The sequence below is a fragment of the Trichomycterus rosablanca genome, chromosome 11, assembly GCF_030014385.1.
Source record: "Trichomycterus rosablanca isolate fTriRos1 chromosome 11, fTriRos1.hap1, whole genome shotgun sequence".
Classification (NCBI taxonomy): Eukaryota; Metazoa; Chordata; class Actinopteri; order Siluriformes; family Trichomycteridae; genus Trichomycterus; species Trichomycterus rosablanca.
In genome coordinates this window covers 13,942,449-14,001,898 of record NC_085998.1, presented here as the reverse complement: position 1 = coordinate 14,001,898, position 59,450 = coordinate 13,942,449, and the positions used below count along the sequence as shown (strand labels likewise).

The 59,450-nt window shown below is 39.3% G+C and overlaps 1 long non-coding RNA gene across 1 annotated transcript; it reads left to right on the top strand.

Moving 5' to 3' along the window:
• The first annotated feature begins 16,826 nt into the window (after positions 1-16,826).
• LOC134323556 (uncharacterized) lies at positions 16,827-22,554 on the top strand. Its single transcript, XR_010014062.1, has 3 exons — positions 16,827-16,864; positions 22,347-22,392; positions 22,509-22,554. It is a non-coding gene; the product is annotated as an uncharacterized LOC134323556 (long non-coding RNA).
• The last annotated feature ends 36,896 nt before the right edge of the window (positions 22,555-59,450 follow it).

Sequence of the window (59,450 nt, the reverse complement as noted above, 5' to 3'; positions counted from 1 at the left end):
ACAGTGGGAACCGACCAGGCCGGAGACCGGACCTGATCCCGTGATCCCCTCGACCCAGATAGCGGCCCCAATCACATGGGGCATATCGAAGGTCATTCGGGATGCCCAACGGGCTGAACCCGACCCCGGTGGGGGACCTCCTGACAGACTGTACGTACCTTCATCCGTACGGCGTCAGGTCTTCGAGTGGGCTCATGCTTCCCCATTTGCGGCGCACCCAGGCGTGACTAAGTCCCTGGTCTTGCTGCGCCGAAGATTTTGGTGGCCGGGGATGGAGAATGAGGTACGTGACTTTGTCCGTGCCTGCTCTGTGTGTGCTCTTAACAAGAGTCCCAGAGAGCGCCCCAGGGGCCTTCTTCATCCGTTGCCAATACCGGCTAGACCGTGGTCCCACATTGCCCTGGACTTTGTGACAGGCTTGCCTAAGTCCAGAGGGTTCACGGCGGTATTGGTAATTGTCGACCGGTTTACCAAATCTTGCCTCTTTATCCCACTGCCCAAGCTACCATCCGCCATGGGCACTGCGCAGATCATTCTGAATCATGTGGTGAGAGCACATGGGGTCCCCTCAGACATTGTGTCAGATCGGGGCCCACAGTTTGTGAGCCAGTGCTGGCGGGCCTTTTGCCAAATTATTGGCGCGAAGGCCAGCTTATCCTCCGGTTACCACCCGGAGTCGAATGGGCAGTCGGAGAGGCTTATCCAGGATCTGAGCAAGATGCTCAGGTGCCTGACGGCAGGGAATCCGACCACGTGGTCGGATAAGCTGATGTGGGCAGAGTTTGCTCACAACACCCTGCATCATTCGGCGATCGGCATGTCACCGTTTGAAGCTCAGTTCGGGTACCCTCCTCCGCTCTTTCCTGAGCAAGAGCAGCAGGTAGCGGTCCCGTCTGTACAGCTTCAGGTCCGCCGCTGCCGCGCCGCCTGGCGCAAAGCTAGGCAGGCACTTGTGGCCACCCAGCGCTCTGTGAAGCGCAAAGCTGACCGCAGGCGGCAGCCGGCTCTTACCTTCCGGCCAGGCCAACGAGTACTTGTTTCAACGAGGGATCTCCCCGTTCGAGGTGTTCCACATAAGTTGGCACCCAAGTACATTGGCCCGTTCAAGGTGGTAAAGCGGATTAACCCGGTGACGTATAGGTTGGAGCTTCCTCCCCGCATGAAAGTGCATCCAACCTTCCATGTCTCCCATCTCCGACCATTTATGTGCGGGGGAGTTTTACCCCCTCCCCAACCTCCCGCCCCTCGTATCATCCAGGGTGCCCCTGCCTTCACGGTTCGCCGGTTACTTGACAGCAGGAAGGTTCAGGGTAGTACCCAATACTTGGTGGATTGGGAAGGTTACGGCCCTGAGGAACGTTCATGGGTACCGGCTCGTCAGATCCTGGACCCTGAACTGATCCGCGAGTTCCGACGGAACCGTGCTGCGGGTCTTGGGACCTCAGGAGCTGTCCCTAGAGGAGGGGGTTCTATAACGAGGTCTGTGGTAGCTGGTGAACGTGCCCCGGGTTCCCAGCGAAACAGACGTTACAGAGCTCAGCAAACAAAGGGCTCTTATACCAGACCTCCCAATTAGTGCTGATCACCCACAGCTGTGGGGCTGGCTATTTAAGCCAGCTCTACACAGCAGTGGGTGTCGCACCTTTGTTTGTTTTGTGGTCTCTTGTGGCAGCTCGTCCACACTGTTGTTTAGCCATAGGTGGTAGCCCTGGTGGCGCTAGGCCATTAGGGTAAGTAAAACCGCAAGGTTTGAGGTAGTGAGGGTTTTCTTTCTGCCTCTTAGAAATAGTGTGGTGCGACGCCGCGCAGTCCTCGAACTGCTGTTTGTTTCAGCGCTAGCATTAGCTTAGCGGTCTCACTCAGTGCTCTATTAGCGCTGGTTATATCCTAGGCATCAGTGCCTTTAGTTAAACAGAACATTGGATTCTCCAACCGCTGGGTGGCGACTCCGGAAAGTACTCGGTAGTCACGCCAACATCCCCGGTTCGAATCCACACTCTCTACAGCTGCCCAGCTCTCGTGTAGTTGCTGGGTAGACTCTTTATCGCTGTCTCTTTAAAACGCTAACTTTAGCTTTAGCGGCTTTCACTCCGCGCTGTTTTAGCGTGGTAGTAATTCCGGCATCAGTGCCGTTAGTTAAACGGAACATTGGATTCTGCAACCGCTGGGTGGCAACTCCGGAAAGTAATCGGTAGTCACGCCAGCATCCCCGGTTCGAATCCACACTCTACCGTTGCTTAACCTTTCTCATTTGTTTTTCTCTTGTTTCAGATCGGTGTTTGTCAGCTTCCGTCGGAGTTTCCGATTGGGTTTTGTTTTGTTTTATGTTAGCTGTTTACCTTTTCTGTTGTCCTTATTAATTAAATAAAATATCTTTTTATATAATTTTACTTCTGCATTTGTGTCCCTTTCTTCCCACGTGACAAATACCATATCTGACGCCATATCTTCCATTTATAAACAACGTACATGTATCTGGCCGTCCACGTGATTCGTCTGATCAGTCAACTTTCTTGCCTGCATGCCCATTGTAGGTGCTTTCGATGGTAGACAAAAGGTAGCATTAGCACTTTGATTGATTTGTGGCTATGAGAGCCCATACAAAGAAGGGTTCGATGCAAGTCACCTTATCACCACTATTAAAATTATCTGCAATTTGAGCCACAGTAGCTTAAATTGCGGATCCATAGTCTTTATGTCCTCAGGGATCAATAAATCTTGGCCACCCAGTAACCTGTCAGTTGTTTATTTGTCTTGTTTCTTTTTAGACCACTGTCAGTGGGTACTTATCATGACTCTCTTGACACCTCTTGCTGTCCACAAATGTGCCTTCATCAAAGTCAAATTGAAAAATGTAATATATTCCTGAATGTAACACACATGTGACCATGCATGGACTGGACAAACTGGATTAATAAGGTCTGTACATGGGACATTTCATTTCATTTTCACATTTTACAACTGCTTTATCATGGTCAGGGTCTGGCTTTCCTGGAATCCCACAATGCAGTAACACACCCCGAACAGACAGAGTTCAAATTTACGTTTACATTTTCTGCATTTAGCAGATGCTTTTTATCCAAAGCGACTTACAGTACTGTGACAGTATACTAAGCAGTCTAAGCAATTGAGGGTTAAGGGCCTTGCTCAGGGGGCCAACAGTGACAACCTGGAACCAGCGACCTTTTGATTACTAGTCCAGTACCTTACCCATTAGGTTACAACTGCCCTCATTTACAAATGTACTCAATTTATTATTGTGCTTTTGTGCATGTATAAAAAGCGTGGGCTTAGAATTAAAGAGATATGAAGGTTCACACCTGTGAAATGTAAAAATACATCTCTTTGTTGTACCATATGCTTTACCACTTTTATCCTGCTGCCAGCTTTCTGCAGTGGTATGGCAGAAGAGCCAGAAATAACCTTGATCTTGCTCCTATGCTCTTATCATAGCGTGGATTTGACTTGCCAACTTGATTAAGGCACCGAGTCATTGGTGCAAAAACTGTGAATATCACATTAATAAATGATAAAGATTAATTATGGATTTAACATAAGCTAAATAAAACTTTTACAACATGGGGTGGAATAAGGCTTGATATATTTTAGATTAGTCTCTGGTCAAGGTCAGAAAGAAAACCCAACTTGTCATGCTAAAATCAAGCAAATAAAACTCAGATGTGATTAGAAGTTGTAACACGGCCCCAGTCAAGTGAGCCTTACATCTCTATGGAATTAAAGGCTGCCATTTAAGAAAAAAAAAGCTTCTGCGCTGACATTGGCACCTTAATGTGCAACAGAAGCAGGGGTGTAACTACCGGAGGGGCAGGGGAGGCAGGTGCACTGGGGCCCATGGCGGAGGGGGGCCCTCCACGACATGAACTCAACCCCCCACCGCACTGCTTCCCACATTGGCTGCACTCGCCAGGTCGTTATTATTATATTACAATATTGTAGTGGTGATATGTGAGTGACATTCAGCTCAGCCAATCAGAATGCAGCACCAGGTTTATACATGTGCATTCGGACGTTCTTCAGTTAGGGACAGTGGTAGCCTAGTGGGTAGAGCTTTGGGCTATCAACCGGAAGAGCGGCGGTTCAAATCCAGGCTCTGCTATGCAGCCACTGTTGGGTCCTTAACCCTGTCTGCTCCAGGGGTGCCGTTCGATGGCTGACCCTGCGCTCTGACCCCAGCTTCCAAAAACAAGCTGGGATATACGAAGAAAGAATTTCATTGTACTGTATATGTGACAAATAAAGGATATCTTATCTGAAGTGTTGTAACGCTCATTGAAGTCCTGACTAAACAGTTAAAGTGACTTTACCTTGTCGTGTGCCTTTATTCCCACACCTCCACCACCACACGTAGTAAAAGACCCGTAGCATCCCCGCTGGATAAGCAGCACTCGCAGCAGCTAGGTAAGCTGACCCTCTAGCAAGTGGCTAATGCTAGGGGTAAAGTGTGGCGATAACAAAAGTAAAAACACGACAATATTTTTGTTAAGTAAAATATTAAAATAACCAAAAGACAATGAAATATCAGAATAGCAAGGCACATCTATGTAACTTGCTTAACGTTACTAGGTCACTATATATATGGCCAAAAAAAAGGTCACCACCTGGATTTAACTAAGCAAATAGATAAGAGCCTCCCATTGGATAATTACTGCATGGGTGATTATGTTTCAGCTAGCAACAAGTTATTTAACCCTAACTGATGCAGTGAGTAGCTTCTCATTTGTTAAACAACCATGTGGAAAGACACATCCTGTGGTCGTGGAAAAGATGTTAATCTGTTTCAGATGGGTCAAATTACTGGCATGCATCAAGCAGAGAAAACATCTAAGGAGATTGCTGAAACTACTAAAATCGGGTTAAGAACTGTCCAAAGCATTATTAAAAAGTGGAGGACAGTGGGGAAACATCATCTTCGAGGAAGGAATGTGGTCGGAAAAAAATCTTGAATGATCGTGATCAGCGATCACTTAAACTTTTGGTGAAATCAAATGGTAGAAAAACTACAGTACAACCCAGGGATAAGTTTAATAGTGACAGTAAGAGCATTTCCACACGCACAATGCGAAGGGAACTCAATGGATTGGGACTAAACAGCTGTGTAGCCTTAAGAAAACCACTTGTCAGTGAGGCTAACCGGCAAAAACGGCTTCAATTTGCTAGGGAGCATAAAGATTGGACTCTGGAGCAATGGAAGAAGGTCATGTGGTCTGATGAGTCCAGATTTACCCTGTTCCAGAGTGATGGGCGCATCAGGGTAAGAAGAGAGGCGGCTGAAGTGATGCACCCATCATGCCTAGTGCCTACTGTACAAGCCTGTGGGGGCAGTGTTATGATCTGGGGTTGCTGCAGTTGGTCAGGTCTAGGTTCAGCAACGTTATGTGCCCAAAGAATGAGGTCAGCTGACTACCTGAATATACTGAACAACCAGGTTATTCCATCAATGGATTTTTTCTTCCCTGATGGCACGGGCATATTCCAAGATGACAATGCCAGGATTCATCGGGCTCAGATTGTGAAAGAGTGGTTCAGGGAGCATGAGACATCATTTTCACACATGGATTGGCCACCACAGAGTCCAGACCTGAACCCCATTGAGAATCTTTGGGATGTGCTGGAGAAGACTTTGCACAGTGGTCCAAATCTCCCATCATCAATACAAGATCTTGGGGAAAAATTAATGCAACTCTGGACAGAAATAAATGTTTTGACATTGCAGAAGCTTGTGGAAACTATGCCACAGCGAATACGTGCCGTAATCAAAGCTAAAGGCGGTCCAACCAAATATTAGAGTGTGTGACCTTTTTTTTGGCCAGGCAGTGTACAGTGTATCACAAAAGTGAGTACACCCCTCACATTTCTGCAAATATTTCATTATATCTTTTCATGGGACAACACTATAGACATGAAACTTGGATTTAACTTAGAGTAGTCAGTGTTCAGCTTGTATAGCAGTGTAGATTTACTGTCTTCTGAAAATAACTCAACACACAGCCATTAATGTCTAAATAGCTGGCAACATAAGTGAGTACACCCCACAGTGAACATGTCCAAATTGTGCCCAAATGTGTCGTTGTCCCTCCCTGGTGTCATGTGTCAAGGTCCCAGGTGTGAATGGGGAGCAGGGCTGTTAAATTTGGTGTTTTGGGTACAATTCTCTCATACTGGCCACTGGATATTCAACATGGCACCTCATGGCAAAGAACTCTCTGAGGATGTGAGAAATAGAATTGTTGCTCTCCACAAAGATGGCCTGGGCTATAAGAAGATTGCTAACACCCTGAAACTGAGCTACAGCATGGTGGCCAAGGTCATACAGCGGTTTTCCAGGACAGGTTCCACTCGGAACAGGCTTCGCCAGGGTCGACCAAAGAAGTTGAGTCCACGTGTTCGGCGTCATATCCAGAGGTTGGCTTTAAAAAATAGACACATGAGTGCTGCCAGCATTGCTGCAGAGGTTGAAGACGTGGGAGGTCAGCCTGTCAGTGCTCAGACCATACGCCGCACACTGCATCAACTCGGTCTGCATGGTCGTCATCCCAGAAGGAAGCTGACGCACAAGAAAGCCAGCAAACAGTTTGCTGAAAACAAGCAGTCCAAGAACATGGATTACTGGAATGCCCTGTGGTCTGACGAGACCAAGATAAACTTGTTTGGCTCAGATGGTGTCCAGCATGTGTGGCGGCGCCCTGGTGAGAAGTACCAAGACAACTGTATCTTGCCTACAGTCAAGCATGGTGGTGGTAGCATCATGGTCTTGGGCTGCATGAGTGTTGCTGGCACTGGGGAGCTGCAGTTCATTGAGGGAAACATGAATTTCAACATGTACTGTGACATTCTGAAATAGAGCATGATCCCCTCCCTTCGAAAACTGGGCCTCATGGCAGTTTTCCAACAGGATAACGACCCCAAACACAACCTCCAAGATGACAACTGCCTTGCTGAGGAAGCTGAAGGTAAAGGTGATGGACTAAACCCAATTGAGCACCTGTGGCGCATCCTCAAGTGGAAGGTGGAGGAGTTCAAGGTGTCTAACATCCACCAGCTCCGTGATGTCATCATGGAGGAGTGGAAGAGGATTCCAGTAGCAACCTGTGCAGCTCTGGTGAATTCCATGCCCAGGAGGGTTAAGGCAGTGCTGGATAATAATGGTGGTCACACAAAATATTGACACTTTGGGCACAATTTGGACATGTTCACTGTGGGGTGTACTCACTTATGTTGCCAGCTATTTAGACATTAATGGCTGTGTGTTGAGTTATTTTCAGAAGACAGTAAATCTACACTGCTATACAAGTTGTACACTGACTACTCTAAGTTATGTTCAAGTTTCATGTCTATAGTGTTGTCCCATGAAAAGATATAATGAAATATTTGCAGAAATGTGAGGGGTGTACTCACTTTTGTGATACACTGTATATACATATATGAAATTTGTTGAGGGGGCCCAAAATTCTTTTTTGCACTGGGGCCCATGAGCACCTAGTTACACCACTGAACAGAAGCTTGGTGCTTATCAAAAAACAAACAATAAACAAAGAAAGAAAGAAACAATTAGAGTCAGGGGCTTTAGTAAAGTACTAGTAGATTTTAAATGAAAATCTGGCATGCGCTACACAGAAATGTTTCCCTGCTCTGGATTTGACGTATTTGCCAGTATAAGAGAAGTTGTTGTTGTTGTTACTTTGGCAAACATTATTAAACATTATTAATTATTAAAATCAGCTGTGTCAATAATTGTGATATATGGGTTTATTAAAAACCCAGGAGGGCAGGAAATACGTAAACTTTCTAATTATTAAGTTTAGACTTGTCAGCAACACAAGTTGCTAGCAAGTATAAGTGTGAATTCTATATAATAAAATACAATGGTACCTCGAAACTCAATGTCAATTGGTTCTGGGACTGGCGTCAAGTTTTAAAGGTGTTGAGTTTCAAGTTATTTTTTCCCATAAGGATATATTGGAAACTTGTTAATGCGTTTCATGGTCCCATAGAACTGCATATATTTTAGAAAAACACTGAAATACAATTAAAAACAGTTAAAACTACAATAAAACCTGCACTTTACCTTTACTTCTTTATTGTTTCCTTATGCTTTTAAATCCTGGAGATGTTTAATTTTGGAATACCATATTCCGTTCAGTAAAGGCGCACTCACATGAGACGTGACAAAATAACTTTTGCTACTTTGTGCACCGCCACTGACTTATTGTACTAAAACAATGAGCGAGGAATTTCATTAGTGGAGAGAACTTTTAAGCAGTAATTTGTTAATTTAGAATTAAAATACGCAGCACACCAGAGCTGGGATTTCGAATACATCATATCGAATCTCAGCTGTGCCATCCGGCTGGGCTGGGCGGCTATATGAACAACGATTGGCTGTTGTTCATACAGGGGAGGGAGCCGGATAGGGACCTCATAACTGATGCAATTAAGCGTCTTGCACAGAGTAGAGGAATAATGCTGATCAGGGTGTGGCTCTCCGTGCACAGGGCTGATCCGCATATAAACTCGCCTCGTGCAAGTGAAAAGATGCAAGTGAAAAAAATGCAGTCGGATACTGCTCACGTGTCGGAGGGGATGTGTGTCGGTTCGCTCTCCTCAATCAGGGCGAGGGTCAGCACCAGTAAAGAGGAAGCATAATGCAATTGGGTAAAAATTGGTTGCGCTAAAAACCGGGAGAAAAAGGGAGAAAATGCATTTTTTTAAAAAGCTGAACATGTCGAATTTAAGAGAAATGTCGAGTTTAAGGGTACAAATTTCTCCACGAAGTGTGTCAAGTTTCAAAGATTTCAAGTTTTTGGGATGTCGAGTTGCAATTTACCATTGTATAAGCTTTTAACTTCGTGGCAACAGTTTAGAGTAGAACTTTTTCTGTTCTAGCATGACTGTGCCCTGTAGTTTAAAGAGTTTGGTTGGTTTGGTTTGGAACTCGAAATCTGTGACCTCCACCCTATCTGATACCTTTCAAATGAATTGAAACATCTATTAAGAAGTGGCCTTCTTGTCAAACATTAATGTCTGTCCTTAGAAATTCTCTTTTGAGCAGTCCAGAGCTGACTGTACCTTGATAAAACAGGACTTTCTCAAACAAGGTCACTGAGCAAAAGTGTCTTTCTCACGGTCTCTCAGCAACCCAGAAACTGGACAAGAATCATCACTTTCACTCCCAAGTCCACTGCTTTGTAAGTGTCCACTGCTAAGAAGTGTTTTCTGTTTCCCTCTGTTGAATGCACATTAGCTTTATACGTGCTTGAACCATTTCATGTCAATGGCTTTATTAAAAGAATGAATGCACCTGGTTCAAGGTGCTAAAGCCCTGCCATGCTGTTTATTACCTGTATGTGCCGCCGAGCACTCCTGATTGATACCAGGGTGTGCAAAAGGTTCAATTTCCGCACACATCTGCACAACCACCCAGGCAGTGTTCTTATTGAAAACAATTAATTCCAGGAAAAGGCCCTGAATATAGAGGGGAAAAAAAGAGACTGGCCTTTTCTGAACAGGATTTAAAATACTGCCCTCATCAGCAGCCATGCCTCATTCATCCTACTGGAATGAAACACTTAGCACATAAAAAATACAAATTGCTACAAATTGTTCACTGTGTGAAAATAAGTATTTTAAAAGCAGCTGTGACTCTGCAGTGTAGGGATCTGAGTTTCCTGTAGAAATGGTAGCATGTTTGAAAAAAATTTTGTCCAGAATTACAGTATGTAAACACCATTTTAATGTTTGGATGTTTTAGTAACACACATGCTAACATTTGTCTAAAATAAATGATATACAGTCACACAGAGGTGGACTGAGTAGCTGGAACATTTGTGACAACTGATTTTTATACTCTTTCCCTTTTTATCCTTTTTCTCTTTTCTTTCTGCTCTCATGGATTTGGGCAGCAGATATTTGCTTTTGAATTTTCTTTAATACTTTAATTAGTTTCTGTTATTTTGTCCACTTTATTGGTTACTTTTGTCAATTCCCTTTTTGGTTTGGGTGTCTTTAGCCACAGTATTGTTCTGCTTTAGTTAAGCATCCTGCATATTGGGTGTTTTTCTTTTGTTAAAAAAAATATTTGCACTTTGATGACGTTTCACTGCTCAAGCTCAGTTTGCCACTGGTCAGCTTGGTGCCATCTAGTGGGCATAATTGGCAGTGCCTGCAGCAGACAAGTTTCTGCTAGGGTGGGATGACCGTACTATGTGGGTGAGGTCTTCAAACGCTGTGTAAAGACCCTGACTGGCAGATAGAAAGGCGTCTGTGCAGAATGCATGGGTTAAAAGGGTTCCGCTAAAAATCCAACCTTTAATAAAAGTACATTTATTCCAATAATATTAATTAAAAAAAAAATATATATATATATATATTATAAGAGGGTTTATTAATATTATTGGAATAAATGTACTTTAATTAAAGGTTGGATTTTTCCTCATTTATTCAGCGTCAGGTTCATCAAATTAACCAAAAGTTGAATTTCTTATTGGCCAATAGGGCGGCACAGTGGCTAAATGGGTAGCACAGTAAGAAGGTCCTGGGTTTGATCCCCAGGTGGGGTGGTCCGGGTCCTTTCTGTGTGGAGTTTGAATGTTCTCCCCGTGTCTGCGTGGGTTTACTCCAGGTTTTCCGGTTTCCTCCCACAGTCCAAAGACATGCAGGTGAGGTGAATTGGAGACACTAAATTGTCCATGACTGTGCTCGATATAACCTTGTGAATTGATTAATCTTGTGTAATGAGTAACTACCGTTCCTGTCATTAATGTAAAAAAGTGTAAAGTGTAAAACATGACGTTAAAATCCTAATAAACAAACAAGCTTATTAGCCAATAATCATTTATTTATACAGCTGTGGTATAAAATCAATTACATTTAGTCACAAGAGTGGACTGAGTAGCTCCCACATAATTTCATTCTAACTCTTTTCCTTTTCTGTCTGCTTTCTTGGATTTGGGCTGCAGATGTATGATTTTGGATGTCCTTTAATACTTTAATTAGTTATTTTGGCCACCTGTTACTTTTGTCATTTCTCTTGTAGGTTTGTGTCTTTTTAGCCACAGTATTGTTCTGCTTTAGTTAAGCATCATGTATATTAGGTTTATTCTTACAACCCTCATTAAATGTGGTTAATGTGGATTTGTTACAATTAAATATTTCATGATGAGGGTTTTTTATTATTGGAGTAAATGTACTTCAATTAAAGGTTGGATTTTCCTCATTTATTTAGTGAGGGGTTCATAAATTAACCAAGAGCTGAATTTCTTATAAGCCATTTTACTTATCCTTACCATTTCTCCAACGATTGTGGAGTGGACTGAATATATCTTGTAGACTGAGTTACACCCAAGCTTTCGAGTCTATACCTGTTTCCAGTGTTTTCTGATAATGACATTGTTTAAGTTACATTGGCACTACTACGTTTTGGCATTACAGTAGACCCTTGACTTACGAATTTAATTGGTTCCGAAGGGCTGTTCTTAAGTCAAAATGTTCGTTATTTAAACCTATTTTTCCCTTAAGAAATAATGTAACCAGAATTAATCCGTGCCAGACCCCCCCCCCTTACCTAACTTTTCTAATGTCTTAAATGGTCTTTTTTGTTATAAATACAAGTATATTTTCCCTTAAATCTTAAATTATAGAATAGACATTCCTGTAATAAACAATAATAAACAATAATACACAGTAGTACTGTACATAAAACACACATCATATTTCAGTACAGTACGTGTGCTTTACTATACACCAAAATACATTTCCTTCTTTTTTTTATAAAATGTATCTACCAGAAACAACAATAACTCTCATATTTCTCTATTATTTACTTCTTTATTTCAATAGTGTTGTATTTTGTAGGTGTAATTGCACGAAAGAAAGAATACTTTACTCATTGATTTCCTTCTTCTCTCTCACTCACTGTCCCCTCTGTCTGATACACAGTGACAGCTACTGGCAGGAGTAATTATACAACAACGAATAGTAATAGATTTCTTCATTTTCTCAGCACTGTGCTTCCTCTGCAACTTCTTTGAGGCCATTTTAATATAGAATTTTACAAAATATAACGAAAACACAGAAAAAACACCATCCGCTGTCTGAATGTTCGCTCACTGTATATATCTAGAGAGAGAGAGAGACGATTGGAGTCAACTTGTTCGTGACGTCACGTGTTTTGCGAATTTCGGTTCGTAATCCGAAATTTGTTCATACGTTAAGTTGAAAAAGATCGTTCGTAACCCAAAATGTTCGTATGGTAAACCGTTTGTAACCCAAGGGTCCACTGTACTACGTTATGTGGTCACCTATCTTTCTATTCTCAGGTGCCGCTTCAGGCTGCAGCTTTGGTTCAGTTTTGTCTGAATAATTTCTCACATTTTGTTCTTTAGTTATTATTGTTTTCCTTATTTGTTTTCTGGTTAGGTCTCCTGCAATTGAATTCATTTTCTATTTATCTCAGGCATTGGGTTACATGTGGCACCTTTTGTAATGTGGTGCTCACTGCCCCGTGACATTAACAGCAACAGCCACTATTAATTTCTGACCCGCACCGTCCACCATGGATCATTTTCAATTTTAGATCACACGGTAGTTATTAAAATGTGTTAAATGGCAGGTCCAGTTTATGCAAATGTATCTGATTAGAGAAGAAATTCATTTGTCGCATAGAAGCTGTTTTATCTTCTTTTTTATGTGGCTGTAATTCAAATGTAATCAAACATTTGTAATGATGATACTTACACAACTTACACATTAATGTAAATATAGAAAATGATTCAATATTAGTGTCAAAAATGAGACCTGGTTTATAGAGCCAAACATAAAAAGATAATAAAATAGTTGTACAGTTGGCATTTACAAACCAAACTTTAAAAAGTTGGGACAGGGGGACAAATGTAAAAAAAAAGACGTGCACTTAATAAGAATATGTAATGTTAATGTTAGTCATTTATACAGTATATACTCATTCTAAATGTGATGTCTGCTGGGTCATGACCTTTTAACCACTGTGTAAAAAAACCTTGTGTTTTAACTGTGTTTAACATGAACATATTCAGATTTCGTGAGTTTCCCAAAGTATGGTTCAAATTCACCCAGTTTAAGGGTAAATGGCAAATTAGGTGTCTAAGATTTTTAAGATTTACGACATGTAATTTAATCACTGTTAACATGAATATTTAATACATTTTAATTGTTTTCTAAACAATTTAGCCAGCATGTTTCCTTCATAAAGTTTCCTTTTAAGAAAATTTTACCTTGACCTTGTAGGACCCACATGGTTGTAAAATAGTCATGGACCATCTTGCATGGACAGCATATTTAAGATCTACTCATAGATATTTAATAATGTTTAAATCAGAGGACTAGAAAAACTAATTTAACAGCTTGAACTTACATTTCTCAAAGTAGCTCATGGTAGATCTTGAGGTATGTAGAAACTAACTTGTTTAGCTTTCTTGACTGACTGTGTCACATTTGCTTACAGAAGTGATATTCATTAGAATCCATCCAGCACTGAGAATGTTTTATAATGTTCATTGGATGGGATGCGGAACTTCAGGAGCTGTTCCTTTATGAGGGTCTGTTGCACATGTGTCAAACTCAAGGCCTGCAGGCCAAATCCGGCCCGCCATGTCATTTTATGTGGCCCGCAAGAGCTTAAAAGACATATGATTGTCTTAAAATACACTGTAAAATCATACATAAACTGCATCTCCCACAATGCCGATTTTGTAACCCTCAAAGTGGGTGCCACTAGATGGCAGTGTTTCCACATTAGTGTTTAACTGAGGCAGTTTTCCAACAAGTGATGTTGAGAAATATTTACAAATAATCCCAAAATGTACAAGAAGAGAAAACTGAAGCAGATGAAAGGGAAAAATGCTTCAAGAGGAAAAATCGTTACGTCTCTTGTGTTATGAGGCCGTGTCTGTGGTAAAGGAGAACAATATAAATGTGGATATACATTATAAATATACAGAATTGAGCCTCCAAGAAAAACAACGAATTGTCCAAGACTTAAAAGGCAGACTGCAATCACAGCAGGATACGTTACAATCGGCCCTTTGAGGGCCACCGTAATGCAGATTTGACCCCTGGTCTACTGTAACGTGCTCACCTGTTGGGCCCATTTTGGCCATTATAGAGACACAGATAAACTGAAAGAGCACTTTTATTTAAGTGGCACTTCAAAAGCATTTTGCACTTAATTAACCACCACACAACTAGGAGTGACCTTTTATAAGCTTTTATAACCTTTTAATACCTTTTTTCTAGGTGTTGGTTTGTTAGGCTGCTATTCCGGCTTGAAGGTCAAACTTGTTCACCTGCCCAGCTTCTCCCGCTGATTCTTTTGCTCGCATCCATTTGATCTGGTTTCCGGGAACTCGGCCGGTGGCATGGTACTCCTCTGGTGTATTGTTTTCTGTATTTCTGAGTGTACCAGCTGGTAGCATGGTACTTCTCTGGTGTATTGTTTTCTGTATTTCTGAGTGTACCAGCTGGTAGCATGGTACTTCTCTGGTGTATTGTTTTCTGTATTTCTGAGTGTACCAGCTGGTAGCATGGTACTTCTCTGGTGTATTGTTTTCTGTATTCCTGAGTGTACCAGCTGGTAGCATGGTACTCCTCTGGAGTATTGTTTTCTGTATTTCTGAGTGTACCAGCTGGTAGCATGGTACTTCTCTGGTGTATTGTTTTCTGTATTCCTGAGTGTACCAGCTGGTAGCATGGTACTTCTCTGGTGTATTGTTTTCTGTATTTCTGAGTGTACCAGCTGGTAGCATGGTACTTCTCTGGTGTATTGTTTTCTGTATTTCTGAGTGTACCAGCTGGTAGCATGGTACTTCTCTGGTGTATTGTTTTCTGTATTTCTGAGTGTACCAGCTGGTAGCATGGTACTTCTCTGGTGTATTGTTTTCTGTATTCCTGAGTGTACCAGCTGGTAGCATGGTACTTCTCTGGTGTATTGTTTTCTGTATTTCTGAGTGTACCAGCTGGTAGCATGGTACTTCTCTGGTGTATTGTTTTCTGTATTTCTGAGTGTACCAGCTGGTAGCATGGTACTTCTCTGGTGTATTGTTTTCTGTATTCCTGAGTGTACCAGCTGGTACAGTTTCAGTGAGTTCCTTTTCTAGGTTTCTTTTTAAAGGCTTGGGTTGTCACTTGCTGGTGGATCGAGTAGCTGGCACAAGTTGCAATCCAGCTCTTCTTTATTTCTTCTCCAGTCTATCTCTCTTTTCTTGATTTCTGAGTGATCCAACTCCTGGGGGGTAATTGTCTACCTTTTCTGGTTTGTTTTATATTTTTTCCTGGCAGTCAGTGGGTGTTTAGTCATACTGCTCCTGTGATGTGCATTCGTCTGCCTGTGCTATTACCTACTATCGCTTCAGGCTGTGGCTTGGTTAGTCATGTTTTTTGTTTACCTCAAGTTATAGAATGTTGTTTATTTGTTAAGTTATTAAGTCGCCAGTCCAGGGCAAATACACACACACATACAACTAGGGGCATCTTAGAATTCCCAATTAAGCAGAGCACCTGGAGGAAACCCACACAGACATGGGGAGAGCATGCAAACTCCACACAGAAAGGACCTGGACCACTTTACCTAGGAATCAAACCCAGGACCTTCTTGCTGTGAGGCGACAGTGCTACCCACCATGCCACTGTGCAACACATTGTTATTATTATTATATTTCAATGGGCGCAAGGCACACAGTAACACCCTAGACACACACACATATACACACACCCACCCATTCACCTATAGGGCAATTCAGTGTCTCCAATTAACCTGACTGCAGGACCCTGACCACCCCGCCTGGAGATCGAACACAGGACCTTTTTTGCTGTGAGGCAATAGTGCTACCCACTGAGCCACCGTGCAACCCATTATTATTAATACTATTATTGTTATTGTTTTTATTATTGTTGTTATTGTTATTCTTATTATTGTAGTTATTATTATTGTTATTCTTATTGTTGTTGTTATTAATATTGTTATTCTTATTATTGTTGTTATTATTGTTGTTATTATTGTTATTACTATTGTTGTTGTTATTATTATTGTTGTTATTATTAATATTGTTGTTATTATTATTAATATTGTTGTTATTATTGATATTCTTATTATTGTTGTTATTATTATTGTTGTAATTATTATTATTGTTGTTGTTGTTATTATTATTATTGTTATTAGTATTGTTATTATTATTATTGTTGTTATTGTTATAATAATAATAATTATTATTATTGTTATTATTGTTGTTGTTATTATTGTTATTATTAATGTTGTTGTTATTATTACTGTTGTTGTTGTTGTTATTGTTATTATTGTTGTTGTTATTATTATTACTATTATTATTGTTATTATTATTATAAATCTGCCCTATATTTAAGTGAATAAATGAATGTGTGTTACCCTGTTAAAGTAAAAATCTTTTCCAGATTTTATTTTTGTCTTGTGCTTGGTGACCCATGGCCCTGCTCTGTCCAGGTTAGTGATGCGGTTAGTACAATTGAAAAAAATAAAAGTCAAAACACTCTTGTTTTTTACTTTGTTCCCCTGTGGGGTTCATCTTTCAAAATCCCCTCCTTGTTTCCAGCATGTTGTACAGTGCTGCTCGGCAGGCACCTTCTGTCTTCAACCTTTACTTTACACAATGAAGACTAATGAATCATTAAGTAAACGTGTCACTATGCAGTATAAGCAGTTTTTTTCTGCTCCTTTTCCATCCTCAACAGGAAAAGTGGTGTCATTGACGCAGCGTGCAGGGAGTGCATGGGGAGCAGCATGTTAAATATTCAGAGAGGACAGCTGGAGGAGGAATAGGAGGATGTCCCTGAGAGAGAGGTAAATACCAAAGCCCTCCAGACAGCCTGGGGTGCACAATAAATCACACAGAGTAGAGTAATGGTTTGCCAAGAAGAACATGCAAAGGTTGGAATGTGTAAAAAAACTAGAGGTGTCACAATTCTGCATGCAAAATTTTTGGTTAAAACTGAACATTCTGAAGAAATATTCATGCATTTATTCATTCATTTTTTATTCATCAATTCATTCTGATCGCAGTGAGCCTGAAAATGCCTAAAAACATTCAGCACAAAGCATGAATACTCCCTGAGCAGGTCACAGTTTGTACTGGCATATTTGGGAAATGAGAGGAAAACAGCCATGTAGAGAACATGCACAAACTCATGACATGACCAACTCAGCAGCAATAGATGAGCGATCGTCTCTGACTTTACATCTACAAGGTTGACCAAATAGGTAGGAATGTCTAATAGAGTGGACAGTGAGTGGACACAATATTTAAAAACTCCAGCAGCGCTGCTGTGTCTGAGAATAGTCCACCAACCTAAAATGTCCAGCCAACAGCGCCCCGTAGGCAGCGTCCTGTGACCACTGGTGAAGGTCTAGAAGATGACCAACTCAAACAGCAGCAATAGATGAGCGATCGTCTCTGACTTTAATTCTACAAGGTGGACCAACTAGGTAGGAGTGTCTAATAGAGTGGACAGTGAGTGGACACGGTATTTAAAAATTCCAGCAGGGCTGCTGTGTCTGATCCACTCACACCAGCACAACACACACTAACACACCACCACCATGTCAGTGTCACTGCAGTGCTGAGAATGATCCACCACCCAAATAATACCTACTTTGTGCTGGTCATGTGGGGGTCCTGACCATTAAAGAACAGGGTGAAAGCAGGCTAAAAATCATGCAGAGAAACAGTCTACAGTCAGTAATTGTAGAACTATAAAGTGCTTCTGTATGGTAAGTGTATAGCTGATAAAATACAAGGAGGTGGTTTTAATGTTATGGCTCATTGGTATATACACTCTAAGTCCAAAGGTACATAGAAACCTGACCACCCAAACATCCTGTTGCCAACATATAGTACCAGAGGTAGCTCAATGGATTAGAAATGGAAAGGTTGATGGTTCAAGCCCCCACCACTGCCAGGTTGTCACTGTTGGGCCCTTGAGCAAGACCCACAACACGCACCTGCTTGGATTGTGGTCACAAATGTAAGTTGCTTTTGATAAAATGTCTTAAATGGTATCAATATGGAGTTTCAGCCCTTATCAAAACTTTTAAGCAAACATTTTTGTACAAGTGTTTGGGTTGTATGTATGGAAATTTGTTTCTGATTACTAAAAAGAACATCTGTATAGACAGGTATTGACTATACTCATTAAAGTTTTTCCAATTCAACTTATGGTGCACAGGGTGTTCACAAATTGTTGCCATCAAGTGTATATTATTTGGTCTCTACTTGAATTATTATTATTGTTCCCATACAGCTCTAGTCTGTATAACCACTGTGTTCTTCTGTTGTAACTGCATTAATGCAGAATTTTTTAAGATAAGTTCTTTGTTTCTGTAGCTCTGCAAAATCAAAAGAGCCCGCAGTATGATGTATTTTTTTTTTGTTCTGACACCCTTTTAACCGGTTTCAGAGGGTATAAGCCCTCTTTGCTGCATATTGTCTATTTCTTTGCAGTTTTCCTTTTTTCTCTTTCTTTTTCTTTCTTTATTTTACCATATCTGCCTCTAACTGGATGTCTCACGGCAATTCCTAAATAACTCATGCTTGCATCCAACTGTTCCTGGCTCCCCATTGTTTTATTAAACATGCTGTGTTATACTGAATGGTAATGATACTATAGGGTGGAGATGTGCATTAATAGAGTTTTGGTAAAAGTATTCACCACTTTTACCATTTTGGACACATTATAAATTCAAAAGTACTTTGATGTGCCAGTTTAAATAGGTTTGCCCTCATCTTTGCACCTATATCAGCGTTATTGGTGTACTGACAGGTTTTAGAGTGTTTCTCAGTAAAATTGAGCCCATATAGTCAAAGATTATTTAACGATCCCTCAATTCCAAAGATGGATTGGGGTTCATTTAAGTTCAAGCCACATCTTTTCACTTCACATTGTGCAGTCACGTTTAAAGAGGAAAGAGCTTTCCTCAAACTGTTGCCTTAAAGTTTAAAGCATAATTTTTTTATACAAATAAAATAATTTGATTGCAGACAGTTTGAAGATATTTCATGTTTTATCTGCTCAACTTCATTTCATGTGTTAATATACCTCCATTCCTGCATTTCAGGCCTGCAACATGTTCAAATAAAAAAGTTAGGACAGGGGAATTTAGGGCTAGTAATGTGGTGAAAAAAACTAAATAATGATGTGATTCCAAACAGGTGATGTCAACAAGCAATTGTAATAATGGTTTGGTACAAAAGCAACATCTAGGAAAGGCTGAGTCTTTGATGAACAAAGATGATCAGATGATCTTCAGTTTGTCAACAAATGTGTGAGAAAATTATTGAAATGTTTAAAAACAATGTACCTCAAGACAACAATTCACTGTACAAGATGTAACAGTTAATAACGGTGCATTGGAGCTTTTCCGTGTGGAAGGATACAAATTAGTATGATCTTTCATTGTTGGGGTAGGTTTTTAAAAATCTGTGGGCATGACCGTACTCAGTTCAGTCCAATGACTTTTCTGAGACACCAGATATCATTAAAGGTATGTGGGCTGGACACTGAAGATAAGTAGTCTTACAACTTTCAATTGAAACAGACTTAATTGAGACACAAAGTTTAATTTAACAAAGCAGACATTTGTTGGTTTTATAGGTACAGTGGGTCAATACTTGTTTAAAACACCTTTGGTTGCAGGTCTTCTGGGATTTGTACATCTTAATCCTAATTTCTTTTCCCATTGTTCCTAGATGGTTGTACATGCTCTGTAAGATTGCATTGTGGACACTCATAAACAGCAATTGATCATTTCTAGCTGTACAAGGTGTTTTTTTTTCATTTAATGTATACTAATCTGTTCTCGTCTTGCTTTAGTCTGTATAGCCACTGTGATGTTCTTTCTTTACTGCTTCAATGCAGAATTTTCAAAGGTAAGTTCTTTGTTTCTGTAGCTCTGCAAAATCAAAAGAGCCCGCAGTATGCTGGGGTTTTTTTTCTGACACTCTATTAACTTGTTTCAGATGGTACAACTATTTTTGCTGCGTATTTTGTATTTCTTTGTTGTTTTTCTTTTATCTCTTTCTTTCTTTTTTATTCTCAGACATTTTAGTGTATATGCATTGACTTGGAGTTTCTTAGCTTTAAACCTCTCCAGTGTAGCTTGGCAGTTTGATATATTGAAAGATAAACCTACATTTTAGTCTCAAATCTCTTCTCTTTAAAGGATTTGCCTTGTATTTTGTATTTTGCTTTACTTACACGGATCAGCCATAGCATTAAAACCACCTCCTTGCTTCTACACACATTGTACATTTTATCAGCTCCACTTACCATGTAGAAGCACTTTGTAGTTCTACAATTACTGACTGTAGTCCATCTGTTTCTCTTTGTTAGCCCCCTTTCATGCTGTTCTTCAATGGTCAGGACTCCCACAGAACCACCACAGAGTAGGTATTATTTGGGTGGTGGATGATTCTCAGCACTGCAGTGACACTGACATGGTGGTGGTGTGTTAGTGTGTGTTGTGCTGGTATGAGTGGATGAGACACAGCAGCGCTGATGGAGTTTTTAAACACCCCACTGTCACTGCTGTACTGAAGATAGTCCACCAACCAAAAACATCCAGCCAACAGCGCCCTGTGACCACTGATGAAGGTCTTGAAAATGACCAACTCAAACAGCAGCAATAGATAAGTGATCGTCTCTGACTTTAAATCTACAAGGTGGACCAACTAGGTAGGAGTGTCTAATAGAGTGGCCAGTGAGTGGACACGGTATTTAAAAACTCCAGCAGCGCTGCTGTGTCTGATCCACTCATACCAGCACAACACACACTAACACACCACCACCATGTCAGTGTCACTGAAGTGCTGAGAATCATCCACCACCCAAATAATACCTGATCTGTGAAGAACAGGGTGAAAGCAGGCTAAAAAGGTATACAGAGAAACAGATGGACTACAGTCAGTAATTGTAGAACTACAAAGTGCTTCTATATAGTAAGTGGAGCTGATAAAATGGACAGTGAGTGTAGAAACAAGGAGGTGGTTTTAATGTTATGGCTGATCGGTGTATATTGCCTTTGACCCTGACCAATTTCCCAATTCCCGCCATGAGCAACATCAACAAGTATGCTACATGATACAAATTTAAAACATGTTGCTTGGAACACTTAGACACTGTAACTACTATCTTAATTGTGTGCCTTTTTACCCTGCATTCTCTCTACATTTATGTTTTCCCAATTCCTGCTCCCGTGGCAAGTCATTATTTCCACCAGTTGCTTGTCACCCCCTATTAGTCTGTGTTTTCTAGTAAATTTTCATTTGTTGTTACTGGCACCTCAATCTTGTTGTGTATTATAGATTCAGCCTCAGTAACCCCCAGGACCTGTGTATTAACCTCAGCCTGGTGTACAATATTGCATGTCTCTTAATTAACATGCACTGAATATGCATCTGCACCTCACTCCTGTGCATGTATACAGTATTACACATCTTGTGTTTGCTCGCATTCAAAAGATTTATTATTCACTTGAGAACATATATGGAACGGCATGTCAGCTGAAAGACATTATGCAGTTTAAAGGTTTATTTCCATTTCTCTGTTGTCCTGTAATGTCGCTTTATTTACTCACAGAAAGTGCATGCTTAGATTTTACTATAGCAACTCTAACCCAAAGTGCATTTAAAATGTGAAAGTACAGAAAATTATGGTCAAATAAAATAAATAAAGGGATCACAAAGGCCATTATTATTATTTCATTATTTTTTTAGAATTTTGCGAGTACATAGTGAGTGCGGTGATCAGAGTGAATAAGAAGCTTTCCGCCCACACACAGAATAATCATCACTGCATTTATGATTTTCTGCTAAAAAGCCTGAGTACGTGTCTTCTTAAGCCCTTCTAACCCTCATGTTTAACCTAAAAGATCTATTTTGAATGTTTGACTCAAAAATAATAATAATTACTATTTTCTTCAACAGATTCATTTGTATTGTATTCATTTTAAGTGCTTCACCCTGGCCTGGCCTTAAAGAGAAAGAATGAGTAAAAAATATAATAATAATTATAATAATAATAATTATTATTATTATTATTATATTTTTTCAACATACTCATTTGTATTGTATTTATTTCCAGTGTTTAATACTGGCCTGGCCTTAAAGAGAAAGAATGAGAAAAAATTGTAATCATAAAAAATATTATTAAATATTTTATTAAAATAAATAATAATAATAATCATAATAATTATAATAATTATAATAATTATAATAATTATTATTATTATATTTTTTCAACATATTCATTTGTATTGTATTTATTTCCAGTGCTTTATCCTGGCCTGGCCTTAAAGAGAAAGAATGAGAAAAAATTGTAATTATAAAAAATATTATTAAATATTATAATTAAAATAAATTATTATTATTATTATTATTATTATTGGTATTATATTTTTTCAATATATTCATTTGTATTGTATTTATTTCTAGTGCTTTATCCTGGCCTGGCCTTAAAGAGAAAGAATGAGAAATGAGAAATAAATATTATTATTGAAATAAATATTATTATTACTATCATTATTATTATTGTTATTGGTATTATTTTTTTTTTTTTACATATTTATTTCAGTGCTCCAAAAATTAATTGGGCACACCTGTCTGGTAGGTACAGACCCTATTTTTAAAATGCAAATGCAACAAAGAAAGACTCTGTGATCTTTATTTAACTGATAAAAGAAAAGATATTTTCACTGATCAATTTAATTATAGTTTGTAAATAAAAACAAATTTCATACCTGCAGCACTAAAAAAATACAAAATAGTAAATACATACATAATACATTAATAAAATAAAAGGTTGCATGTGTCCAACTTGTAACCAATGTGGACACATTGACAATGTGGAAACAAAGACAGTTACTGTTGGCAAATAGCTAACCCAGGTCTCCGTGACCCAATATTCTGTGTGGCACCTTCTGCATTACAGTGCTGCCATGAACCATCCCATGATGGGTTTAATTTATTTAATAAATATCATTTTACGAATTTGTATATTATATAATATTGATTTATTTTTCTAAAAATTTGTAATTGGGTGAAATTAATGCTGTGATAAATATGAATAAATATGCATAGAACTATCAGACTTAATGATCAGAATTATAATACATTTTTACTAAAATAATCATACGTGGGATGTTGCCGTGCTAATGCTGCAAAGTTCAAAGCATTTATTTTATTTATTTAATTATTTGTTTATCTGGTCTTGAAATTATTTTTTTAATGATTCTATCAGCTTCCTGTGGTAACCTTGAGAGCGCGCGCACACACACACACACACACACATATACACACACAAATACAAACTATATGATTTATTAATACTTAAATATGGCATTTTGAAAATAGTGGTATTTGATGTGAGTCATCCAGCAGAATTCTTCTATGATGGTGTATGTATAATTTATTTGGTATATTTTATATTATCTTTTTATAAATTATTCAATACAAGGTACTGAGCAGCATGATGGCACAGCATGTGAAGTTTCTGTGTATTTGTTGTTCCTGTTGCTTTCAGACTATCCTGCAAAGTGACCACTGGCTCTTCTGTTACCTTGCCTCACCCAGCTGGAAATGATTTCTTGTTCCAAAACTTTACTTGTGCAATATGGAACAGTTGTCCTAACAGGGATGATTAGGAAATTTTCTGTGGTATGTCATTTAATGATTTTATTCCCTAAAACTGAGACATTCCTCTGTCTTCAGCAGATCCCTTGACTTTTCTCATTCTTTGTGTAGTGGATTTGACTTTTTAATGGATACAAACACTTTTCCTATCAATATACAGTCTATTACGCATAATGACAAAGTAAAAACATGTTTTATTCATTCATTCATTGTCAGTTTTACCACTGCTTTATCCTGTTTCCTGTTTAGGGTAATGGTGGGTCCAATTCACTTGGCAAACCCACTAACACAAACACACACACACACACACACACACAAACACACACACACCTAGAGCAATTTTGTACCTCCAATTAACCTGAAAGCATGTTTGAAAGCATGTAATTCATTATCAGTGATTATGTGTAGCTTGGTAGAAAAAATTGCAGTTATATTTATTCAAATCAACAACAGTGTGCAAAAAGTCAAAGAGGTCTGAATACTTTCTGATTCCACTGTATATCAGTAAAATAATAAGAGAATGTAGGTGGAGATAGTTTGAGCATTGTAAATGCTGTAAGTATCTCAGAAGCCCTAAAAACTTTGGCTTAAACACTTCAGAGGCTACAGATCTGCTGTCTGGAAATTTGCTTTAGGCCACTAATACAAAACGCATATTTGTTCTAAACTGCAGTGTTCATCTCAAGTCCATCCTAGATAAATTCTAAAAATATTTATGTTATTCTGTATGAAAAAAGGTAATAAATCTTTGGAATTGACCAATGAGCATAGTATTAATCATATTAGAAACACATAATGAAAATTTTCCTGATTGGACCTCTGCTATTATTATTATTATTATTTTATTATTATTATTATTATTATTATTATTATTATTATTATTATTATTATTATTATTATTATTATTATTATTATTATTATTATTATTATTATTATTATTATTATTAGTGTAACATAGACTTTAATTTTACTGTAATTATTCACCTGTTATTATTATTGTTGTAACTGTAGTCTTAAATTTTACAGTATTTACCTGTTATTATAATTATTAATAATAATAATAATAATAATAATATAATTATTGTAACTGTAGTCTTTAGGTTTACTGTAATTATTTACCTGTAATTATTATTATTATTATTATTATTATTATAAGTTTAACTGTAGTCTTTAATTTTACTATAATTATTCACCTGTTGTTATTAATATTATTAATTATTATTATTATTGTTGTTGTTGTTGTTGTTGTTTTGTGTAACTAGTCGTCTTTAATTTTACTGTAATTAATAAAGTCTGTAATAAAGTCTTGAATTTTACTGTAATTACTCACCTGTTATTATTATTATTTTTAGTGTAACTGTAGACTTGAATTTTACTGTAATTACTCACCTGTTATTATTATTATTAGTGTAACTGTAGTCTTGAATTTTACTGTAATTACTCACCTGTTATTATTATTATTAGTGTAACTGTAGTCTTGAATTTTATTGTAATTATTCACCTGTTATTATTTTTATTATTAGTGTAACTGTAGTCTTGAATTTTATTGTAATTATTCACCTGTTATTATTATTATTATTAGTGTAACTGTAGTCTTTAATTTTACTGTAATTATTCACCTGTTATTATTATTATTATTAGTGTAACTGTAGTCTTTAATTTTACTGTAATTATTCACCTGTTATTATTGTTATTAGTGTAACTGTAGACTTGAATTTTACTGTAATTACTCACCTGTTATTATTGTTATTAGTGTAACTGTAGTCTTGAATTTTATTGTAATTACTCACCTGTTATTATTGTTATTAGTGTAACTGTAGTCTTTAATTTTACTGTAATTATTCACCTGCTAACACCTTCTAAGAAAGAGCCGAATATCTACAGTATTTCTGATCACATTTAACTAACCAAGGCTGTATACCTAAACAATTATACCTAAATGCAACATGGACATGATGGAGCAGCTACACACAAGTCTAAGATTATAATGCAGATTGGAAATTATAGCTGATGTAGTGTGAAGCATGCTGCCTCTGGAGTCTGAAGCACTGGAAATTAGTTTTACGAAGCAAATCCCTCCAGTGATTTTTTAAAAATTCAATGAAAAGGCTTTTCAGAGGAGTGAGAAGGGTGGAGGAGTAGTGTAGTGTGGTCCATTGTCTTATCCATGCACCCTGACCACATGAATCCTATCTTGTCATGGTGTACTGTAATTACTCACCTGTTATTATTATTATTAGTGTAACTGTAGTCTTGAATTTTATTGTAATTATTCACCTGTTATTATTATTATTAGTGTAACTGTAGTCTTTAATTTTACTGTAATTATTCACCTGCTATTATTATTATTATTAATATTGTAACTGTAGTCTTTAATTTTACTGTAATTATTCACCTGTTATTATTATTATTATTGGTATTATTATTGTTCTTGTTGTTAGTGTAACTGTAGTCTTAAATTTTACTGTAATTATTCACCTGTTATTATTATTATTATTTTTATTAATAGTGTAACTGTAGTCTTGAATTTTACTGTAATTATTCACGTTATTATTATTATTATTTTTTATTAATAGTGTAACTGTAGTCTTAAATTTTACTGTAATTATTCACATGTTATTATTATTATTATTGTTGTTAGTGTAACTGTAGTCTTTAATTTTACTGTAATTATTCACCTGTTATTATTATTAGTGTAACTGTAGTCTTGAATTTTACTGTAATTATTCACCTGCTATTATTATTATTATTAATAGTGTAACTGTAGTCTTTAATTTTACAGTAATTATTCACATGTTATTATTATTATTATTATTATTGTTGTTAGTGTAACTGTAGTCTCGAATTTTACTGTAATTATTCACCTGTTATTATTATTATTAGTGTAACTGTAGTCTTGAATTTTACTGTAATTATTTACCTGCTATTATTATTATTATTATTATTATTAATAGTGTAACTGTAGTCTTTAATTTTACAGTAATTATTCACCTGTTATTATTATTATTATTATTATTATTATTATTATTATTGTTGTTGTTAGAGTAACTGAGGTCTTGAATTTTACTGTAATTATTCACCTGTTATTATTATTATTAGTGTAACTGTAGTCTCGAATTTTACTGTAATTATTCACCTGCTATTATTATTATTATTATTATTAATAATAGTGTAACTGTAGTCTTTAATTTTACAGTAATTATTCACCTGTTATAATTATTATTATTATTATTATTATTATTATTATTATTATTATTATTATTATTATTATTATTGTTAGAGTAACTGAGGTCTTGAATTTTACTGTAATTATTCACCTGTTATTATTATTATTAGTGTAACTGTAGTCTCGAATTTTACTGTAATTATTCACCTGCTATTATTTTTATTATTAATAGTGTAAATGTAGTCTTTAATTTTACTGTAATTATTCACCTGTTATTAGTATTATTATTATTATTATTATTATTATTATTGTTGTTGTTGTTAGAGTAACTGAGGTCTTGAATTTTACTGTAATTATTCACCTGTTATTATTATTATTAGTGTAACTGTAGTCTTGAATTTTACTGTAATTATTCACCTGAAGTGGCTAATAAGCAATAATGTCCTGCCATATGGAGGTGAAGTGAGTTCTCAGATGGAAACAGATGGTCAGGGTTTTGGAGACCTGAGAAAAAGTGGCTGCCAGTCCTGACTCTAAAACCACACCACGCAGACACTTCAATGATTTAATGAAGTCCTCCTTACCTTCTCCAAAGAGGTGCTTTAATCTAGAGCCATTGCCCCACCACTTCTCCCTGACATGAGCAGAAAATGCAATCAGCATGGTACACCACCCCTGAGAGAGTTTCACTAAAGTGAACGCATGAATTAAATGCTTCTCTCAGCTCGGCAAGCTGAGACCTCTTTCTGTCCAAACCCACTGTCATGTTCTCACAGGGAGACAGTGTGATGTCCTTCTGGTCTAATAGATGAAATCACAGCTTTATTTTTAGGTTTGTGACAGCACAGGAGGGAAGTGAGGCGAGTTATAAGATGGATTAAAATGCTGATGTGCCCAGCAGGATAGCTGAGATGCAGACCAAACAAAGGAAGCATTACCCGTTGGTGCTGATTTTGTTTTTTATGCTAGATAGAGCAAACACATATTTTCCTCAGGGATGTGATGTGTGGAGAGCTATTAAGCTTATCTAAAAAAAACAAGTGAAAAAATCTTGGCACACTCCATGAAAATGCATTACAAGAAGGTGATAAAAGCACAGCAATGTAATTCATTTCACGCATGCATTTCTTGGATTGTAAATTACCCACAGGTTAAAGAGCTACTGATTTTTAATAGATCACAGTTATCATGTCATCTCTCTGTGCTATATATAGAGATGGCTGTTTAATTCAGCTACTAAAAACTGAAGTCAAAGATTTACATGAACTTGGAAGACACATTTTATAGCATTCTGGAGATTTTAACCTTTTCAACATTGAAACTCAAAAATATACATGCAGACATTTATGTTATTTAACTCTAAATGGGGTGCAGCACAGTGGCTTCATCGGCAGCACTGTCATCTTACAGTAAGAAGGTCCTGGGTTTGATTCCCAAGTGAAACGGTTAGGGCATTCTTGCTCCGAGAGCTCCAGTTTCCTCCAATAGTCCAAAAACATTCAGTCCCCCTAGGTGTGTGTGTGAATGTGTGTATGCGTGTTCGCCCTGTGATGGACTGGTGACCTCTCCAGGGTGTGGCTCTCCATACCCAAAGCTGATCCGCACATGAACTCGCCTCGTGCAAGGTGAAAAGATGCAGTCGGCTACTGCACGTGTCGGAGGGGGCGTGTGTCAGTCTCGCTCTCCTGAATCAGCAGTGGAGATCAGCATCAGTAGATTGGATACGACTGAAAAAAAGAAATGAAGGAAATCATGATGGGATATTACTTTTGGTATGTAGTCAATGTTTGTCATGGCTATTTTTGATAAATGTGCTAAAGCAAGCGCAGTAAGATTAACACTTTCTAAGGAAGAGCCTAATATCTACAGTAATTCTGATCACATTTAACTAACCAAGGCTGTATACCTAAACAATTATACCTAAATGCAACATGGACATGATGGAGCAGCCACACACAAGTCTAAGATTATAATGCAGATTGGAAATGATAGCTGATGTAGTGTGAAGCATGCTGCCTCTGGAGTCTGAAGCACTGGAAATTAGTTTTACGAAGCAAATCCCTCCAGTGATTTTTAAAAAATCCAATGAAAAGGCTTTTCAGAGGAGTGAGAAGGGTGGAGGAGTAGTGTAGTGTGGTCCATTGTCTTATCCATGCACCCTGACCACATGAATCCTACCTTGTCATGGTAAAGTGTACCTTTACCATGATAAGCTCTCATTGAGGAATTGAGGTCTTCACATAAAATAAAATTAAAATAGAAAACAGATGTTATAACAGCTGGTGAGAGCGATAAAAAGTTCTGTAGAAATCTGAGTACAAGCAGAACACTGCGACACAAGCAGAGCTCTTTCAATAAAATCACTAAACTGTAATTTAGCCAGGGATGGTGCTTTATCAGCACTTCATTTACCCTTCTCTGCTTTTTTAACAGCAGAACTTTATACATGCTGGGGTTTAAAGAGAGAAAAAGAATGGTATGTTGTAGGGCTGGGAGATATGACGGTACATTCAGTATACCGTCTTTGATTCCTCATATTCCTCGGTATGGATTTTTCATATACCACTATACAGTAACATAGTTAATTTTAACAGCTGTAGGCCTCAAAAGGCAGCAGATTATATAAAATTGTTCGCCACTAAAAGTGCTGTAGAGCACCGTGCAGATTAAGTAGTTAGCCAGTTAGTGTTAGTACGACAGTGTTAACAGATTTCCTCAATATGGTGGAAAAATAAACAAAAACAGATGGAAGATGAAGAGGAGAAGACCAAATATGAAATGAGCTGTGTCGAACGCAGTAACAATCTACATATGCAAGGACACGATTCCTCTATAGACAGTCGAGAGAAAACTCTGGATTCCAGGTATGTCTTACGCCCCAAAAATACCTCATGTTAGTCATTATTTCAACGTTATAAGTGAACTGGAAGCGAGATATTTAAAGTTGTCCACTTTTCAAATGTCATTTTATTCATTAAAAGGAAGAGCTAAGGGTATATGTGTAATACTTAAATAATAAATAAACAATAGAAATTGTATTTATTACAGTTGTTTCATGCGTACTGATTCCATCATACACCGATCAGCCATAATATTAAAACCACCACCTTGTTTCTACACTCACTGTCCATTTTATCAGCTCCACTTACTATATAGAGGAACTTTGTAGTTCTACAATAACTGACTGTAGTCCATCTGTTACTCTGCATGCTTTTTCAGCCTGCTTTCACCCTGTTCTTCAATGGTCAGGACCACCACAGACCAGGTATTATTTAAGTGGTGGATCATTCTTAGCACTGCAGTGACAATGACATGGTGGTGGTGTGTTAGTGTGTGTTGTGCTGGTATGAGTGGATCAGACACAGCAGCGCTGCTGGAATTTTTAACTACCGTGTCCACTCACTGTCCACTCTATTAGACACTTCTATCTAGTTGGTCCACCTTGTAGATGTAGTCAGAGTTGAAGTCAGAGACGATCGCTCATCTATTGCTGCTGTTTGAGTTGGTCATCTTCTAGACCTTCATCAGTGGTCACAGAATGCTGCCCACAGGGAGCTGCTGGCTAGATATTTTTGGTTGGTGGACTATTCTCAGTCCAGCAGTGACAGTGAGGTGTTTAAAAACTCCAGCAGCGCTGCTGTGTCTTATCCACTCATACCAGCACAACTCACACTAACACACCACCACCATGTCAGTGTCACTGCAGTGCTGAGAATGATCCACCACCCAAATAATACCTCTGTGGTTATCCTGGGAGAGTCCTGACCACTGAAGAACAGCATGGAAGGGGGCTAACAAAGCATGCAGAGAAACAGATGGACTACAGTCAGTAATTGTAGAACTACAAAGTGCTTCTATATGGTAAGTGGAGCTGATAAAATGGACAGTGAGCGTAGAAACAAGGAGGTGGTTTTAATGTTATGGCTGATCAGTGTATATTGTGAAACCATCATGTTAGGCTCTGTGGCGTCAGGGGAACACACCATCTCTCCCTGACGCCACAGGCCTTACAGAGCAGAAAACGAGCTGGCTGTTAATACCTGGCCAGCTCGTTAGGGCGAACGCTCTGCAGCTGCACCTCCCATTATTTAAGGGGATGGCGCTAAGCTGCAGGGGTCGCACCTTCTGTTTTCCATGGCTGTTTCTTTTTTCTGTTGTTCAGTTGGTTTGGCACTTTGGTGCCCTTTTTTGTTTGTTTATTTTCTGTTGGGCTGCATCGCACCAGCCACTTTACTTTCTTAGGGTTTACTCGGTACCTCCAGGCGCTGTAAGCGGTTGGAGGTGTAGGGTCGGGAGGCCCGAGGTAAAGTAGGTTAGAGGTTTTTTGTTTTGGTGCGATTCTGGAAAGCCCATGCACTTCGGTGCCCTTAAAGGGTTCAACGCCGTGCCGCCGCCATTGTGCTGCCGCCGCCGAGCCGCTACCGCAGAGCCGCCGCCGCCGTGCCGCCGCCGCCGGGCCGCCGCCATAGAGCCGCCGCCATAGTGCCGCCGCCGCCGAGCCGCCGCCGCAAAGCCGCAGCCGCCGTGCCGCCGCTGCGTGCCGCCGCCGTCATGAGTCCAGTTCACGCGCCCAGAGGGACGCGACCCCCTCCCAGCGCAAGGTGCTGGTGACAGCGTCGCGTTTCCTCCTCTGGGGCGCTGTTTCAAACGGCCACTTCCCAGCCATGCTGGCTGGTGACAGCGCCGTTATGTTTATTCTTTTGGAGTTCGTAAATAATTCACACCCGGAAGATGGCACGGCGCTTTCCAGCAATTCTTGCTGGCGACCGTGACACCCGGGCTCCTAAAAGCCCGTGTTTCCTCCCTCTCCGTCCTGCCGTGTCGAGGTGTTCCACCTCGTGAACCCACGCTTCGCCTCTTTAGTGCTGGGAGCGGTTTCGTTCTCAGCCTTGCTATGGTAGAGCGCTTAAGCTCCCAGCCAGGAGGTAAGCGACCAGGGTTCGTGCCTCGCCTTTCCCATTTTTGTTATTTGTGTTTTTCTGTTTCCTTTTAGCCCAAGACGTCATCGGCTGCCTTCGGGATTTCCCGAAGTGTTTTTGTTCTTGTTATTCCTTGTTTTTATTGCATTTAGTGTTTTATTTGTTTAATAAACAAATTTTCTGTTAATCCTCTGCATCCTTGGGTCCTTTGTCCCCCCCCTCATAACACATCAGAATTTTAAAAAATACTCAACCACCAGTAATAATGGCAGCAGTTGAAACACTGTTAGCTTAACTACATTTCTAAATAGGGTGGAGATAGCCTATTCATATAGTTATGGTACATAAAGTATGGTGACAGCACTTCTGATCACTGGGTTCAGGGTTGAGTTCACTCCATTTGATAAAAGGTGTACAAAATCAGTTCTATAAATTAATCAGGTGCTTCCAGTAGATTGAAGGATGACCTTTTCTGTTTCAGCATGACTTTGCTCCATGTACAAAGTGAGGTATATAAAGACATGGTCTGTCAAGTTTGGTGCAGACTGAAATCCTACTGAACACCTTTTAAAAAACTGATTGCAAACCAAGGCTTCTTGACTGATGTAACCTCACCAATGCACTTGTGACTAAATGGGGGCAAATTTGTCTTTTCCAGAATAGTATACAGAAAGGTTCAAACTGCAAATTCATGGGGGGGAAGGGGGTTATATTAATGCCAGGGTTGTGAAATGGAATGTGTAACAAGCAATGTGTCCTCATATTTTTGGTCATATAGCGTTTATATCTGGTTATCTAGTACAGAGTCTTTCAAACCCTGGGTCAGAAAAATGGGTCGCAGACAAAAATAATAATAGTTAAATAAACAAATTTTAATGAGCACATAAAAAAAGAAACTTGTACCTGAATGCCCCCTTGTAGAGGCTTTACATCACACATTGTAAACCACAGTGAGACCAGATTGCCACCATTTTCATTCATTAAGTATTTTTCATTTTGTGTTTTGTTTCGATAAATTTGATATATTTTGATGTGTTTATATACAGTATATATACAGTGTATCACAAAAGTGAGTACACCCCTCACATTTCTGCAAATATTTCATTATATCTTTTCATGGGACAACACTATAGACATGAAACTTGGATATAACTTAGAGTAGTCAGTGTACAGCTTGTATAGCAGTGTAGATTTACTGTCTTCTGAAAATAACTCAACACACAGCCATTAATGTCTAAATAGCTGGCAACATAAGTGAGTACACCCCACAGTGAACATGTCCAAATTGTGCTTAAATGTGTCGTTGTCCCTCCCTGGTGTCATGTGTCAAAGTCCCAGGTGTAAATGGGGAGCAGGACTGGTAAATTTGGTGTTTTGGGTACAATTCTCTCATACTGGCCACTGGATATTCAACATGGCACCTCATGGCAAAGAACTCTCTGAGGATGTGAGAAATAGAATTGTTGCTCTCCACAAAGATGGCCTGGGCTATAAGAAGATTGCTAACACCCTGAAACTGAGCTACAGCATGGTGGCGAAGGTCATACAGCGGTTTTCCAGGACAGGTTCCACTCTGAACAGGCTTCGCCAGGGTCGACCAAAGAAGTCGAGTCCACGTGTTCGCCGTCATATCCAGAGGTTGGCTTTAAAAAATAGACACATGAGTGCTGCCAGCATTGCTGCAGAGGTTGAAGACGTGGGAGGTCAGCCTGTCAGTGCTCAGACCATACGCCGCACACTGCATCAACTCGGTCTGCATGGTCATCATCCCAGAAGGAAGCTGACGCACAAGAAAGCCCGCAAACAGTTTGCTGAAGACAAGCAGTCCAAGAACATGGATTACTGGAATGCCCTGTGGTCTGACGAGACCAAGATAAACTTGTTTGGCTCAGATGGTGTCCAGCATGTGTGGCGGCGCCCTGGTGAGAAGTACCAAGACAACTGTATCTTGCCTACAGTCAAGCATGGTGGTGGTTGCTGGCACTGGGGAGCTGCAGTTCATTGAGGGAAACATGAATTCCAACATGTACTGTGACATTCTGAAACAGAGCATGATCCCCTCCCTTCGAAAACTGGGCCTTATGGCAGTTTTCCAACAGGATAACGACCCCAAACACAACCTCCAAGATGACAACTGCCTTGCTGAGGAAGCTGAAGGTAAAGGTGATGGACTAAACCCAATTGAGCACCTGTGGCGCATCCTCAAGTGGAAGGTGGAGGAGTTCAAGGTGTCTAACATCCACCAGCTCCGTGATGTCATCATGGAGGAGTGGAAGAGGATTCCAGTAGCAACCTGTGCAGCTCTGGTGAATTCCATGCCCAGGAGGGTTAAGGCAGTGCTGGATAATAATGGTGGTCACACAAAATATTGACACTTTGGGCACAATTTGGACATGTTCACTGTGGGGTGTACTCACTTATGTTGCCAGTTATTTAGACATTAATGGCTGTGCGTTGAGTTATTTTCAGAAGACAGTAAATCTACACTGCTATACAAGTTGTACACTGACTACTCTAAGTTATATCCAAGTTTTATTTCTATAGTGTTGTCCCATGAAAAGATATAATAAAATATTTGCAGAAATGTGAGGGGTGTACTCACTTTTGTGATACACTGTATATATATATATATATATATATATATATATATATTGTGTTTATGCATTTTCTCCCCTTTTTCTCCCTTTTAGCGCGTCCAATTGCCCGATTGTGTCATGCTTCCTCTCCACCAATGCCGATCCCTGCTCTGATTGAGGAGAACGAAGCTAACCCATGGCCCCTCCGACACGTGGGCAGCATGTCATATGCATCTTATCACCTACACTTTGACGAGTGCAGTGCAGCACAGCGTTGTGTACGGAGAGACACACACTGACAGCACTCTTTTCTCATCTCTGTGCAGGCGCCATCAATCAGCCAGCAGAGGTCATAATTGCACCAGTCATGAGAGACAGACCCCATCTGGCTTAGTCCCACCCATATCCGAACAACAGGCCAATCGTTGTTCATGTGGCCGCTCAGCCTTAGCCAGCAGGCAGAGCTGAGATTCGATACGATGTATTCAAGATCCCAGCTCTGGTTCCAGCGTGTGTTTTTTCCACTGTACCACCTGAGCGGCCAAATTTGATGTGTTTTGATGTGTTGCCTGGTTCACGGTAAAAATCATGGACAAAATGTGGGTCACCTGATCTAGTATTATTATTATTATAGTATAGTATTATTAGTATTAATATTAGGAAAACAACCTTCCCTGTGATAAAATTGCAGTAATGCACGGCCTCTCGTGGCTTATTGCTCGTGTATTCTTCTTGGTACTAGTGTTTTAACCAGACAACACCAACAGTTAAAGAGCCAAGAAGGTGACTCTAGCATGCCCTCCCTCAGCCAATTAAGTCTGTAAAATGCCCAGCAGTTTGAAGGGTGACCTTTCATGTTTCAGCATGACTTTGCTCCATGTACGAAGTGAGGTATATAAAGACATGGTTCAAGTTTGGTGCAGAGTAGCTCCAGTGGCATGTTCAGAACCCCGACTGAAGTCCCACTAAACACCTTTTTGTCTGTAAAATGCCCAGCAGTTTGAAGGGTATCTGCAGCTAAATATACTAGGCTGTGCCACAAAGTAGAACAGCAAGTGATCGTTCTTTTTTTCTCTTTTTACCCCACTTTAGACATATCCAGTTACTCATTGTGTTACTCATTGTGCTAGGCTATGTTCTAGCACATGCCTTTTGAAAACACGTGTTCAGCCATCTTCTTGGTGCTAGTGCTTTAACCAGACAAAACCAACAGTTTAAGAGCCAAGAAGGTGACTCTGACATGCCAATTAAGTCTGTAAAATGCCCAATTAGTCCATGGGCAGAGCTGACTTTCAAAAACAGGTATATCCCATGGTTGGTATGAGGTTTGGAACACAGCCCTCGTGTAAAGAAACAAGACGATGTTAAAGTTTTACACAAAACGGATGTTTATTAGTAGACAAATCGAAATCAGAAAGCAAACTTGTGTCAATAAACCAAAATCACACATCCAGAAAGCACAGTTAGCAAATAATTCAAATTGTAATCCAATATAATAATAAAAGATACACATAATTAAAACTCTTACAGATAGAATCAGCATGGTTTTACAGGGCCTGTGAGCCATACAGTCCTAAAATAGTCAGAGCAGACTGATCACAGGTGTGTGTGTGTGTGTGTGTGTGTGTGTGTGTGTGTGTGTGTGTGTGTGTGTGTGTGTGTGTTGGTATGTATGACTTATGGGGACAATATTCCTGAATACATACCAGCATTATGGGGACTCTGGGTTTATAAGGACACTTTTGGTGTCCCTGTAAATCCTGCATGTTTAATGCTGTTTTTTTTAAGCCTATAATGATTTTCACTTTATAAAAGTAGACTGGATCTGTAGGTAGTTCAGAGACACAACTACTACAGTAGTTAGATATTATAAATGATAAACGGTTCCATGGTTACTGGTTTATTTAAGAACGGTCCCGGTAAACCTCAGACCGGTTTTGTGTAAGCGCTTGTGTATCGACAAAATCGTGAGTTAGAGCGTCAGCTGGATACACACTCCCGCCAAAATATACACACAGCCGCGCGCCCGGAGGAGCCTGAACACATACAGCGGAGCTCCAGAGGAGTTTCTCAGGAGGTGAATCTCCTCATATTCCTTCACCTGGTATGTATTTTATTTTGAATATATCCTCTAAAAACACCTATTTGTAAAAATAATACACATTAATTAGTTTGAAATGTGGTGATTTGCGTTTCTTAAAAGTACATGAAGCAGAACGCTGATTAACAGAACAGAAACAAAGGCGGACACTGTGCCATTTCAGAGATCTTCCCTACACACTCGCTCCATATGCCCCTATAGTGCACTTAACATTCTTAAAGGGCCAGACACTATATGTGTAATTCACATAACATGGCAGGTGAGACGTTAGAAAACAACTTTCTTTCTTAGAATAGCCCCTTTTTAAGGAAAAATACATACATATTACATACATTATATATATAATTTTATATATTATCTTATTACTGTGTGGAGTTTGCATGTTCTCCCCGTGTCCGCTTGGATTTCCTCCCACAGTCCAAAGACATGCAAATGAGGGGAATTAGAGACAATATACACATATATATATATATATATATATATATATATATATATATATATATATATATATATATATACAGTGTATCACAAAAGTGAGTACACCCCTCACATTTCTGCAGATATTTAAGTATATCTTTTCATGGGACAACACTGACAAAATGACACTTTGACACAATGAAAAGTAGTCTGTGTGCAGCTTATATAACAGTGTAAATTTATTCTTCCCTCAAAATAACTCAATATACAGCCATTAATGTCTAAACCACCGGCAACAAAAGTGAGTACACCCCTAAGAGACTACACCCCTAAATGTCCAAATTGAGCACTGCTTGTCATTTTTCCTCCAAAATGTCATGTGATTTGTTAGTGTTACTAGGTCTCAGGTGTGCATAGGGAGCAGTTGTGTTCAATTTAGTAGTACAGCTCTCACACTCTCTCATACTGGTCACTAAAAGTTCCAACATGGCACCTCATGGCAAAGACCTCTCTGAGGATCTTAAAAGACGAATTGTTGCGCTACATGAAGATGGCCAAGGCTACAAGAAGATTGCCAACACCCTGAAACTGAGCTGCAGCACAGTGGCCAAGATCATCCAGCGTTTTAAAAGAGCAGGGTCCACTCAGAACAGACCTCGCGTTGGTCGTCCAAAGAAGCTGAGTGCACGTGCTCAGCGTCACATCCAACTGCTGTCTTTGAAAGATAGGCGCAGGAGTGCTGTCAGCATTGCTGCAGAGATTGAAAAGGTGGGGGGTCAGCCTGTCAGTGCTCAGACCATACGCCGCACACTACATCAAATTGGTCTGCATGGCTGTCACCCCAGAAGGAAGCCTCTTCTGAAGTCTCTACACAAGAAAGCCCGCAAACAGTTTGCTGAAGACATGTCAACAAAGGACATGGATTACTGGAACCATGTCCTATGGTCTGATGAGACCAAGATTAATTTGTTTGGTTCAGATGGTCTCAAGCATGTGTGGCGGCAATCAGGTGAGGAGTACAAAGATAAGTGTGTCATGCCTACAGTCAAGCATGGTGGTGGGAATGCCATGGTCTGGGGCTGCATGAGTGCAGCAGGTGTTGGGGAGTTACATTTCATTGAGGGACACATGAACTCCAATATGTACTGTGAAATACTGAAGCAGAGCATGATCCCCTCCCTCCGGAAACTGGGTCGCAGGGCAGTGTTCCAGCATGATAATGACCCCAAACACACCTCTAAGACGACCACTGCTTTATTGAAGAGGCTGAGGGTAAAGGTGATGGACTGGCCAAGCATGTCTCCAGACCTAAACCCAATAGAACATCTTTGGGGCATCCTCAAGCGGAAGGTGGAGGAGCGCAAAGTCTCGAATATCCGCCAGCTCCGTGATGTCGTCATGGAGGAGTGGAAAAGCATTCCAGTGGCAACCTGTGAAGCTCTGGTAAACTCCATGCCCAGGAGAGTTAAGGCAGTTCTGGGAAATAATGGTGGCCACACAAAATATTGACACTTCAGGAACTTTCACTAAGGGGTGTACTCACTTTTGTTGCTGGTGGTTTAGACATTAATGGCTGTATATTGAGTTACTTTGAGGGAAGAATAAATTTACACTGTTATATAAGCTGCACACAGACTACTTTTCATTGTGTCAAAGTGTCATTTTGTCAGTGTTGTCCCATGAAAAGATATACTTAAATATCTGCAGAAATGTGAGGGGTGTACTCACTTTTGTGATACACTGTATATATATATATTGTGAACTGTACTATATATAACTTTTGAACTGATGAATCTTGTGTAATGAGTAACTACTGTTTCTGTCATGAATGTAACCCAAGTGTAAAACATGACATTAAAATCCTATTAAACAAGTAGTAAATAACAGTACAAAACCTTTCTCTTTAAATTATATTTGGCCAGTTGATTTCAAAAGGGTTCTTAAAAGGATTTAGGAATTAAGATAAAGATGGTTAGCTTTTTATGCAAAAGTCAAGTAACTAACAACAGAATGAGGTAAGAGTAGTATTGTCAGAATATCTGCTTGAGGAAATGTCACCTAATTTTAATTTTATTTATTTTTTGCTGACCTCTTTCAGGTCGTAGCATATTTGCAAAAGTAAATATCGAGAAAGGAAGTTTTATTTTACAGTACAAAGGACGGCTAATCACAGGATTTTTTTTTAATTACTACTAATTCTTTTGTTTTCAACAGCATTGATGCCACTGATGATGATGGATCCTTCAAGAAACGTAACAATTCAAGACCATCTTGAATCAGACATCCCGATAAATAAATATTTCACTCATTGCAGTCTATTCATAATTAGATCAGCTCAACATTGTGGCAGTTATGAGGGATGTGTGTTTGTATACCTGACTTGAGACTGCTTTATAAGAACACAGTTTGGTTTGTGAGGACTTGGTACAAAAGTCAGCACAGTTTCCTGAAGCACAGAAACAGTGATCATTACAGTACTTGTAACACTTTGAGGAGTGATTTAGATGTCATTTCATATTTGTATTCATTATGTTTAAATTGTGCTCTGTACGATCTATGTACAGTCAGTAGGCTAAGTAGTTTGTGTATGAGTAGACGTGACACATGGCTGGTTTGTGAGGACATGATTGGGTTTGTAAGGACTGAACACGGCTTTGTTTATAGTGTATCTGTAGATAGTTAGTGACCATTAACGTTTTGCATGGTTTCATTAAGGATTACTTCCTACTGGTCTATAAGAGCAGGGATTGGTTTATAAGGGTTACCACAACATAACTATTTTCTGTAGTTGTCTGAATCAGCCAAGTAGTTGTGTATGAGTGGACGTGACTCATGTCATGTTCTCACAAACCAGCCATTTGTCATGTGTACTCATACACAAACTACTTATAAAGCAGTCTTAAGTCAGGTATACAAACACATATCCCTCATAACTGCCCAAGTCAAGTACAGAATAGGACCACACACAATGTTGAGCTGATCTAATTATGAATAGACTGCAATGGGTGAAATATTTATTTACCAGGATGTCTGATTCAAGATGGTCTTGAATTGTTACGTTACTTGAAGCAAACACAAGGTCATCGTTTATCTAGTGAGAAAAAGGAGATAACACAATTGTTGTAGAGTACACCAACATGACTGTTGCAGAAATATCAGCTAGAAGTAATCCTAAATAAAACCAAGTAACGATCACCGACTATCTACAAATACACTCAATCCCACATCCAGCTCTTACAAACCCAATCATGTCCTCACAAACCAGCCATCAGTCACGTTCACTCATACACAAACTACTTGGCTGATTCAGACAACTACACAACACAATTATTATTAAGTTAAATAACTTTTAGCTCATTAGGTGAGCTGCTAGATGTCTCTGTTGCACTAAGAGTTACATGTAAATGCGGATTAAAGAGCTTTTCAGAGAACAATGTTACAAGAGGCTTTTCTAATGGCATCTACAGAGATAAACAACAAAACATTTGTTGAATACGTAAAAGAGTTAAATTTACATTAACCCTAACATGCATTATTTAAACCTACAGTCAGTATTTATTGATAAACCAAGGCATATAATTATGTATTTGCTCTGTCTGAGTGAAATATGGAATTTAAAATCAAATCCTCCATGTTCTTGAAATGGATGTTTGTCTATTTGTAGAGCACACCACAACTGATTTATACCCAGTTCTTAAATACTGACAAAATGTCATTATACCTCTTCAGGTTCCCCATTAACCCCTTATAAACCAATCCCTGCTCTTACAAACCAGTAGGAAGTAATCCTTAATGAAACCATGCAAAACGTTAATGGTCACTAACTTGATCTACAAATACACTATAAACAAAGCCGTGTTCAGTCCTTACAAACCCAATCATGTCCTCACAAACCAGCCATGTGTCACGTCTACTCATACACAAACTACTTAGCCTACTGACTGTACATAGATCGTACAGAGCACAATTTAAACATAATGAATACAAATATGAAATGACATCTAAATCACTCCTCAAAGTGTTACAAGTACTGTAATGATCACTGTTTCTGTGCTTCAGGAAACTGTGCTGACTTTTGTACCAAGTCCTCACAAACCAAACTGTGTTCTTATAAAGCAGTCTCAAGTCAGGTATACAAACACACATCCCTCATAACTGCCACAATGTTGAGCTGATCTAATTATGAATAGACTGCAATGAGTGAAATATTTATTTATCGGGATGTCTGATTCAAGATGGTCTTGAATTGTTGCGTTACTTGAAGCAAACGCAGGGTCATCGTTTATCTAGTTAGAAGGAGATAACACAATTGTTGTAGAGTACACCAACATGACTGTTGCAGAAATATCAATTAGAAGTAATCCTAAATAAAACCATGCAAAACGTTAAGTAACGATCACTAACTTTATCTACAAATACACTCTGAAGCTCAGCATTGTGTATAATTGTGTTGTGTAGTTGTCTGAATCAGCCGAGTAGTTTGTGTATGAGTGAACGTGACTGATGGCTGGTTTGTGAGGACATGATTGGGTTTGTAAGAGCTGGATGTGGGATTGTTCAGAGTGTATTTGTAGATAGTCGGTGATCGTTACTTGGTTTTATTTAGGATTACTTCTAATTTATATTTTTTTACAACAGTGTCGATGTTCTGTGTACATTTTATTTTGTACTTTTTTGCTCTTCATAAATAAGGGGATGGATCAAATGATTATTGCATTTGCTTCTCAAAGTGTCTTGTGTCATGACCATCTGGAGTTAGACATCCCAGTAAATAAATATTAGATTTTTTAAAATCTGTTCCTAATTAGATAGGTTGAGCGTTGTGTCCTATTCTGTGCTCGACTAAGGCATTTGTGTGTTTTTGTATACCTGACTTAAAGCTGCTTCATAAGGTTTGCTGATTTTGTATTTCAGGATACTGTGTTGACTTTTGTACTAATACAGTGATCATTACAGTACTTGTAACACCTACAATATAGATACATACATCCACATGATTTATCACCATTATTTGTTATCCACATGCCACTTTATTATGCATGATTTATATTTGATTTTTTATAGACCTAGCAGGGTTTTTTTAGGGGTTCTTAATTGGAGACTGTAAAAGGTATAAGGGCATGTTCATCAGCACTTAAGAACAACTGAAAACATTAGTTTTGGTGATTTTGAAAGTGGATTTTACTGTTTCTCTAGTGTGATTGGCGAATTTTTAACCTGATGACCAGGATGTTATTTGCCATATTTTTGAACTTGTTTACACAGTAGATAACAGTTTATTTTAGTTATGGAATAACTAAAGCTATAGAATAATGTTATTTGGTTCAAGTATTGAACCAGCTTTTAATACAAGAAATGGGTGTTACAGGTGTCTGTGGATTCTATATTCTGTTTGACTTTTTGGCTTTTTCATTGGTAGATGGTGTACCTGATACTACAGTGACAACAAGGAAAGTAGTTCGGAGGCCATGGACAACAAAGGAGGTCCTTGCTGTAATGAGGCATTTCAAATATCGGTCGTTTTCAAACCACAAAGGGTCGTTTGGCTTCAAAATTGGAGTGCGAGAAATGCAAGAAAGCAGAATTTCCCATTTTAGAAGGGCAAATTTTTTTTGTTTAAAAAGTGTCTTAGATACTGTTTTTAAGATAGTTGTTCCTGTTGAAAACTACTTCCAATAGTCTCCTCACAAAAATCCCTTTTGATGGTTTTGAGTTCCATATCAAAGGGTGTGAATACTTATGTACCTATTATGTTTAAATGTTTACATTTTTAAAAGATTTACAAAAATGTCTGAAAACATGTTTTCTCTTTGTCATTATGGGTTATTTCGTGTAGATTTTTTAAAAAGAAAACTAAACTCAAATCGGATTTCGAATATGTCTGTAACGTAACAAAATGTGGGAAAAGTGAAGGGGTGTGAATACTTTCTGATGGCACTGTATATTTATATATTGATGACAGATTGGCAAAAACAAAGCTGTCTTTAAAATATTGGTTACATTAGATTGAAAAGACAGGCAGATTATGTGTCCTTTTATGCCTTTGATTGTCCTCTTAAGACAGTATCTGCTCATGTTTGTGTTTGTGTATGTGGTGTGTGCTGATAAACCATGCGTGTCCTTTTAAACACTCTTCAGGTCATGTCTCTCTAAGGCTGTAAAATGTCAGGTATATGATATTTCCATGATTTTAAAATAAAAAGGTGATTCTAATTTGGATGTATCTTTAGCAGGTTTAAATACATTTTTGGGAGTTACTTGCACATTGATAGCATATGTGGAAAGTGGTGTCCCCATAAAGTAGGTACTGAGTCAGGTGTCCTCATATACCATAATTACCTGTGTGTGTGTGTCTGTGTGTGTGTGTAATGAAATGAACAGTAGAATTCGGGCGATGTTGATCTCTGGTTGGCAGGTGGTGTTACGAGCTGGTTGTTACACCTTGTAAGCTCCCACGCAGCAGCTGCATCACTGCTTCATTGCCCATTTTGCACTTCAGCACAGTACTTCTACAAATCATTCTTACACCCTCATTGCCCCCCTGTACAAAGTTTTGAGCCTTGAATTATTCAAATTAGAATAATTAAAATGTTATAACCAAAACAGCAAAAATAATACACACACACGCTTTCCAGGAACATTTATTATATTACTGCAAATTGCTTCCAGCTTTTTTATTTATGTTTGCTTGTATGAAAACAACTGGATGAAGTATGGCTGCTTGTATAGATGTGCAAAATAAACACAGGAATTTAGACGGATCCTACATTATGCAAAGCTGTGGAGTGAAACATGTTTATTTCTAAACATCAGTACATTGTGGGGGGTGCAATTTAAGATAAGATGAGATTCCTTTATTGATTCCCATAAAGGAAATTTGAGTGTTACAGCAGCTCCAGTACAGTGTAAATACAGTAAATAAAATAGAGTAGAATAAATTATAAAAAATATGCAATTACTATTATACAGCAGTATAACATTTACAACCAGATAAGAGAACACTATATATACTGTATATGAATACATACATACACCGATCAGCCATAACATTAAAACAACCTTCTTGTTTCTACACTCACTGTCCATTTTATCAGCTCCACTTAGAAGCACTTTGTAGTTCTACAATTACTGACTGTAATCCATCTGTTTCTCTGCATGCTTTGTTAGCCCCCTGTCATGCTGTTCTTCAATGGTCAGGACTCTCCCAGGACCACCACAGAGCAGGTATTATTTATGTGGTGGATCATTGTCAGCACTGCAGTGACAATGACATGGTGGTGGTATGTCAGTGTGTGTTGTGCTGGTATGAGTGGATAAGACACAAAGTTGATGTGTTAGAAGCAGGAAAAATGAGCAAGTGTAAGGATTTAAACGAGTTTGACAAGGGCCAAATTGTGATGGCTAGACGACTGTGGTAAACTGGCAACAGGGTCATGGGTATTCAAGGCTCATTGAAGTATTTGGGGAGTGAAGGCTGGTCCGTGTGGTCCGATCCAACAGACGAGCTACTGTAGCTCAAATTGCTGAAGAAGTTAATGCTGGTTCTGATAGAAAGGTGTCAGAATACACAGTGCATCACAGTTTGTTGCGTATGGGGCAGCATAGCCGCAACTTACAGGAGTTAAAGGATGTGCTGCTACCATCTCTATTAGAGTCCATGCCTCAACGGGTCAGGGCTGTTTTGGCAGCAAAAGGGGGACCAACACAATATTAGGAAGGTGGTCATAATGTTATTTCTGATTGGTGTATATATTGTGTGTTATGCCACTTAGTTAGGATCACAATCTGTTGCAATTAGTCTTTGGAAGAGTCCATTGAAAGGATAATATTATATGAACAGCCTGTAAACTGAGAAGAAAATCAGACTCGAGCACTAAATCTTGCAGTGTGAATACAGCCTGGCATGCCAACCAGAGAACAAAGCAACTACAGAACGCCTAGTACACTAGACACTCGTCAACCAAGGATCCAATTCTACAACCATGTCAATAAATATGGAGTTGGTCGTTTTATGCTGCCCTAAAAGCCTTTACCTCCCCTGGTTTTGGAATGTGGAGTGGTATTACCAAAATGCTAATAGTTGGGTCATGCCTTTTACAAAGTGGACATAAACTTGTATTCTTTATTCAATGCACTTGTTTGCAATAAGAGTCACTGAACTAGTCGAACTTAGCATTTACAAGTGGGTGTAATGAAGTTCTACAGTTGCTTTATGCATAATTCAGTAAAATATTCTGCTTTTCAATTCATGCATACAGTATGAGACACATTACCATAATTCATGACTTTACAAGTAATCTTTTGTAATATATCTGTTGTTCGTGACATTGTTTTAAACAGATGCGCATTTTAAGGTCAAGAGCCCCATTAGTGGTGATTAATAGTAGTATTAGAGATAGAAAGTTCATCTCGGATCAGATTAGCAGAGTCAGTGAGGCATCGTCAGTGTAGTGCTGAGAAATCTTGTTGCCCATTTTAAATAGCGGAGCTTTGCCTTGGTTGATTGTGCGGGGCCCAGTGCAGCACGAAATTGTTTGTGCCGCGTCAGCTTTGAGGTGGAGGTTTAATTACTTCCCTACGGAAAGCTGCTGGCACCTGGCGCACGCCAAGGAGCTGTGGGTTTATTTGTACTTTCTACTGATCATATTCAAAAGAAGAGCAAAAGGATTTTTATTAGGCAGCTTGGAGAAAACCTGGGAGAGAGTATTTATTCATCTGTCAATCAAAAATTTGTGCTTACTTTTCAAACACTGCCAAGTACATATCTACACTATAGTAAAAGTAAGCAGACACCCTCCTAATTATTTATTTTACATGTTTTCAATACATGTACTTCAAACAGGTGTTCAAAATCAGATATATGTTACATATACTGTATATACAGTATATACTGTATATATACATATCTATTTTAACTTGCTTTCACCCTGTTCTTCAATGGTCAGGACCCCCACAGAGCAGGTATTATTTGGGTGGTGGATCATTCTCAGCACTGCAGTGATACTGACATGGTGGTGGTGTGTTAGTGTGTGTTGTGCTGGTATGAGTGGATCAGACACAGCAGCGCTGCTGGAGTTTTTAAACACCGTGTCCACTCACTGTCCGCTCTATTAGACACTCCTACCTAGTTGTTTGACCTTGTAGATGTAAAGTCAGAGACGATCGCTCATCTATTGCTGCTGTTTGAGTTGGTCATCTTCTAGACCTTCATCAGTGGCCACAGGAAGCTACCCACAGAGCACTGTTGGCTGGATATTTTTGGTTGGTGGACTATTCTCAGTCCATCAGGGACAGTGAGGTGTTTAAAAACTCCATCAGGATTTCTGTGTCTTATCCACTCATACCAGCACAACACACACTAACACACCACCACCATGTCAGAGTCACTGCTGTGCTCTGAATGATCCACCACCCAAATAATCCATACTCTGTGGGGGTCCTGACCATTTAAGAACAGCATGAAAGCAGGCTGACAAAGCATGCAGAGAAATAGATGGACTACAGTCAGTAATTGTAAAACTACAATATGCTTCTATGTGGTAAGTGGAGCTGATAAATTGGACAGTGAGTGTAGAAACAAGGAGGTGGTTTTAATGTTATGGCTGATCAGTGTAAATATTTTATTATATGCTTCTTACTTTGTCTGGCAACCGTTTGGTAAAGTCCCTTTTCTGTACCAGCTTGACTCTTGTAAACAAGAGATGGCTTAATGAGTTTGGTGTTTAGCAGAAATGTCCAAACTCTGGCCCGCACGTTTTTTTAGAAATAAAATGAAAGTTGTCCTGCTATTAAGCGGGTGTAAAAAACACCTCTGGGTGTAGCTATAACATAAAACAAATCTAAAACACTCCCCATCTTCTTTTCCCCAACTCAAAACATTAATGTTACACCTACATTAATGTTTCTGAGTTTTTGGATAAACTAGTGACTCAAAAGAAACAAAAATTAGACAGTGAATGCAGAATACTTCAGGCGCTCTGGAAAAATGAATGTTTCTTCATTGAATTCAGAGGGAAGTGTGTACGTTTAATTTTAAGAAGTATAATAATCGTCCTATTATGATTATTTATATGTACATTTTCAGCATTTAGCAAATGCCTTTATCCAAAGCGACTTACAGTACTGGAACAGTATACAATCTAAGCAATTGAGGGTTAAGGGCCTTGCTCAAGGACCCAACATCAACAACCTGGTAGTGGTGGGCCTTTAACCAGCGACCTTTCAATTGTTAGTCCAGTACCCAAACCACTGAGCTACAACTGCTCATAAACTGGTAATAAATTGGCAAATTCTTGCGTGAAATCTGGTAAGTAAAATTGGCAAACTCTTACTTTAAAAACACTGTCAAAAACAGATACATAGCCACTCAAATAAAAAAGAAAGTGTACTTGGTAGTAATCTAGTTTGTCTGTTATATGTTTGTTATATTTGTTTTTATTACAAGAGTCTGTGGCCCTGTGGTGATATTTTTTACTCCATCTGGCCCCCAACAAGAATAGTTTGAACACCCCTAGTGTAGAGTAACTCAACTGGTCTCCATAGACCCCTGACTTTAACCCTGTGAAACACCTTTGGGATAAATTGAAATGTAAATTATGAGACATGTCTTCATCTTTTTTTGACTGAATGGGCTCGAATAAGCCAAACACACACTCCAAAATCATGTGGGGAGCAGGGCATCTCTATATTAATACCAATGGTTTTAAAATAGCTATTGGTCAGGTGACCACAATCTTATGGCGATATAGGGTAAATACTGTATATGCTTACTGCAAAGCCATTAGTTACTTTTTAGATGATCAGATGATGATTTAGTCTGATCAGTGTTGTGGGGTTCTGTTGTTTTTCGTTTCTGTTTTGTTTTGCTGTGATTCAGCTTTCTTGCACCTTGTCAGCGATCTTTGTGAGTATGGCACCAGGGACGTGTTGTTTATCGGAAGCATGTGAAAGAATTTCTAGCCACTAGTAATCAAAGAGTTGAGGAGGCAGCAGCTTTGTGACACCTCAGATGTGAAGCTGTCATCCATCAAAACTTGAGTTCCTGTTACTTCATTCATCGAAAAGACCAATAAATACTGCAGATAAAAGCTGCACTGAAAAACCTGAATTTTTGGTCAGTAACGTTTCAGAGACTGATGCTTTTTTTTTTGTTTTAATTAGCACCATCTATCCCAGCTAAACAGCTCTCATCAACTGGTACAATGCAAATATACTTCAATCAAATCCAACTCACCCAGCTGTTCCAATCTAACAATCTGAGTGTATTACATGACAAATAAATGAGTCATTTAACACAATACATCATGTTGTTTTTCTCAGTGGTGCACTTAAAATGCTTTGAAAACAAAACTACACTATAGTAAACCTTCATCCACACTCCACTCAAACACACATTTTGTCTGAGGTTTGTATTACATTTCATTTATTCATAAAGGTTTTTTTAATAATTCAATGACAATATGTACCCACTGGCTGAGTCAGAGACAGGTCTTCCATTTTAGACAACTAAAGGGCTAACACATGCTTACATGATTGCTTTCTTTATACTAATTATTAAGCATCAAATTCACGGTGCTCAGGTGGTGCAGCGGTAAAAAGTACGCTAGCACACCAGAGTTGGGGCTTCGAATACATCGTATCGAATCTCAGCTCTGCCTTTCCGACTGGGCAGCTGCATGAACAACGATTGGCTGTTGTTCATAGGGGTAAAAAGTCGGACCATAGGTCCTCATATCTGGTGCAACTGCGGCCCCTGCCGGCTGACTGAAGGCGCCTGCACAGGGCTGAGGAATAATGCTGATGGGGGTGTGGCCCTCCGTACACAGTGCCCGTCAATGTATGAACTCTACTCGTGCAGGCGTCCTCAGTCAGCGGTGAAGGGTCGAATCAGTATAGAGGACATAATCAGGGTAATTGGACACAACAAGATTAGGGGAGAAAATTAGGAGAAAAAAAGTGGAAAAATTGAAAATAGAAAAAAAAAAGATCAAATTCACTTCTAATGATGAGACAAAAACTTGTATATATGTTTATTTATTGTAACTAAATGCGTTATCCTGGTTAGGGTCACGTTGGGTCTGGCACCACCAGAAAACACTAAATCTATTGCAGGACAGCATACACTTACATTTTCACTTACGCTTGAAGACAATTTCGAACAGCCGATTCACCTCCCATGTCTTTTTGAAAAGACTACCCAAGGAAACGGTGAAACCAACTGCATAACCTACCAACTGGATTAATCGATAAACAATAATGAAGCTAATATAGCTGGCTGAAAGAAGGATTGTGCCTATGATCACACACAACTAAACTCACAGTAAAGTATGGAGCTGGGAGCATCATGATATGGGGCTGCTTCTCTAAACATCATTAAAGGGTCAAACCTAATTAGACCAATGTAAGGGATGATGATATCAGATGAGAATTTAATTTTATTGGTAAAGAAACAAAATTTGGAGTGAAGATGTGATATCCGTACAACACACACTACCATTTCACATCCATGTTAGTGTCACTGCATCATCCAAATTACATATGGTCAGTGAAGGTCCTTTTGGGGGTCCCTTCAATTGATAAATGGGTTCTTGGGGGTAATGTGTACAAAACAACAGATAGGCAACAGTTAGTAGTTGTATACCCACAATGTTCATTTGTATGGTGTGTGTAGCTTATAAATAATCAGTGATTGTTTGTACCATATGGGTGCTAATACTGTATATAAGTCACACACTGAACCTCTGATAAATTCTGTATGATTCTCTATCTCTTGCATATACATAATAAAAAAAGATGCTCATTTTGTACAGTGTATCACAAAAGTGAGTACACCCCTCACATTTCTGCAAATATTTTATTATATCTTTTCATGGGACAACACTATAGAAATAAAACTTGGATATAACTTAGAGTAGTCAGTGTACAACTTGTATAGCAGTGTAGATTTACTGTCTTCTGAAAATAACTCAACACACAGCCATTAATGTCTAAATGGCTGGCAACATAAGTGAGTACACCCCACAGTGAACATGTCCAAATTGTGCCCAAAGTGTCAATATTTTGTGTGACCACCATTATTATCCAGCACTGCCTTAACCCTCCTGGGCATGGAATTCACCAGAGCTGCACAGGTTGCTACTGGAATCCTCTTCCACTCCTCCATGATGACATCACGGAGCTGGTGGATGTTAGACACCTTGAACTCCTCCACCTTCCACTTGAGGATGCGCCACAGGTGCTCAATTGGGTTTAGTCCATCACCTTTACCTTCAGCTTCCTCAGCAAGGCAGTTGTCATCTTGGAGGTTGTGTTTGGGGTCGTTATCCTGTTGGAAAACTGCCATGAGGCCCAGTTTTCGAAGGGAGGGGATCATGCTCTGTTTCAGAATATCACAGTACATGTTGGAATTCATGTTTCCCTCAATGAACTGCAGCTCCCCAGTGCCAGCAACACTCATGCAGCCCAAGACCATGATGCTACCACCACCATGCTTGACTGTAGGCAAGATACAGTTGTCTTGGTACTTCTCACCAGGGCGCCGCCACACATGCTGGACACCATCTGAGCCAAACAAGTTTATCTTGGTCTCGTCAGACCACAGGGCATTCCAGTAATCCATGTTCTTGGACTGCTTGTCTTCAGCAAACTGTTTGCGGGCTTTCTTGTGCGTCAGCTTCCTTCTGGGATGACGACCATGCAGACCGAGTTGATGCAGTGTGTGGCGTATGGTCTGAGCACTGACAGGCTGACCTCCCACGTCTTCAACCTCTGCAGCAATGCTGGCAGCACTCATGTGTCTATTTTTTAAAGCCAACCTCTGGATATGACGCCGAACACGTGGACTCAACTTCTTTGGTCGACCCTGGCGAAGGCTGTTCCGAGTGGAACCTGTCCTGGAAAACCGCTGTATGACCTTGGCCACCATGCTGTAGCTCAGTTTCAGGGTGTTAGCAATCTTCTTATAGCCCAGGCCATCTTTGTGGAGAGCAACAATTCTATTTCTCACATCCTCAGAGAGTTCTTTGCCATGAGGTGCCATGTTGAATATCCAGTGGCCAGTATGAGAGAATTGTACCCAAAACACCAAATTTAACAGCCCTGCTCCCCATTTACACCTGGGACCTTGACACATGACACTAGGGAGGGACAACGACACATTTGGGCACAATTTGGACATGTTCACTGTGGGGTGTACTCACTTATGTTGCCAGCTATTTAGACATTAATGGCTGTGTGTTGAGTTATTTTCAGAAGACAGTAAATCTACACTGCTATACAAGTTGTACACTGACTACTCTAAGTTATATCCAAGTTTCATGTCTATAGTGTTGTCCCATGAAAAGATATAATGAAATATTTGCAGAAATGTGAGGGGTGTACTCACTTTTGTGATACACTGTACCTTGCACTGTACACTGCAAGTAAACAGTGTATGTAGTTTAAAACAAAACAAAAATGTGATTTTTCTGTTGTTTTTACTGCACTGCTTGATTACCGTTTGCTCTGTGTTCTGTTCACCCAGCATTTTCACACCAATTATATTTTGCCACATTTGGCTTGGGCACGTTTTCATGAGGTGAGAAACTGTAAAGGTTATTGGTCACTGCCTATTGCTTGTCAAATATATATCCTATAATAATCATATATATGTATATGTATATGTATATATATACAGTATATAATCAATCTAAATTTGATGGACGCAACACATTCCAAAAAATTAGTAAGTTTATATTAAAAATACATTATTTTTTTTTTATTTTTTTTATTTTTTTTTTTAACTAATTAACGTTTTACTTAAGCAGTTTTTGCAAAGTGTCAAACCTTGGTCCATCCTTGTTTTCTATTCTTTTACAAACTTCTCAGTCTTACATTGTCCCTTTTGCACTTTTATTGGAATGTGACATCAAAGAAAAAAGAGTGATGCACATAATTTTTTAGATTTATTAATTAATTTATTTATTCATTGTATCGTTATTTCCTTGAAATTAACAGGATCATGGCAGGTCCTTTTCCACCTGAAAACACTGGATGCAAGGTAGAAATACCCTGAACAGAGTTTGTTTGTTTATTAGGATTTTAACGTCATGTTTTACACTTCTGGTTACATTCATGACAGGAAACGGTAGTTTATCTTCACACAAAGTTCATCAGTTCACAAGGTTATATCAAACATCACATGTCATGGACAATTTAGTGTCTCCAATTTACCTCACTTGCATGTTTTTGGACTGTGGGAGGAAACTGAAGCTCCCGGAGTAAACCCCCGTAGACACATGGAGAACATGCAAACTCCACACAGAAAGGACCCAGACCCCACCTGGGGATCGAACCCAGGACCTTCTTGCTGTGAAGCGACAGTGCTACCCACTTAGCCACCATGCCGCCCCCTGAACAGAGAGTCACTCAGTTGCATGGCTTGTCTGTTTAGATGCCCAGACATCCAGTAGCACAGCTGAGGTTCAAACTTGGTTCACATCGGTGGTAGGCTAGCATAATGGCATGAAAAAGGACAGATGTGCTGTTTGAGTGTATTATTGTTATTAGTAGTATTATTATTTGGTAAGGATCGTACTCTTAAAGCTTAATCCATCTCTTACATCATCTTAAAAAATAATTTAAGGTAATCATTTACTTATTCATAAAGCTAATTTTGTTGGCTTTTTGTAGTTGAAATTGTTGGGTTAAAATGTACTGAATTCATTTTTTTTACTCCACTGCTTTGGACAACAAAGAATGACTGGAAAGTCACTTAAGAAGACAAACAGGAAATATCTGGACACTGAAGAAGCTTTGGCCATTAGTGCCAAGAATGCAATTCTTGTGACCTTAATGTGGCCATTTTCGAACCAATCACCCATGAATCACACTGAGATTGAAGTGAGGCACCAAGTGACCGGGTGCATCCAAGAAATTACTGTTCAAAGGCTGCGAGCAGACATTATGCCAAACACATCATGACGGTGCAAACCAGTTAAGATATACCGGAAAAATACACAGTACAGCCATGTTTATTACCAGTAAAAGAAACATTCTGTATTTTTAAAGGTCATTTTGCTGGTGTTTGTTGGTTTGTTGTGTAATTATAGTTATCTGAGAGGTGCAGGTGATTTAAAGCATCGTGAAGTAAGAAACAAAATTTGGCACAAAACAGTAATGCCTTTTTAAACCAGTCTCTCTGGAATAACTTTGAGAATGTGGTGAGTCAGCAAGTGTTTATCCACCTTTGAGTGCGAATACGACTGGAGATGTGGCCTCTGCCAAAGTCAGCATTAAGCGCTTCACCGTAACACTGAATTACATTTCCTTTCCCCATAAGTGATCATCAATCCAGCAACCTGAGATTTCAATCAGCTGGACCAGAAACAAATGTTCTAATCAGCACTTATTTACCTAGTAAAGACCAAAAAAAGAAAAGATATGTGGCATGGTGGGTAGCACTGTCAATCAACTGGACCAGAAACAAATGTTCTAATCAGCACTTATTTACCCATTAAAGACCAAAAAAGAAACAAATATGCAGCATGGTGGCTCGGTGGGTAGCACTGTCGCCTCACAGCAAGAAGGTCCGGGGCTCGATTCCCAGGTGGAGCAGTCTGGGTCCTTTCTGTGTAGAGTTGGCATGTTCTCCTTGTGTCTGTGTGGGTTTTCTCTAGGTGCGCCGGTTTCCTCCCACAGTCAAAAACATGCAGTCACGTTAACTGGAGATACTAAAGTGCACCTAAATAAAAGTGTGTGTGTGTCTGTGTGTGTGTGTGTGTGTGTGTGCTTTGCTCTTTGATGGACACATGACCTGTCAGGGGTGTTTCCTGCCTTTTGCCCAGTGAACTTGGCCCATCTCAACCCTGAGTAGGATACATGAATGAATGAATGTAGCCAATTAAGGATAGAATACACTGGCACTAATTTTGTAGTACACTACGTTTAGACACAGAAGAACTCCTCACAGACCGGAACCAAAAGCAAGGATCAAACCCAAGTCAATCACTAAATAGCAAAATGCATGTGGACACTCGACCTTCCTGGATATCCAATATCAAAACCATAACTATGCTTTAACAGAATCAAGTCTTTTGGAGTGTGTCTATGGGAATATGTGCCAGTTGAGTGCCAAGGAGCATTTTAGAGGTCAGACACCAATGATGGACGAAAAGGCCTCGCAGGCCTTTTGTACTAAATTGGAGGCAGTGCGCACTGCTCGGCCGGTAAAGCAGTGAGCTCTTTTAGTACGCAAGTGCGCAGTATGCACACAACCTCGGCCGTACTACGTTCCCCATCTTACTAACGTCATGTGATGCATGACGTCACATCGCCACAGTTATAACAATTGTAAAATCAGACAAAATGAATTCTCACGTTCTCCACAAAGCTGCTCTAAAGTTACTCAGGGTTGTACTTAATCATAGTATTTTTAATTTTTGGCTAATTACACTCTCCACTTTCCGCCATCTATCAGCTCCAGTTGAATTATGGGATACATTATGGGACCGCAGTGTGCTATGTTTGCATACTCAAAATTGGCTGCACATGCAGTAGGTCATCCGGGTATTTTTCACGTACTGTTTAAAAGGGATGTAACGATACACTCTACCCACGATGCTACGCGATTCATGATACTGAGTTCACATTTTTAAACAAAATGAAATTAAAGACAAATTATGACAAAGTTTCCTTTTATTATTTCTCTTAAAAAAATAAAATAAAATACTGTATTTGTGCTTACCTTTTATTTATCTTAATAATGAATGTCCTTTTATTTACTATAAAAAATTATTCAAAACAATGCTGCACATTTCCCTTTTCGTGTAATCCTCACATAAATAAATTTGGCTGGAAAATTCCAAACCTGGCAACCCTGTAGTGACGTAAAGCAGGTGAGGTGAATAGCGCCAGTGCCCTCTGCTGGTTTTTTTATAATGCATTTTCTCCCCTTTTTTTCCCTTTTAGCACAATTGCATCATGCTTCCTCTCCACCAATGCCGATCCCTGCTCTGATTGAGGAGAACGAAGCTAACCCACGCCCCCTCCGACATGTGTGCAGCATGCAGTATGCATCTTATTTGTACTTTTGAGAACACTTAACAGTCCTCTGGTGCAGTTTCATAAATGAAGAAATAAATCTAAATTAATTACACTTACTCTGCATGCCAAGCTACATTTCCCAGATGGTCAGACTGCTGAAGTGTTTCATTAGATGTCACTTGTCAAACCTTGTGCAAATGGTCAGTAAGGGAGCCAGAAATCCACACCTCCTAAGCATGCCCTGCTGGCCTGTGTTTATACTGAAACATGGACTTCATGGCCCTCCAGCCTGACCTTGATTTGTAAGCTCTCTGTCAGGCTGAAGCATGAGTTTTTGGCATAATAATGAGAAACATGGTGGTGGCCAAATCTGTTTCCAGCACTGAAGCAAAGTTCAAAAGGGCAGAAAATAATTCCCTGTTTCAAAACTCAAAACCAATACTGAGTTCAAGCTGAGACGCTTTGCTCATGGCCTCAGCCCTTGGCGAACACCGTGGGTCGGATTAAGCTCTGTGCTGAATGATCTTGGATCAGATCTTTACAGAATGCAGTGTGCTGGCGGCCCTGAAAAACATCTAAATGCTGGAATAAAACCAACAATTCTTTCTACGGCGGCAAAGATGTTCAACTGAGTCATAAAAATGATTGAATTGGGCATGGAATGGATTTTTTCACATACGCACTGAGAGACACAGTTGCTATTTAATTAGTGCCAGTTTTACATTTGACGCCTGACAACCTGGCAACAGTTTGGGAGGAAAATTTCCTGTTCCAGCATGATTGATTCACCTGTGCACAAGGCATGGTACACTAAGACATAGTTTGACAATTTTGGTGTGAATGAATTCCAGTGGCCTGCAGCGAGTCCTGACCTCAACTCAATCAATCACCTTTGGGGTGACTTTAAACCTTGATTGCATGCTGGGCCTTATCGTCCAACATCAGGTCCGGACCACGCAAATACTCTTTTGATTGAAACACAAATTCAAATAGACACCCTCCAAAGACATCCAATCCTTCACAATCCATGTCAAAAAGCCTTTTGCATGGTGTGTGGATGTTACTTACACTTCTAATAATTAAATCCATCAAGACCCGGTCAATATATCAATTAGCCAAATTTCTCAGTAGATATTGAGGTTAAGCAGAGGTATTTTTTTCAGGCAGGAAAAAATTGGTGAAGCACTAATAATATGTCTGTAAATAAGTCCCACACATTCATGCTGTAATACTCTAGTAAAATGGAATTATGGAAAGACACTTATCACTCACAGTTAACACCACTACACTGTTAAAATCACTAATACCCTGCCTGGACTACTCACCGGACCTATTATTTATTTACATTTTCAGCATTTAGTAGACGCTTTTATCCAAAGCGACTTACACAATGAGCAGAACACGATGAGCAATTGAGGGTTAAGGGCCTTGCTCAGGGACCCAACAGTGGCAACTTGGTGGTGGCGGGGCTTGTACCGGCAACCTTTTGTTTACTAGTCCAGTACCTTAACCACTGAGCTATCACTGACCCTATTTATCATTTGCACTTGCACTTTACATAAAGTGTCTACCTCAAACATATCTGCACAATTATATACCCATTAAGATAGTAGTAGTAGTAGTAGTAATAGTATTATACATACCAAGTTTTTCCAGTTCTTATGCTTATTATTTTACTATTATTATTATATACACCAATCAGGCATAACATTATGACCACTTTCCTAAAATTGTGTCAGTCCTCCTTTTGCTGCCCCACACGCAATAAACTGTGATGCACTGTGTATTCTGACACCTTTCTATCAGAACCAGCATTAATTTCTGCAGTTTGAGCTACAGTAGCTCGTCTGTTGGATTGGACCACATGGGCCAGCCTTCGTTCCCCAGGTGCATATGACCCTGTCGCCGGTTTACCACTGTTCCTTCCTTGGACCACACGGGCCAGCCTTCGTTCCCCATGTGCATATGACCCTGTCGTCGGTTTACCACTGTTCCTTCCTTGGACCACTTTTGATAGATACTGACCACTGCAGACCAGAATCATCCCACAAGAGCTGCAGTTTTGGAGATGCTTTGACCTAGTCATCTAGCCATCACAATTTGTCCCTTGTCAAACTCGCTCAAATCCTTAGGCTTGTCCATTTTTCCTGCTTGTAACACATCAACTCTGAGGATAAAATGTTCACCTGCTGCCTAATATATCCCACCCACTAACAGGTGCCGTGATGAAGAGATAATCAGTGTTATTCACTTCACCTGTCAGTGGTCATAATGTTATGCGTGGTTTGTGTATATTACTGTACATCTGTCTACCAGTCTATCTATATTCCTTGCTATCTGTCCATCAGTCTGTTCGTCTGTCTATCTATCCATCCATCTATCCATCTATCTAGCTGTCTATATATCTATCTATCCATCCATTCATCTATCTATCTATCTATCTATCTATCCATCCATCCATCTATCTATCTATCTATCTATCTATCTATCTATCTATCTATCTATCTATCTATCTATCTATCTATCTATCTATCTATCTATCTATCTATCTATCTATCCATCCATCCATCCATCCATCCATCCATCCATCCATCCATACATCCATCCATACATCCATCCATACATCCATCTGTCTGACCATTTATCTGTAACATATCATACAGAGCCTAAAAATCAGATGGAGCCATTTGTCTTAATGCAGCATAGATAGCGTTCTTCAGTTTTACGACAGAATAATTAAAGAAGTAAAGACATAAAGCCTTTATGACTCTAAGACATCACATGGCTTTAAGCACCTACTTATTGTGAATACACATCAGAGTAAATGATGCTTGTTTTACATAAGGTCTGCTGAAATGCTCATTGTAAAAAAACATGGATGCTTTTGCCTTTATTAGTGAACTCTAATAATGTTGAATTATTTTTTTATCTAGCTCAATCTGTCTTACTTTTAATGTAATTTTTGTAATGTTTTAAATCACATTAAGGGACACATGGCTCAGTCACAAACTTTTAGCCATTTGATGCTTCTACTGTGATGTTAACACAATAATTGTTTAATTATCTTTGAACCCAATTTCCCAGGAACCTGGAGCTGCGCTGCCCTGACATTGCCTAATTCTTCTTCAGCAGTTGCATGACTACAGTGGATCTGGAGTCTATTCCCAAAACAATGGACGCAAGGCACGTTCTCCTTGTGACTTTGTGGGTTTCTTCTGGGAGCTCCGGTTTCCTCCCACAGTTTAAAGACATGCAGTCAGGTTAACTAGGTTACTAGGGTGTGAATGTGTGTGTGTGTGTGTGTGTGTGTGTGTGTGTGTGTGTTTGCCCTGTGATAGACTGGCAAACTGTCAAGGGTGTTTCCTACCTTTCACCCAGTATATTGTACTATGATGCTGAAACCAGCACAAGATTGAATACACTGAAGCCAAGGACTAAACTTAGGTTTCTGGAACTGTGCATTATTTGCCGCACATGAGACAATTGTCATTCATAATTCAATTTTTATTACTATTGTTGTGCAGCAGGTAGTATGGGTGCTGCACAGTTCCAGGGCCTGAAGATTTAATCTTTCCTGGGGTCACTGTTTGTAAGGAGGTTGTTATGATCTGTTATCCCTGTGGGTTTCCTCTGGTCCTCCAAAGTGGTGGCCGGGAAAAATATTAATAATTAAATAAACAGGCACCCAGGTGGCACAGCAGGATATCCGGTAGCACACCAGCACCAAGATTCTGAACACCCTGGTTCGAATCTCAGCTCTACTACCGGTCAGCACCCAGCGGTAACGGGCACAATTGGCAGTGCCTGCAGCTGACACAAATTGACCACCGTGTCTGCTGGGTGGGGAAATGACCGGACCAGGTGGGTGGGGTCTTCAAACGCTGTGTAAGGTAGCAGATAGAGGTGCCTGTGCAGTAAGCATGGGTGTAAAGAAGGGGTCTTCTAGGACTGCGCACTCGTCGGAAGGCACGTGAGCAGCAATATACCCTACTCGAATGCAATCAGGGATCCACAGCAGCGGAAGACTAATTGACTGCGCTAAATTGGGAGGAAAAGGGAGAAAATGCATAAATAAATAAAATAAACTTGTATATGTACACCCCCATGTGGAGGCTTTACGTTACATCTTGTAAACGGGCGGCACGGTGGCTAAGTGGGTAGCACTGTCGCCTCACAGCAAAAAGGTCCTGGGTTCGATCCCCAGGTGGGGTGGCCCGGGTCCCTTCTGTGTGGAGTTTGCATGTTCTCCCCGTGTCCGTGTGGGTTTCCTCCGAGAGCTCCAGTTTCCTCCCACAGTCCAAAGACATGCAAGTGAGGTGAATTGGAGACACTAAATTGTCCATGACTGTGTTTGATATAACCCTGTGAAGTGATAAATCTTAATGAGTAACTACTGTTCCTGTCATGAATGTAAACAAAGTGTAAAACATGACGTTAAAATCCTAATAAACAAACAAACTCATCATCTAAAACTTAATCCCAGCAAGACAGAGATGTTGCTCATTCCCGGAGATCAGTCTCCAACCCAGGTCCTAGTCATCTCTC